This window comes from Anser brachyrhynchus, assembly GCF_964034855.1.
Source record: "Anser brachyrhynchus genome assembly, chromosome: 3".
Lineage (NCBI taxonomy): Eukaryota > Metazoa > Chordata > Aves > Anseriformes > Anatidae > Anser > Anser brachyrhynchus.
Window position 1 is genome coordinate 105557177 of NC_137696.1, and position 72089 is coordinate 105629265.

Here is a 72089-nt window from a genome sequence, read left to right on the forward strand (position 1 = left end):
AAGCTAGAAGTAAAGAAAAATAATTTATAAAACACAAGCATATTTTCCATATCTTCTTTTACAGGAAGTTACTCAGAGAAAGAAAATAAAAAAAAACTTAAGAACAAACTTAAAAAATCCAAGTATTCTCACACAGGTACTAGTTTCATTTTTAGGTCTTCTGTATTGCTGAAGAATTAGAATGCATATAAGACAAATAGATAATAAAGAAAAATATATGCATTTGAAATCCTGATCAAGATCAACATGGACGTATATGAGCAATCACACTCTCATCTGCCAGAAGTCTGCTGAATTTCAAGGAATGGCAACCAACCAGTGTGGCAGGACTGTTCAAGGCTGCCAAAGCTATAAACTGTTGGCACTATCTTTCATAAAAATCCTGTGAAAAATGTTGGAGAAAAAAAGATTATATTTTTATAGCAATATAAGTGCAAGTAAAGGTTTTATAATATACTCATATGACATATTTGTATGTAGCATTGGAATTGAAGACAAGCTTACGTTTAAGAAATAGGGAAGTAGTTACATTTTTCATTTCCCAGATAGATGGAAAGCTGGCGTAGGGGAAAGTGTGCTGTAAAATTAATTCTAGAGGAACAAATAATTCCCTGAAAAGTCTGTATGTAACAATTGTCCATTTTATTATAATCAAATTGCTTCAGCCTAATATGAAAATCAATTTTTTTTCAGTTCTCATCAACATTAACAAAACATGTAGGATAAGGTATGCCTTCTGCAAACCAGTTTGATTGCTTGCATTGCAGCATATACTTGCTTTAGAATCACTAGACCAACCTCAAACACAATGAAAACAGAAAGTGTTTGCATAGACCAGACTCCATTGTCACTTCCATGGGGTCATAAAGAATAGGTAACTGCTCAGCCAGTAGGTTTGAAGTGTGTTGTGGTTTAGCCCTGGCAGGCAGCTCAGCATTACCCAGCCACTCTCTCACTCTCCCCAGGTGGAATGGGGGAGAGAATTGGAAAGGTAAAAGTGTGAGAATTGATGGGTTGAGATAAGGACATTTTACTAGGGAAAGCAAAAGCTGTATGCACAAGCAAAGCAGAACAATAAATCCATTTTCTACTTCCCATCGGCAAGCAGGTGTTCAGCCACTACCAGGAAAGCAGGGCTCATCATGTGGAAGGGTTTCTTGGGAAGACAAACACCATCACAAACGTCCCCCCTCTTCCTCCTTCTTTATCCCAGCGGTTATTGCTGAGCATGTGGCCATATGGTGTGGAACATCCCTTTCATCAACCTCGGCCAGCTCTCCTTGATGTGTCCTCTTCCAGCTCCTGGTGCACCCCCAGCCTCCTCATGCAGGGCAGCACAAGAAGCTGAAAAGTCCTGACTCGGTAATAAGCACTGGTCTGCAACAACTAAAAACTTTGACCTGTTATCACCACTATTTACACTGAAAATCCCAAACACAGCACTGTGTGAGCCTCTACAAAGACAATTAACTCTGTCCCAGCCAAAGCCATGACAAAGCGTGTATCTTGAAGCCATCCGATTAGATTAAATGTCCATGATAAAATGTCCATGCTAAATGTCCACTGATAGCTGATAGCTTTTGGAAGAACATGCTGGCAGTTTTAGAAACATTCCTGATGTAATGAAAGCACACTGAGCATGTTAGTATGGACGGTCTCTAAGCCTTTGTGGAGGGTTGTTCCTGACCATCAGGAACACCCACCCAGCCTCTTGCTCATTCCCCTCTCCTATGGGACAGTTAGAAAATGGAAGGCAAGAAGACTCCTGGATCAAGATATAGACATTTTAAAAGGGAAAGCAGAAGCAGTGCATGCAAACAAAGCAGGAAGAGGAATTCTTTCACTATTTCCCATCGGCTGGCAGCTGTCCAGCCACTTTCTGGAAAGTGGGGCCTCAGCATCCATAACAGTTGCTTGGAAAGGCAAACACCATAACCACCAATGTCCTCCACTCATCCTCCTCAGCTTTTTATTTCTGAGCACAGTGTCATATGTAATGGAATATCCCTTTGGTCAGTTTGGGTCAGTTGTCCTGCCTGTGTCCCCTCACAAACTACCCAATCCCCAACCTAACTTTTTGTGGGCGTAGGGGAGAGAAACCCGTGACACTGCACAAACAACGCTGTTCAGCAACAGCCAAAACACTGGTGAGTTATCAACCCTGCTTTGGCTACAAGTGCAAAGCGCAGCACTGGACACACTGCTATGAAGAAAGTTAACTCCATCCCAGCCTGACCCAGTACAGCTTCCTTCATTAAAATTTGCACACAAGGCTTCCCCCTCAGACTGGGGCATGTGCAGTCCAGTGGGAACAATTAGGTTTGCTTTCCTAATTAAAGTAGAATAAAATTGTTTACTTCAGTTGGAAGGGACCTACAAAGATCATCTAGTCCAACTGCTTGACCAATTCAGGGCTAACCATAAGGTAAAGCATATTCATGAGGGCATTGTCTAAATGCCTCTTGAACACTGACAGGCCTGGGGCATCAACCACCAGCCTGTTCCAGTGTTTGACCACCCTCAGTGTAAGGAAATTATTCCCAACACCCAGTCTGACCCTTCCGTGGCACAGCTCTGTGCTGTTCCCTCGCGTCCTGCCCTTGGTGACCAGGGAGCAGAGACCGGCACCTCCCTCTGTGCGTCCCCTCCTCAGGGAGCTGCAGGGAGCAGCGAGGCCGCCTCTCGGCCTCCTCTTCTCCAGACTGGGCAACCCCAGGGTCCTCAGCCTCTCCTCACAGGACATGTCCTCACAGGACATGTCTTCCAGCCCTGTTACAGTATCACAGTATCACAGATTTCTAGGTTGGAAGAGACCTCAAGATCATCGAGTCCAACCTCCGACCTAACACTAAGTACTCCACTAAACCATATCGCTAAGCTCTACATCTAAACGTCTTTTAAAGACCTCCAGGGATGGTGACTCCACCACCTCTCTGGGCAACCCGTTCCAATGCTTAATAACCCTTTCGGTAAAGAAGTACTTCCTAACATCCAACCTAAAACTCCCCTGTCGCAACTTTCGCCCATTCCCCCTCGTCCTGTCACCAGGCATGTGGGAGAACAGACCAACCCCCACCTCTTTACAGCCTCCTTTAAGGTAACTGTAGAGAGCGATAAGGTCGCCCCTGAGCCTCCTCTTCTCCAGGCTGAACAAGCCCAGCTCCCTTAGCCGCTCCTCGTAAGACTTGTTCTCCAGACCCCTCACCAGCTTGGTCGCCCTTCTCTGGACTCGCTCGAGCACGTCCATGTCCTTCCTGTAGCGAGGGGCCCAAAACTGAACACAGTACTCAAGGTGCGGCCTCACCAGAGCCGAGTACAGGGGCACAATCACTTCCCTAGACCTGCTGGCCACACTGCTTCTTATGCAGGCCAGGATGCTGTTGGCCTTCTTGGCCACCTGAGCACACTGCTGGCTCATATTCAGCCGACTATCAACCAATACTCCCAGGTCCTTCTCGGCCAGGCAGCTTTCCAGCCACTCATCTCCCAGCCTGTAGCTCTGCTTGGGGTTGTTGCGCCCCAGGTGCAGGACCCGGCACTTGGCCTTGTTGAACTTCATACAGTTGACCTCAGCCCATCGCTCCAGCCTATCCAGATCCTCTTGCAGAGCCTTCCTGCCCTCGAGCAGATCGACACACGCACTTAGCTTGGTGTCATCTGCAAACTTACTGATGGTGCACAGGACGCCCTCATCCAGATCATCGATAAAGATATTAAAGAGGACCGGCCCCAGTACCGAGCCCTGGGGGACTCCACTAGTAACCGGCCTCCAACCAGATTTGACTCCATTCACCACAACTCTCTGGGCCCGGCTATCCAGCCAGTTTCTAACCCAGCGAAGCGTACGCCAGTCCAAGCCCCGAGCAGCCAGTTTCTTGAGGAGAATGTTGTGGGGAACTGTGTCAAAAGCCTTACTGATGTCAAGGTAAACCACATCCACAGCCTTTCCCTCATCCACCAAGCGCGTCACTTGGTCATAGAAGGAGATCAGGTTTGTCAAGCAGGACCTGCCTTTCATAAACCCATGCTGACTGGGCCTGATCGCCTGCTTGCCCTGCAAGTGCCGCGTGATGACCCTCAAGATAATCTGCTCCATGAGCTTTCCTGGCACTGAGGTCAAACTGACAGGCCTATAGTTCCCCGGGTCTGCCCTGCGGCCCTTCTTGTAGATGGGCGTCACATTGGCTAGCCGCCAGTCAACTGGGACCTCCCCCGAAAGCCAGGACTGCCGATAAATGATGGAAAGCGGCTCGGCCAGCTCCTCCGCCAGTTCTTTCAGTACCCTCGGTGCATCCCATCCGGCCCATCGACTTGCGCACATCCAAGCTCCGTAGCAGGTCGCCAACCATTTCCTCATGGATAGCGAAGGCCACATCCTGCTCCCCATCCCCTTCCACCAGCTCAAGGCACTGGGTATCCAGAGAACAACCGGTATTGCCGCTAAAGACTGAGGCAAAGGCGGCATTAAGCACCTCAGCCTTTTCCTCATCCTTAGTAACTAGGTTTCCCCTTGCATCCAGTAAAGGATGGAGATTCTCCTTAGTCCTCCGTTTCGCGTTGATATATTTGTAAAAGGATTTTTTGTTGTCTTTAACGGCAGTAGCCAGGTTGAGCTCCAGATGAGCTTTGGCCTTTCTAATTTTTTCCCTGCACAGCCTCGCTACATCCTTGTAGTCCTCCTCAGTGGCCCGCCCTCTTTTCCAAAGATTATAAACCCTCTTTTTTCTGCTAAGCACAAGCCGCAACTCTCTGTTGAGCCAGGCCGGTCTTCTTCCACGCCGGCTTGTCTTTGGGCACGTGGGGACGGACCGCTCCTGTGCCATCACGATTTCCTTCTTGAGGAGCGCCCAGCCTTCCTGGACTCCTCTGCCCTTCAGAACCGCCTCCCAAGGGACTCGGCCAACCAGCGTCCTGAGCAGCTCGAAGTCAGCCCTCCGGAAGTCCAATACAGCAGTTTTACTGGTCCCCTTCCTGGCGTCGCCAAGAATAGAGAACTCTACCATTTCGTGGTCACTCTGCCCAAGACAGTTTCCGACCACCACATCTCCCACCAGTCCTTCTCTGTTTGTGAAGAGAAGGTCTAGCGGGGCACCACCCCCAGTAGGTTCACTGACCAGCTGCGTCAGGAAGCTATCTCCCAGGCTCTCCAGAAACCTCCTAGACTGCTTTCTCTGTGCCGTGTTGTGTTTCCAGGATATGTCCGGGAAGTTGAAGTCCCCCACGAGGACAAGCGCCGACGATTTTGCAACTTCTGTCAGTTGCCTATAAAACTCCTCATCCGTCTCCTCATCCTGGTTCGGCGGTCTATAACAGACCCCGACCAGGATGCTAGCCTTGCCGGCCTTCCCGCGGATCCTAACCCACAGGGATTCAACCTTATCATTCCCAGCCTGGAGTTCCACAACATCGAAAGATTCTCTAATGTAGAGAGCCACGCCACCACCCCCTCTGTGCTGCCTGTCCCTCCTGAAGAGCCGATAGCCAGGCATTGCAGCACTCCAGTCGTGGGAGCAGTCCCACCACGTCTCCGTGATGGCAACCAAGTCGTAGCCTGCCTGCTGCACGATGGCTTCCAGCTCCTCCTGTTTGTTACCCATGCTGCGTGCATTAGTGTAGATGCACTTCAGCTGGGCCATCGCCTTCTTCCCCGGCCTAGCCATTGTTTCCCCTGGCACAGCTCCAACAAGCCTTGTTTGAGCCCCGTCCCCCTTCTTACCTAGTTTAAAGCGCTCTCTATGAGCCCCGCCAGCTCCTGGCCTAGGATCCGTTTTCCCCTTGGAGATAGGGACCCGTCTGGGGCCATCAGGCCAGGTGCCGAGTAAAGCTCCCCATGGTGGAAAAACCCAAAATTTCTGTGCTGGCACCAGCCTCTGAGCCACCTATTAACCACGCGAGCTTTCTGTGTCCTCTCCGTGCCTCTCTCTTCCCCCGCAGGGATAGACGAAAACACCACCTGCACTCCCGCTCCCTCCACCAATCGTCCCAGCCCCCTATAGTCCTGTTTGATAGCCTTGAGGCTTCTCTTTTCAACATCGTCACTGCCAGCCTGGACTATCAAAAGCGGGTAATAGTCAGAGGGGCGAACCAGGTTTGGAAGCTTCCTGGTAACGTCTCTGACCCTGGCCCCAGGGAGGCAGCAGACTTCCCTATGTGTGGGGTCAGGCCGACAAATAGGGCCCTCCGTTCCCCTGAGGAGGGAGTCGCCCACAACAATCACCCTTCTTTCTTTCTTGGTGGAGGCAGTCCTGAGGCGTGGAGTCAACTTCCTCACCTCAGGCATCCTCCTGGGTAGGCTTCCTACCTCATCCTCACCCGCCGGTCTCTCAAGCTCCAGGGCCTCAAACCTATTGTTCAAGGGCACCTGGGAAGGCGGCACCGGAAGGGGAGGGCATCTCCTGCGAGGTCGAGCAGGGACCTGTCTCCATTCTTCCTCAACTCGCAGGTCCCCTCCCTCTGCCCGATGGCGACAGGGCAGGGGGTCCACCCCCCTTTGGGGCGTCTCACCCTGGTCCCTCTCCCTCCGGTCCTGCAGGGAGTCACTCCACCAGTCTATCTCCCGCTCACACTCCCTGATATCCCTCAACCTCTGCACCTCCTCCTTGAGTTCCGCCACCATGCGGACCAGGTCGTCCACCTGCCCGCACCTCACGCAAGCAGTCTCTCTGCCTCCCGCCGATGGCAGCAAGAGGCTCAGACACTCCCCGCATCCGGAGACCTGAACTGCCGCATGTTTGGACGGGCAGTCGGTCTGGGTGTGCACTGACTTCCTAGAGAAAGCACCGTGCCCGGTGGAGACCATTGCCGCCCAGCTGACGGGAGAGTGCCGTTGGAGGAGTTGTCCCTATGGGCGGGTGTGAGCGCTCTGCCCTTCCTGCCCGCCCTAACTGCCTCGCTAACTGCCGCGTCACTCCCTGTTTGCCGGCCCTGGTCGCCGTGCTCCTGGTCGCTCGCGCTCCCTAAGGGCTGCCTTTGAACGGCCGGGGGGAGGAGCTGTCGCTGACGCTGCTGGCTCCGCCTATGCCTCATCAGCCTCCCTCACGAGGGCTGCCGGTGCCTGGCGGCTCCCTCACGTAGGCTCGATGCCCGAAAAATAGCCCTGCCTGTCCCGATCCCGTGCTCCGCTGCAGCACGCGTCTGCCCCGGAGCCGGTCACCTCGGCAAGTGTTACCAGCTTTGTTGTCCTCCCTCGGACACTTTCAAGTATCTTAACATCCTTTTTATATTGTGGAGCCCAGAAATGCACACAATGTTCAAGGTGATGCCATACGTAACTCTTTGGGTTTGCATCAGGCCTGCATCCACACTCCCTCGTTCTTTGGCGATAATCGACACATAGAGGAAGGCTAATAAATAGCCTATATATATATATAATGAAGGTGTTGTTATAAGGGATCTTCTAGGTTTCACAGTTAGTTATTAGCCATGACCTAAATAACTGTAGATTCCATGAGGAGGTGCATACCATGACTATGGTGCATTTACAGAGTCTTCTGTGAGGTGCTGCTGAAGAAAATATTCCACTGGGACCTTGAAAATAGCTCTCTCCCTTTAGAAACACAGGACTAAAAGGTACTACTTTAGGAATGTTAGCCTTAAGAATTTTGAGTGAAGATTTACTCCTCCACATTCTGACATGCAGCTTTCATCTTCATTAGACTGAATGTTTCTTTCGCCCTAAGGAGAAGTCCAGATTCCATATTTTTGGCAACAGGTTGTCAGTTATTTGGATATCTAGTATAATTTTAGAATATCGTGCAGTTTTGTCACACACACATGGAGCACAAAGAAACTGTGGTATATGACAGGATATGGACTGCTATCTAGAGTGCTTCTGGACATTGTGCTTCCAGCATTATCTTTTCATGGTCGGTAGCACAGGGGGCTGAGCACTCAGAATTAAGCAAAAGGTGGGATGTTACACAAGCTTTAGTCTTCACCAATACAGTCTATAATGGCAGCAATAGATCCAGCACTGGGAAAGGTTTGACCTCTCATATATGTTAGTCACTGTTAACAAATCAAAACCTGACATGCAAGTTATCTCTTCATTCCTCATCATTATCTCCTATCTCTTCATTCCTCATCATGAGTTTCTGATTCTAATGGCATGCATTAAAAGGAGTGTGGCCAGCAGGTCAAGGGAGGTGATCCTCCCCCTCTACTCTGCCCTGGTCAGGCCTCACCTGGAGTACTGTGTCCAGTTCTGGGCTCCCCAGTACAAAAAAGACAGGGATCTCCTGGAAAGAGTCCAGCAGAGGGCCACAAAGATGATATGGGGCCTGGAGCATCTTCCCTATGAGGAAAGGCTGAGGGACGTGGGTCTGTTCAGCCTGGAGAAAAGAAGACTGAGAGGGGATCTTATCAATGTGTATAAATATCTGAGGTGTGGGAGACAGAGGGATTTGGCCAACCTCTTTTCAGGGGTTTGTGGGAACAGGACAAGGGGTAATGGCCACAAGATGGAGCACAGGAAGTTCCGCACCAACATGTGAAAGAACTTCCTCACAGTGAGGGTGACGGAGCACTGGAACAGGCTGCCGAGGGAGGCTGTGGAGTCTCCTTCTCTGGAGATATTCAAGGCCCGTCTGGACACCTACCTGGGCAGCCTGCTCTAAGGAGCCTGCTTTGGCAGGGGGGTTGGACTTGATGACCTCTCGAGGTCCCTTCCAACCCCTACGATACTGTGATTCCGTGATTTAAAATATCACCAGTTCCTGTAGCAAAATGAATACACTTACTCTCTGGCTTGACTACCAGAAAAATTAACAAATAAAAATAAAATTTGAAAATTTGAAGATGGCAAACTTATCCTTGTCCTTCATACTCTTGTATGCTCTCCCTAAATTCTACAACTATTCACAGATTTACTTTTTTTTTCTTTCATTTATTAAATCTTTTTTTTTTTCTTTTTAATTTGGTGTAAGAGAGTATTTGAGCCAAATCTGTAAATGATAATATTATAGGGCTTCTAAGTGAGATTACCTTGCAGAGAAGCACAGTAGCACACTATCCTAATGAAATTCTATGAATTTCTGATAATTCTTGACCCATTGAGAGTAGATGCACCCTTGAACACAGCTTTGTGAGAGGAGATCTAAGACAGCTAATGGAAAAAATTGGAACCAGTGCATACAGTCTAGGCAAGGGCTTATATAAACCATTGCTGCTGCTTAGAAAGGACTTTAATGTGAAATTAAATTAAGGAACATACCTCTCATCTTACCCCACCACTGATGTCCTCATCTCACCCCTCCAGTCATTTTCAGTAAATTACAAATGTGTGAGAAATCCTTGAAAGCATTTAACTGATCAATCTTAGCAAATGATGTCACCTGCCATCATATTTATTTATTTATTTATTTATTTAATTACTTGCTGTACAAGAACTGAGAAAAGATGTATCTGTAAAATGAAATTTGCTGTCTTCAAGGCTTGGCTCCAACCTGCATCACAGTGTTTTGCAAGGTTCTCTGAACAAGATGGCTCTGGAAACGAAAAAGGTGTAGCTGTGCTGCTGTCCCCAGTGTGATGCTGTGAAAAGAGGCTGGGACACATTAACCCGCTTTTATTGCTTTCAGGGGCTGAGCCTTTGACTCCTCACAGATCTTTGCCTTAGGTTGCTCAGCATTAATTCAGCTGTTTCTATCACTGTGCTGCACTGTGCTGCATAAACACGCTAAACAGCTGTTCAGAAAGAGATGTCCTACAGTCCAGGCCATTTTTACCCAGAAGGAGGTTCTCAAATATGAATATATTTCATGCTGCTGGTACACTGTCCAGACTATTCCATCATTAAAATCTCCACATGCTAAAAACTAGAGTAAAATATTTCTTTCATTAACTTATTAAACATTTTAATTTCCTAAATGCAAGCTACCACAAAACAGTTTTATAATTAGTAGAAAAGCTGCAGTATAGTGACATCCTTTCTCCCTTGTGCCTTTTTCTTTTTTCCTCCTTATGTATGTTCTGCAGCTGACAGAGGATGGCAACTAGCAGCCTTCAGAATTTCACAAACTGCTTGTGGTCCAGTACTCCATGAGAAGAGCATCTGTTGAAGACACCATGTGAACAACATCTTATGAAAGTGGAACTTGAGTTTCTCAGGCTGAGGAAAAGGTTTCTACATCTGGCTTGTGAAAGACTTTTTCCTGTTTGCCTGAAAACAGGAAAGATTTTCACCTGAGTTTACTCTGGCTCAAAACTGGGATCTGAATATTTCCCTCCCCACTCCCTTGCAATACCTCTGATGGGCATCCATTTCAGTTGGCTTTTTAGTCATTTTGGGATTCTATTAAATGTTTTAGTCATTTATATTAAGAAAACAACATATTTCAGGACTGTATGCTAGCACCCAGCATATTAAAATTTTGAATTATACATATGTTCCTATGCTAACATAAACAAGGACTGATTAATGAAAATTAATAGAAATTAATGCATGTGAAAATCAAAACAAATATATTTTGAATTTATGGAATAATGAGTCCTGAAGTATGTTTCTAGTAGCAACTTTAATTCCTGAGTTCATGACTATTTTTAATTGATATCTATGTGTTCTATTGACATTTTTAATTGCAGTATTACATATTTTATGAGATTGATATTTGCATCTTATGCAGTATCTTATGTCTTGAGAGATTGATACACAGCTCATTTCACCAGGTCATCATGTCTAAAAATGTTATGACATCCGTAATTATAATATGAAGAAACCTCGGCCTATGAACTTTCCTGGTGGTGCACATATACAATACAAAAGGGGCTTGGAGTCCAAATATAGGACTGAGATAGATGGATATAAACAAAGAGGAAAATCTGATCATTATGAAACCTGCCGATTTTGCACATCAGGGACTGAACTGTATTTTTATTGTAAACATGCCTTTGCCCTACAGGCATGAAAAAACAGTGGATATCAAAGACAGAGGTGCTTTAAGCAAGGTAGCATTACGTTTTTTTTTTATTTTATTTTTTTTCATCCTAGCCAGGAAAGCTAGACCAAAGATCACTTTCTTAGCCTGTTTTTCTCCACACCTCCTGTCTACTGAGCCAAGCATAAGAAATTTTCTTTGTGGTCATGACACTTTGCAGTCCTTTCCTCAACTCATCTTTTGCCTCTTACCAACAAGATACTATCTCCTTTCTTTCCCCCACTTCAATCCCACAGTGCCAGCCTCTAGCCTTATCTTGTTACATTGCCAAACAAGTACCACTGTGCTTTCTCTTATACTCCTTCCATGTTCGGGATTAAATCCTTACAAATTAATACAAACTTAATCCATTTGGCGAGACCAGAAAGAAGCTTTCAGGAACTGAGGCATGAGAATATGAGAGGTGGAGACAAAGCATTAAGTGTGTCAATGCTGACAGGCTTTCAATTTTTTTTTCTTTTCATTTTTTTCCAATTAATTTTGTTGTATTTTATTTTAAATTATGGGCTTTACAAAGGGAAAGTCCTTCTAACTAAGAAAGAACAAATGGTTATGGTTATTTTATGTTTTACTGTAAATGGAGCATTGCCATTGTGTTTGAAATTCTAGATGGAATGAGAATCTTCCTTGCATACTCATTCTGTCAATACACACCATTCCCCAGTATTTTGGTAAGCTATTCTTCTGTTCTCTCTGGAGCTTCATAGTAAAAATTGACTTCTTTGGCAGTTGATTCAGAAAAATCATTAATGTAATCTCTGTGTTAAACTCCCTAGTTTGTTTTATGTATATACATATATGTATATTTCTATAATATATGCTACATTTTTTGTATAGATTAATAGTAAAATTTTTGACAGATGATTGAGAATACTACTGGAAATTAAATTCTTTGTCTTGTAGAAGAAAGTCGGTAGGTCATAATACCTTGTAGTCCTAAATTAACAGAAAGAAAAAAAAAATATTTTAAAGTAAGATATGGATGATTTGAGCTTAACTAAAAAATAGTTGCTGAATAATCTTTTCTTTGGTTTATCCAATTCTATCTCCATATACAAACTGTTTGGTTTTTCCCCAGTTTTCTTGTATTTTTAATTAAAATGTCTGGTTGTTTTTTTTTTCTTTTTTCTTTTCCCAGTTTGGTCTGTGGCCTCGTATCTGAGGTGCATATTTGGCCATCTAAATCCATTATATTCTATGAAGATGATGATGTTGACTTATGGTGACTTATTCAGTGGATAAGCCCTCAAATTTGAGAAAAATAAATAAATAAATGAATAAATAAAAAAGCTAAGGCAAATGAAGCCAATGAGTCAATGTCTCTTCCTATGTAATGTATTATATATCAAGGATCATGACACACTGCCTAGTCACTGCTATATTAATATTTTATTATCTATGATTGTTGAAACATAGCTTCTGGAGAAGCACATATCCATAGTTTGAAGGTATAAGGAGAAAGCATACTAATTCCTTTCTTTCATAGTTATTTTCCTATATGTGTTCCTTTTCAACTAACTGGCTTTGTATGACATCTAACTTATCTTAATTCATCCGTAAGTAAATAACTACTTTTTTTTTTTTTTTTTTTTACTTCAGCTATAGGTTCCGATTATGCTTTTTTTCCTACTTCTATTTCAAATGGAGCCCTCTGTTTCCTTAACCTGGTAGTGACACTGAAGACATTTCCTTATGACTGCCAGCATGTAGGATGAAAAACCTTTCACATTACAAGACCACTTGCATGGAAACAAATGCTGCTTTTTGCTTTTGGCAGATGGTGCACAACACATCCAGAACCATGTTGCCTACCACTAGAGGTTTTGGTATGGCCAGAATGATAAGCTTATGGAATCAATACATCAGGTCATTTGATTTCCAAAATTTATTTATTTATTTATTTTTATATATAAGATAAACCACTTGTAAATGACCTCATTTTCTGAAGGTGTGCTAAATATTTTCTAAAATCACACATTTTAGTTTGGGTGTCCATAAATGTTAATCTTTTGGAAACTTTGTAAGTCCTGCTCTGCTAATGACTACACTTCTGATTATCCCATTTTATCTCTTTTTTTTTTTTTCTACAGACTTTTCTGTATGTAAAGTTCCAGCAAGTATGAACAAAACCAGCAGAATTTAGCCAAGTTTGTAATCTAAAGCAAAAATTATACTGATTTCTGCAAAGCTACTTCTAATTTATAGTGCTACAAATTGGAGCCCAGCTTGAACAGATGGTAATAATTATTAATGGTAAATACATTTTATGAAAATCAAATAGAAGAAGCTTGTGTAACAACAAGTCACCTGAAGAAGTAAATTTATTTCATTGTCCAAGCCTCCCTCTATGTTGAAGTACCTGCTTCCAGATGTATAATTCATGTTTATGGGTTTTGTACTCTTTGTTCTTGATAGTAAAAAAAAATGGAATGTTAAAGCTGGACAGAAAATGATTTTCCCATCCCAAAGAATTTTTTTAGATTTCAAACATTTTTCCCAGAGTAAACCAGGATGAAAAATTGGACTGTCAAAAGTGTTTAAGAAATGAAATTAAAAGATAAGGAGCAGATTATGCAAAAGAAACAATAAATAGGATATACAAGGGTTTTTCAGCTTAGGAGACTTATGTATGGCTGGATAACATGAGAGCTGCCAAGAAGGTAGATACAGAATTATTTATTGTTTCAACCCAAAGAAGAGTTTTGAGCATGAAATTAAGCTTGCAGGTGGTATAAAATGCATAGCTACACTTTGAAATGCTTTACTATAAGATGCTGTAGAACCTAAAAGTTTGCATATGTTCAAAACCAGAGGTAACATCCTGGAAGAAAAAGGTCATCCACATTTATTAAATGGTTTGGTAGTCAGTGACTAATCAACCCTTGAATATCAGAAAGTCTACTTCTGATAGAAGAAGAAGAAAGAAAGTAGAAGAAAGTCTACTTCTGGAGAAGTAGACCTCTCTCATTGCACTCTCTTCTAAGGATCTATTCAACACCTTTAATATGACAACACAGACATGTATTGTCATATTTTTACCTTTATCTCATGTGAAATATAAACATGCAGATGATCATTAGAAAGACATCGAATCAAAGTGATTCCTTCTACAATTTGTTTAAAAAAAATAAAAGGAAAGAAAAAGATAAAGATGATAAAGATTTTGGGGGAGTCTTTCAAATATTTGTTTACTTCTATAAATAATGTTCTTTTAAACAAAAAAAAAAGTTCTTTTGTTGAGAAAATATTGTAACATAACATTTCAGAATCTGCAGGATCCATGAAATTATTAATACAGAATATCACTACTGTCCATCTAAAATAAGTCAGAGAAGGCTCCACAAACATGGAAAGGAAATCAGTGTCTTCTGTATCAGACTTGACTAATGAGAGGGTTTCTGTCTTTAGCTGAAATTTGAGAGCAAACTTCTGCTAAGTAATATTAAATTCAGCACATGTACATATATCAGCATACTTGTCTGGCCATATATGTGTGTGCATTATATAATATAATCCCTTTTCATAGTGGCAAGTAGCTATATCTAGCACTGGTTCCCTGAAGTCAATAGACTTTTCCTGAGGAGTATTGATTACACTTTATGCTCATTCCCATTCTTTTTAGAGTCAAAAACCACAAGTGCTTTTAGGATTTTATGAAATCACAGAATTACCCTGATGATATTAGTGGAAAGGGGACAGCACCACTCATTCAATATTTCTGCTTGACTTTTTTTTTTTTCTTTTGCATTTGTTAGATTTGCTGATAATAACAGTACTGTTGCTGTAGTATCTTTACAATTCATCAACCATTTTAATGTATAACTAGTGGATTTACTGTTAACAAACTCAGAGCAACATATATGGGACATATTATAAAGCATTATGTTTTGAGATGTGTCAGACAGATTCCCATTTAACACTATGTCTGGAATCCTTGTTCAGTTTCTAATTGGAATATAGCTGTTGGCCATTTTTATCAGTGACTCGCAACAAAACCTGAAATTATCAGAGGGACTGTACAGATAAGACAAATACCTGGGGAATAATAACAGCGAAGCTAAAGTCATTAGCATGGAATTACTTGACTCAATTAGTCCTCTGACTAGACAAGCAAAAAATATGTTAAATGCATTAAATCATGCAAAGCATACTAAATATACTATAATTTGTATATTTATATTAAACAAAGATGCATGCATTGCAGTGAGAGATATAGAAAATATAGTGTAGACACATGGATGGGGAATTGTACCCTGACTTTGGCTTATGGAAGCTGAGCAGCAGAACATGAAGTCTTCTGGCAATACTCCAGCCAAATAGGCACATGTGACTGCTAAGTATGTAAGCTAAGAAAATTGAGTACAGTAGAAAACATAGCATATGTACTTTTTTTACTACACTAGTGGTTTTGCTACCACTTCTGGAATACTGGAATTCATTGAAATGGTGTGGTTACCTACAAAAAGGCATTTCTAGACTATTATTCATCTCATCTCAACTTAAATGTACAAAGTACCCTGTGAATCATACATGAGAAGAACCTCTTTCTGCCCATTGATTATAAAGAGAGCTTAGTGTGACAACCTTACAGGGAGCTGTCTGGGTCACAATTTAAGTGAGAGAAATCCCACACACTCTGTCCCACTCTGTTTTGGAGTGTGTGGTCCGTAAATGCTCTTTATCACTTTAAAGTGTTTATAGACAAAAGATTAGAAAACAAAAGAGCTGATGTTATTGTGCGTCACACAAAGTGCTCAAATTTTTTCATTTATCATAGAATTACACAAGGTGGTGGCAAATAATTTTGTGAACATAGAAAAAAAATATAATGAAACTGTAATGGCTGAAAGACAGAATTAGATAAAAGTTCATATTTTTAGCTGCAAGGATGATTTATTATGGGAAAGGAAAGCACCAACATTGCCAGCATCTAGTGTTTTTTTATTTTATTTTTTTCTTATTTATTTATTTATTTATTTATTCTGACATTGCATGATTTAGGGTGTTTTAAGGTCTTCCTCACTTCAAACAAGAATTAATTCAAAGATGTTTTAGGAGTACTACTGCTTCTGTTTTATTGTGTTAGGCTCAAGAGCAACTCTTTCTGATATTATAATTCTTTAAATTATGAATCCATCTATGGAACCAATGCAAATGTTACAAAATTAGACAGTAATAGCAGAAAACAAGCAAGGAAAACCTTAACAGAAAGGTCTTTTGTTTTCACAAGTCATTGTATGTCATCATTATCTGTTACTGTGAGTTTCTTCAGTACTGTTACTATTCCCCAAGCACAAAGAGATCAATATAGAGTCAGCTTCAAGGACCACCACCAGGAGCAGGGCAGCTTCTGAGATGTGAGTGTAAAAGGGTTTCCTCTTTTCACGCATCCAATCTCCTAACATATAGGAATACCATCAGAGAATAGACAACTGTTGGAAAACAGAATCTGGTTTAAGAGGTTAGCTTTAAATGACAGATTTTGTAGATTGAAAATACCTCTTCAGTTAAAAAACAACAACAAAAAAAAATGAACTTGTTTCCTTAGCAAGCTTTTAACACTGCAAAGCAACGGTATTAATAATAATAATAATAATAATAATAATAATAATAATAATAATAATAATGAGAAAAATACTAAGTAAATTAAAATCCTGTTTTGGAGCTCATACTGCAATTTACCAGAATTAACTGAGATGCCCCAGATATTCCTCATTTCTATTCAAGACATTGTGGGTTTCCAAGCCCCAGAGTACATTCTCCCTAGTTTGGTAGCTTTCCAAAGGTCACATGCAATTTGTAAAGATTTGGAAAATTAGTCTGAGTTTAAAGCTGGCTGGTAGCTGCAAGGACATAATGGAGTATCTGGAGAAAGCAAAGGAATCCCATCTTCTTTAGGTGCAGGGGATTACGTCTGAGTGGGGATTTACCAGGGGACTGCAGCTAAGAGGGCTGTGACCTCTCCATTAGCAAGAGAGGGATAACACAAATGCAGCATCACATGAGGAAGGAGCAGTCCAACTGCACAACTCGTTCTCTCTCCCTCATCATCGCTGTGGCAGAAATACAAACAAAATCATGTCTTGGGCAGAAAATGAGATGTGGGCTAGGATAACAGTGATTATTTAGTGTATTAACAGAGGGCAGAGTTTACATGCAGTATCAATTAGAAAATGTTTGGCAGTGAAAACAAGGCCAAAGGCCTTTCTGTTTTATGGCCAAATCCTGCTCCCTTTCCTTACTTGAGTAGTTCTAATGAAGTCAGATGGAGCTCAATGATTTCACTCCAGTCCTTAAATCTCTTCTAAGCTGTAGCTGAAATTTGCAAGTATTTTAAAAGGAAACTTTTAACCTCCGTCCCTAGTTACAAATTTGGCTGCTTCCTTTATCATATTCTTCTCAGATCACCTCTATCCAAATGTTCTTTAAAAAATCCTCCAGATATTTTTCGCTTGTTCTTTTTCTTTAAATACCATAATTTATATTTGTTTCCCTTAATTCTGTTATAGGTTTCTTAGAAAGTTGACTTCATAGTGATCAGAGCTGCTCTTTGAACTTTCCCACAATGTAGGAGGATTCAGAATTACCAAAGGCGGTCTCATATTCCATGTTACAAGATACATTCCAGTTCGCTTTCCATGGATTAAACTCTGCCAACAAAGGCAGCAGTTTGTATCAGAGAACTTTTCTATGAAAAAGTGGCCATGACTGGCATGGAAGAGATGAGATGCACAATGTGCTCTCAGAGCATGGTGTTAGTGAGAGGGTAATGTGCTCCTTGAAAAGCAAATAAGCTGCTACAGCATAGGGAAGAACCACCCTTCCCTTCTCACCTTGTCTCAGCATGTCACCCAGGTACACGGACACATTGGTTGCAGCTTCAAGAACCTGGATTTTGGTGTGGTTTTTGTGTTCTGTTTTGTTTTTTCCTTTCTTTCTTTCATTTTTTTTCCTTTTTCTTCCTATCCCTTAATGCAGTGTAGTCATGGTTCATGGCTCCTTTGTTCTTTGCTTGGTAATTAGGCAGCCCTCCAAGCACCCTGTTTGTGAATCCCTGCAGCAGAGAAGTGCCTGCCCCTGCCCCTGCCCCTGCCCCTACCCCTGCATTGGGGTGAGGGCAGCTCTCCTGCAGCTATGCCTGTGCAGATGAAGGAGCATCCCTTAGCTCTTGTCATCTGCCCATCTATCTTTACCCAAGAAAGAAGAGACCAGAGAAGATACCAGTGCTGTTTTTTTCCCCTTATTCAAAAAGTTAGTAAAAGCATGTAATTGGCTGAGATTGCTTGTATTCATCACAGATAGCAATATAAATTTAACCCTTCAGTTTGCAACTGACACAGAATAAATTATTTATGAAGAATTCTTAATCAATATGTTTGGTGATCCGATATGATGTCCTGATTTTTGAATACCAAAGGATTAATATCTAACTAGGAGCCTGCTTTTTGTTTTGTTTTTACACAAAATGCAATCGTGGCAAAGTTTCATGGGCAAAAAATCTGACTGTTTTCATTTAAAGAAACTGTTCAGACCTAACACCTTTCTAATACTTGGCTTGTCACATTACAGTTCCCTCTGATTTCTTACATTGTTGATAGAAGCCTTTGTATTCACGGAAAAGTGAGCAATGGGATAAATTGTTTTCCTTAGGGAATGTAGGAGGAAATAAAACTTGCGATTAAGTATCTTGTACTCTGCTTTTGTTTTTTTTGTGTTTTATGTTACTTGCAGAGATTGTAAAAAACGTTCAGATGAGCTATGGAAACTAAGCTCTGTGTAGTAAAGATAGTAATATTTTACCAAAAGACAAAGGATAGCACAAAAATGTTCAAATGCCCTTTTTACTTACATTGTGAAAAAGCTTTCATTATGTCTGAAATATTTTTGAGAAAAAATAAAGCTAAAATATTGTCTTTGGTTGGTAATGTTTCTTTCTCAAAATAAGTTAGAAAGAAATAAAAGGGTGACCCATACCAGAATTGTAAGCGCTTTTATACTTAGGTTGCTGGCTTGATTTATGGTAGCAAACCTCCAAATTACAGAGAACAAGGACATAAACACAACTAGGCTCACTGAAAACACATTTTTAGAGAAAAAGACCTCTTCAGCTAATTTTGAAAATCCCACTTTCCTTCTGTTTGAGAAAGGAAACACAGCCAATCCTTGCAGTTTTTGTGGAACAGGGCTGTGTTTTTTAGTAAGTTCTTCCAAGATCTTACTCTCCCATGGGAGCTGGTGACCAAGCTCTCATTAATCTCAGAGATACAAGTCTGGCTATACAGACTCTTTGTAAAAGTCTCAGAAGAAAAAAGCAAACAAACAAAAAACAAACAACAACAACAACAAAATTAAAACAAATAGCCTTACCACTCCTCAAAAAAAAACAGTCTTCTCACTGCTGTTTCTGAGGCCCTACCTATCCAAAAAAGAACCCTTGAACAGGGTCCTCTGCCCAGAGGCAGGAGATGGAGGAGTTCGTGCTCCACTTGTCTGCTGCTATAGCATCCCATATACTGGCAGGAGTTGTCTGTTTTATTTTATAGAAAAAAAAAACAGAGAGTTACAGATTGGCCTGTAATTCTGTTTTGTTCTCTCAAGTCGTCACACCTCTAGAGCAAAGGAATAAAAAGGCTCTTCCAATTTGTTTTATCAGCCATCTTTTCTTCCAAAGCATCACCATATGATAAAAATACTCTGTTAGATGCATTACATATAGGCAATGGTTCAGTTATTTCTTTCTTATCACAATGCTGATAGTTGGGCTTGAACACGTATTTCTTAAAGTATAAGTTTTACAAAACTTTGAAATTTAACTGCAATGAAGTCTGTTCATTGTTCTGGCATCCGTAAAACTTTACAAGGTACTGATTGTTACATATTGGCTTAAAACAACACTGGGATGTTTTATAAAGGCAATAAAAGTAGTTCCAATCTGACAACAAAGTAATTCTTTGGACAAAAGTTCATTTTGTTGCATGCATCTGTTATGCCTCCCAAAAATTCAGTCAGTCATTTGTTCTTCCTCATTTACTTAAAATGGTTTCCATTCAATAGGAGAACAAGAGAAAGTTATGTAACAAAATAATTTGTCAGAATGGTCTTTATTTATGTTACCTCCACTCTTGAGCTCAATCTCTAACTGAGCCAAGACTGGACTGCTTCATGCTGCCGAATTTAGTGCATCCTGATTGTTCCAATCTGTGTAATCAGCTGCAGTGATCGTCAGTCCTTAAAGATCCATTTAAACAGTAAAAATCTGGAGTAAATCTCTATCCATTTAAAAAGACTGTATTTGAAGTTATAAGTTTGAGATCAGAGTCAAGTTCAAGATTTCATGCATTTCCAATGTTTACTTTGTTTCCTATCTCACTAGTGTTGAACTGTGTTGGCTTAAAAAAATCCAACTTGTGCTGATAAATATTTCCAAATATTTCTGCCTAACATGAATGAAAATTAATTTTCTCAAATTTCTAGTTTTTTTTAAATTTATTTATTTATTATTATTATTATTATTATTTTATTTTTCAGTAGAAAAGTAATATTTCAGTTGCTTCCTTGTTTTGTTTAGGTTCGGCTTGGAGTTTTTACATTTCATAAGAATTTTATTTTTCTTCTGTTGTACTTGTTTTGGATACCTCCTTTATTTTAAAGTTTCAAAACCTCACAAGAGGAAAACAAACAAACAAACAACCATCATCAGGATATTAGGTGGGAAAAAGGTGGGAAAATTGTGGCCTTGCCACAATTTTCTTTTTGGTTTTGAATGATTTGATTTCAGGGCAATCTGAAAGGAAAGGACTTTCCTGTGGAAAGGACTAAATACTTTGTCTGCTTCTTATATCTCTTTTTTTCTCCCTAATTGTACATAGGTTTTTCCTGCCTAATAGTGAGTTAGCCCCAGGGATGCTGGGAATAACATTCCTGATTTTTATTTTAGAGAGGGAAAACAGAAAGGAAATATCATTTTACAGGTGTTGAAAAAATGAGAGCCTGAGGCTAACTCATTCACTTTCTCAAAGAAAAAGGGAATCCCCCAGTGAAATGTTCCCCAGATTCTCACGGGGCTTCACATAAAGAATATATGACTAGAATGAGTGAATATCAGAGGGAGAATCTCTCATTCTCAACACAAGCTGATGGTATGAACTGGCTGTAGCGGTGGGTTTGCATCGTGGTTTGAATCCACTCATTGTGTTTTGACCTGCATGTGGGCTTTATCGCAGAAATGTCATTCCCCCTTTTTATACTTGTGGATTAAAGCACAAGTTCATTTTTGTTCCTGCAGGTTCATGTCAAGCCATTTCTCTGTGGACACAAGTCACAGTCTGTGTGCACTGGGGTTGGCAGTGAGTCTGTCCCAGTGCTATATGTCCATGTCACGGTGTCATTATGCCAACTACAGTATTGTCAGGTTACCTCCAGAGACTCTAAGTCCTCACCTTTGGTCAAGTTACAAGAGAGAGCTGACAAACACCTGGGCCCACATCAAGAGAATAGGTTGTCATCCCACATGTACTTCCAGAACATGCAGCAACTGTCTGTGACCCCAAGGAGAGGATGTGGGGGCTGCACCAACCTTTCACAGTGGTAGCTGCAGGCAGGAGCCTGGCTGAGGGGAGCTTGTTCCCTCTATCACAAGTGCACATCCCAAAGAGCAGTGAACATGCTCATGCTCTTGTTTTGTTTCAGCTCTCTCATCTCTTACTGCTGGGGGAAGGCAGAAAGAAATCAGATCAGGATTTGGAGGCAAAAGGGATGTCATGGATCTCCTGCAGCTTTCCCTGTTCAGCTGTAGCCAGATAATGAGCCCTGGAGTGACCCAGGTGAGGCTCTAGAACTACATTTTTCTGGGAAACTGCCATGTGACTACCTACTCACATCACACAAATAATGGACACATCCTGAAAGAAAACATCCAGCCATGAGTTTAAAATGCTTTTTGTGAGCTTAGAAGAGCTTTCTGGCTTCACAGCTGAGGTTTGGTTGCACCTTTATGTTTACTTCTTACTGCTTACTAAAAGGTAAAGTTTAGTTACCTAGCTGTCAACTGAACAGTGTTAAAATAAGTGAAGAATGCAGGTGTTTCAAGTCCAGATGGGCATCACAGAGCTCAGCTCATCACCATAACTCCTTTATTCTACCTTATGCATTTTAAGTCTGAAACAAGAAACAAACACTACACCACTGCCACTCTCTGATTTTCAGTAAGATCACCTTTACCTCTCTTGAATCAGATTAACCTGTAAGAACCCTTTTATCGTGAGTCAGGTTTGCTGTATTCCCTCTTAAGAGTCCAACTGAAACTTTTTGCTTTGGATATGCCACAAAATGTATATGTAAAACATAGGAAGAATGTCTCCTTTTAAACCAATATATTGTACTGCAGTTAATTAAAACAACTTTCCAACTGCATGATCTGAGTTAACCTCCATCAAAAGAATTAGAACGGTTCCCATTGTGGTGGACTTTGACATGTTGTCTCTGACTTATTTTCCTGTAGTCTTTCTAAACCTTTAGAGATGTATTTCAGAATAATCAGTGAACCCCTCCTTATGAGGCAGAGTAAGCATAGTGAAGTTAGTGTTTAGATAAGGAACACTATCCAATTTATCTAATAAATCAAAGGAACAAGCTAACCAAATCAGTTCCCTCAAGCATCTACTCTTCAGATGTCATATATCCTCATCTAATTTAATTTTTCACCATTTTCCTATTCAATGAAAATACGAAATTTTATGACTGAAAGCTGAAATTTAAATGTATAGCACAAAATATGATCCTCTCTATGGAAAACCAGATAGGAAATTGGGAATATCAAATGTTTGGGTTGTGGTATTCTTGGCAGGTGGTAGGTTTCACAGAACTAGGGGGGTTGGTCCTACCAAACTGCACTGACTACGTATCACGCTCTGATAATCCTACTCCACTCTGCTGGCACAGTGAGATTTCATTGGAGCTGCAGATGAGAAAAGTAATATTCTTGCCTATCATGGTAGTAATTTCTGACATTTAGGCACCAAATAGGCAAATGCATCTAGCAAACCTTACACTCAAAGATGTGCAGTTCGTGAAATCATGGGGCAGATGTTCTCTGCCTTCAGGATTTATCCAAATTCTGCTTCACCTGGTGTTCTCCCTCTGGAGTTTTCTCATGTCCATAGTCAGTCACAAAAGAAATGGTTTTGGCCTCCGTAATTCCATCACAGAAACTTTTTTATATTCTCAGCTGTTTGTGTAAGAAACCTCTGAGAACATTACTGAGCCTGAGAAACAACTAAAACAAGATGGGTGCCAGAGAACAAGAGGTCTCTGGAAAGCATTGAGGGTTTCAAAATGACATGATCTTAATTACTCTCAAGTTTGTATGTTTTCATTTCTTTAATTGGAAGGAGATCCATGTTACTGAGACCAACTGCACATTTTCAGATTGTTTGGCTATAACCTAAGAGAGATGGTGGTGTGTTATTGTTATGGCTAATTCTGCCCATGTATTGGAATACTAGACAAAAATATGCAGAAACAGCATTGGCAAGTTTCAAATAAATGATCGGGGCACTTTCTTCCTTTAACCTGCTTACTCAGATGACCCATTTGAACTGTTCCTTTCAACTAAGCTGCAGTGTCAAGTAACCATGACCCTTTCTGAAAGTTATGGGAATTAAAGGAAATCACTCAGCTATTTTGGTCTTTGGAAATTCATAGTGTATTCACTGCACTGTAGCGGTGTTATAATGTAATTTAATGTTATATAATACCTTATAGAGAAAACAGAAAGGCTTCACTCCATATTAATTTTTCTGTCCCTCAAGCAAGAGGCAACTGGATTAATACTATCCACCATTACATGGTTCCTGGGAGAAACCTCTCCAATCATAAAGATCTTATTTTTCTGAATAGATTGAGGCTTTTCTCTGGATAGGATAGAAGCATTAAGTTGTATAGTGAATCTTCGGTTGACCATGAACAATATCCAGGAAGTTCAAAGTAGCTTTCTGAGCATTACATACTAAGAATGCCAAAAAATCTTTGGCAATTTCACAGCTAAAATCCACTTTTTTTTTGTTTGTTTGCTTTTTGTTTTTATAAAATCAATAAATAACATCTAAAATTATATTAGCTAGATCAGATTCTAACCTCATAATCATTATGAAGAAAGCTTCTTTTTTTTTATAATAAATTAAATGATATATAAACACCTATTCACAGAATCATAGAATCAAAGAATCACAGAATAGTTTGGGTTGGAAGGGATATTAAAGACCATTTACTTCCAACCCCTCTGCCATGGGCAGGAACAGCTCCCACCAGACCAGGTTGCTCAAAGCCCCATCCAACCTGGCCTTGAACACTTCCAGAGATGGGGCATCCACAGTTTCTCCAGGCAACCTGTTCCAGCTCCTCACCACCCTCTGAGTAAAGAATTTCTTCCTAACATCTAATCTAAATCTCCCCTCTTTTAGTTTAAAAACCATTTACCCCTTGCCCTATCCCTACACTCCCTGACAAAGAGTCTCTCCTGAGCTTTTTTGTAGGCCCCTTTTAGTTACTGGAAGGCCACTATAAGGTCTCTCTGGGGCCTTCTCTTCTCAAGGCTGAACACCGCCAACACTCTCAGCCTGTTTGCAGCAGAAGTGCTCCAGCCCTTTGATCATCTTCATAGTCCTCCCCTGGACCCACTCATGGACAGGTCCATGTCTTTCTTATGCACAGTATGTGGTATTATCAAACCATGGAGATATCTTTATGTCTTCACAGGTCAGTCTGATCAAGATTTAGCCATTTCCTCAGACTTCTTACTGTGGCTGAAAGCACTGTGCTTCTTTGCACCAGTTACAGCAACGTGGATGCTGTTTGGCTTCAAACATTGATGGGGAGAACTTGCAGCATAGAACTGCTCCTAGGAGAAACAGTCAAAGCACAAAGTTGTCTGTGTTCCATAGTAGATCTGTAGCAGACCAATAGAGGGGGCAATATGGGACCGGTAAATTTATTTAAAAATTGCCAGATCTTTGGTTTAACTGTAATCTTCTGGCAGAACAAGGTTAAATTCTGAGTGCTATCTTATACATTAAGGAGACACAGGAAGAACATTACTCTCTGAAATGTTACAGCTGTGTTTATTTAGATTTATTTATACGAACTTTATTTAGAACTGATTTTTTTTTAGATCAATTTATGTGGACTCAGTTAATAAGCTTTTTGCCTTCAGTTAGACAGAAAGACTGCTGATGGGATAGCATATGCTGAATAATTTTTTAATTTTCAAAATACTCAGTTCTTAGCAGGTTAGCTCTAGACAATGACAACAACAACAAAAATTGTGCACTTGTTATCTAAATATGCAGCAACACAGTACAGTAAGACATTATTATTATTATCAAGATCCTCTTTATTGTTCCATTTTAATGTTATTACCCATTGCTGTTGGACAGTTTTGGCTTCTCTTTAGGAAGAAGCTACTGCAAACACTCATTGAATATCTCTGAGTATTTGCTTACCTAAGCAAACCATTTCGCTGTGACAAATCTTAGTAATTTATACATTGAGGTGGTTGAAAGAGTCATTCAACCACTCATTTAGCCACCTCCTATCGTTATATGATTTTGCCAAGTTTCTTTCCAAGCACTTCCATTTTCTTATACTGTACATCCACCACAGCTTAATCCTCTTCAGATGTCTTCTACCTCACACCCTGTCATGAACAATCCCTCTGGAGAGAAATTCCTGTTAAATATCCATATGAGTAAGTAGCTGAGTGTGATGATGTACCACATGAAACAATGGGGAAAATGAGAGATCTGGGACCTGATCTGAGTAGATCTACAGCTATTCAGGTAGTTGAAGGGATTTATTTTCTCTTACTTTGCTGAGTATCTGCAAGAGACCAAAATACAAATCCTACTACTTGCAAGGGTCTCAGGTGCACTATTAGTTTTTCATCAGGAAAAGATGACATATTCATGACTTTCTTGTATAGGTTTTGAGGCATTGTAGTGCTTCTAGCAGTTCCTGGTTCCTAGAGAATTGTGCTGACGGTACTGCTCTAAGGCAAGTATATAACAAAATGCTTAATCCAAGCACTAATTTGGACATAGGTACCATGTAAAAATAATCTGATAATTACTGACAATTTTTAGTAAATATCATTCTATACATGGGGACTGTGTCTTTTTGGTCAGGGCTATCTGCAAAGATTGAAAAATGAGCATTTGCATTTTAATTCCTTTGTTTCTGCTGCCTATAAAGCCAAATCCAAGGAAGAGAATAAGTTAAAATAATTTGAAAGAGTAGTTTGAAACTTATGCAGAAAAGATTCTATCAGAATAGGGAGAGAACTCCAATTTTATGTTAAATCTTTATAACATGGTGCGCAAAGAACTATGATGAGTCACAGGAATGATTCATTCAGTCCCACTTCTGGCTACAAGAAAATGTGAATAGCATGTATTTTCGTGTCAGCAGTGGTTTGGGTAACAGGGAACTTGACTTAAAAAATAGTGATATAGGAACCATGGGAAAAGGCAGCTTCAATGGCAATACATTATGTCTTTATTTTTTTTGAGTTTTGTAGGAAAAGGTATACGTGATCATGTTTCCTGTGTCTCTCAGTCATCTTCCCATCCCTCTCACTCAGGAAATAGCAGTAAATAAAACTTGTTCATCCTCCCTTTTTATTGGAAATATTTTAATGTTTTCCGTCTGGCAATTATATTTAATTAAAAAGACAACAGATAAAATGAGAAAAATAACCACAGAAACACAGAAGCAGAAGAGGATGTGGCAAGATGTGCCCTCTGTGATTACATATAAGCACAGTAGGTTGCACATAAAAAACTACATCTCCCAAGCAGAGAAATCCCTATAGCCCTGTGTCATCACATTGCGATTTTAAAAGGAGACTAGGGCAGAGTAGAACCCTCTGAAACTTTCCAGCTAAGCTTTTCGAAACCAAGTACAATGTACCTCTTAATTATTCCTCATACTTCTACCTTGAGCATAGGATGCAGAAATTAGTCGAATTAAGAAGCTGGATTTGTACAGTTTTCAGGAGGTGGTATAAACTGGACACATACATTTATAAGATTATATATTTTATGTATTATATATTTATGTATATATTTTGCAGAAAGATCATTAATCTCTGTTACAGAACTCAACTGATATTTCTTTAAAAAATAGTGGAAATTTCTCCCTAGAATGTGTTAAAGGGGTCAGCTGACTCCGAGTCCTCTGACAAGATCCTCAGCTGAGGTTAAGCTAACTGAAGAGAATGTGGAGAACTACTGGCCATGAAATGAAACAGCACTGGGCATGACAGATAACAATGTAGGAAGTTTACTGAAGTCACAGACTGCCATGATGGGTGGCTGGATTTAAACAGGTGTTAAGGGGTTTATGTGAAAAATGGCCAAACCTCACAGGAAATTGAAGGACACTGTTGGGAACTTTGACAAAAGCAAACTCTTGTAAGGCCAGCAGTACCTGGGACGTGACATCACTTGCTATATATGAAGCATTTCATGTCAGGAATGTGTCAAAACTGAGACTAGTGAGTGGAAAGTGAGGACAAATTTATTTGCAAGGACTCTGGGACAGAGGAAGGGATGTGCAATATATGATACAAGGACTTTATGATAAAAAGACAGGGTGGCAAAAAGGAAGATGAAGAAACAGGAGAAATGACATACAAATCTTGTAATTGTTGTCATTCAGTGTTACTTACCTGCTAGGCAGACTGGTAATTGTTCACTGCAGTTTAAACAAGGAAAATAAACCAGACCAGTTCCCACCTTACCTCCTGAGGTGAACCTACTGTTGTGGTCAGGTGTACTCAGGTGGCTATTTCTGGCTGAGGGAAATACCTGATCAAATGTTGGACTACATCAGATAAGAGGAAGTTTTGTGACACCTGAGGCAATTTAGTGCATTACTTGCATTTCTCTAGAATTTCTCTCCTGTGGTCTGGAGTGTGAATTATTCAGTACAGCTAGATCAAGTACTGTTTTTATGATTTTATAGCTGTGGGATTGAAAGAGAATATTCCTTCTTATATTTACCACAGTAATGCAACTGGCTTCCGTAACATCATCACAGAAGAGAAATGGGTGGTGAGGTGGATTGCAAGCTCTCTGAACTGGCAGGCTCACAGTGTTGTAATTAGCGTGACAAAATCCAGCAGGAGACCAGTGATGTACCCCAGGGGTGAATACTGAGTCCAGTCCTGTCTAACATCTCCATTAATGACCTGGATGAGGGTGCACAGTGTACCCTCAACAAATTTGCAAAGGATTCAGAACTATGATGACTGACCTTTATGCCAGAGGTTTGTGCCACCATTCAGAGGGACCCAGACAGTCTGGAAAAATAGATCAATTAAGTTCAACAAAGGGAAGTGCAAAATCCTGCACCCATGGAGGAAAAACCCCAGGCACTAATACAGCATGAGGAAGACTGGTGCCAGGAGGTCAAAGGAGATGATCCGTCCCCTCTTCTCAGCACTTGTGAGGCCACACCTGGAGTACTGAATCTGGTACTGAGTCTGAGGGAGACATGGACATACTGAGCAGGTCCAGCAAAACAATACAAAGCGATGAAAGTTCTGGAGCACCTCTAATTGAAAGGACCTGAGGAAACAGCTTGCGGTTGCAACAGGGGCAGTTCAGGCTGGGTGTGAGGAAAATGTTCTTCACCTAGAGGGTGGTCAGGCACTGGGACAGGCTCCCCATGGAAGTGGTCATGGCACTGACCCTGCCAGAATTCAAGAAGCATTTGGACGATGCTTTCAGACATGTGGTCTGATTTTGTGTTGGTCCTATTTGTACTCAGGAGTTGGACACGATGATCCTTTGGTCCCTTCCAAGGCGGGATGTTATATGATTGTATAATTCTATGATTCTACGATAAGGGGAAAGGCTGGAAGAGCTGGGGCTGTTATGCCTGGAGAAGAGGAGGCTCAGGGTAGATCTTAATGTGTATGAATATCTGACTCGGGGTGGGGATAGGGAAGGAAGGAGAAAAAAAACGGAGTCAGACTCCTCAGTGGTACCTAGTGACAGGAAAAGAGGCAAAGCACACAAACGGAAATACAAGAAATACTGTTTAAATATAAGAAAAAATATTTTTCCTGTGATGGTGGTCAAACACTGGAACAGGTTGCCCAGACTGGCTGTACAGTCTCCATTCCTGAAAATGTTTAAAAAACAGATGAACATAGACCTCGACTGCATGCTTTGGCAGGATCTGTTCTTAGGTATTGTACTAGATGATTTCCAGTGCTGCCATCCACCCTTAGAGGTTCTGTGATTTCATGAAGGGATACTGAGTAGTTTTAATGCTTTTGTGTATCTGACCAGTTGACCTGCATGTTTTGTCTTTATAAATGTCTGCTCTCTATGTTTACAGTTATATGATGTATAATATTAATGTAGTCTGAACATACAGAAGGATATGGTTTAATTCATAAAATATTTCACAAATACAGAGTGATACCTATTTTCACATTGAAGAAGCACTCAACCAATGGAAAGTTTATTATGGCCCAAATATTCCTAGGTCAAATATGGTTTTGCCATCTGTCTGGCATTATTTTGTGGGGACATTTGCTCTCTATGTGACATATCAGTTGCAAGTGTATTTATGACATTATTTATCTAAGTCCTTTGGGGAGCCCCCCAAAAGCCCTTTAGTCACTGTAAAAACAGGGCACCAGTTACACCACTAGGATTCAGCTGAAGAACAGTATCTAGTAATTTTCTTCTCTTCCTCTGTGCCATTCTGTATTGTCTATTGGTGTCTGGTAATCAGGTGAGAAAATAATCCGTAAAACTTGCGGAAATTTACTTATTTGGGGAGCATATGTAATTTTCCACTTTTTTACTGAAATTGGTCATAAAATTCAAAAGGCAATCAGCTACATAAAAGATATGTAGCAATTTATTTTTACTCTAAAATATTTTGATATAACTTCGCCAGTGTGTTCACATTTGATACCAATACCAATATTAGATGCCCCCAAAATGAAATTACTTTTTCAGAAATAATGATAGATAGTCTAGTGAAAGGTGTCCCTGCTCATGGCAGGAGGGATGGAACTAGATAACCTTTAAGGCCCCTTCCAACACAATCAATTCCATGGTTCTGTGATTCTATATTATTTCATGCTTTCATAATTTTTGTCTTCAGCAGAGGTATATTCTTCATCTGATGTCTGAGTAAGGTGAGGTCACATCTTCTTTCCCCCTTTTTCTTCTTTCTGCCTCACTTTGGAGCAGTTTTCACTATAGTACTCACTATAGTGAGTACTCACTCTGTGCTTACTATAACCTGTGAGTAATACATGGTGGGCTAGTAAAAGGTTGGACACTATACTGACACACTGCACAATGATGGAGATGAAATTAGAGTCACCTAGAATTATGTAAGTGGTGACATGAAGTTCTTTTTTTGCATGATTGAGTGATGCCTAGGACAAATGCTTTCTCTTAACAGGTTTTCTTTTTGTTGATATTTCATTTTAAGGGTAAGCTGATGGCCACAGGAAATGGAATTTGCTATTATGTGAGGCTCCCAAATGAATCTGGAAATGTGAGAGATACCAGGTCCTCAATCTTGCCCAGTGAACAGGAGTTGAATTCGTATAAGTCCAAAGTGGTCCTTATCACTTAAAAAAAAAAAAAAAGGCAAAAAAAAAAAAAAGGCAAGAAAAAAAGCTGTGGTCATTGTAAAGGAAAGAAGAACCAAAGTTCAGTGATGGACTTTTGTATAAGTCTCAGGGATATAAGAATACTTTGTTTTAGCTGGGGTACTCTGTAGTACTGGACTTGTCTTAACATAGTTACGTTCATTCTTTAATGCTTAAGGATGGCAGTGGCAAATAAATTAGTTGTAGAACAGCCTCTGCCATTGTAAGCAATTAATTTTTCTTGTGTTATTTAAAGGGACAATAAACTGTCTGTATTACTAACTCCCCATCTTCCCACACAAAATGCATAATTTATTAAATTGAGATACTTGAATTATTTTTAATTTTAGTGAGAACTGTGGGACAGCAGGATAAAGATGAAGTCATTTTCTTATTCTACTGTTCTCTTCAGAGTGGGATAGAACCCATATTATGAATTTCTGTGAACTATAGAAAGTGTCCCTGTAGCCAGATAGGTGTTCTGGGTAAGAAACAGATTGAATTAGGATGAGCACATTTTAGAGAAAGAGGATGCATATGGAAGAATAAAGAGATACTACATAGCTACTGTGGGAAGTTATACCAAATTAGTGACCATTTTATGGCAGCATGTGTAATAAGTTCACTATGCTCATCTTGAGCTAAACTACAAAGGATTGAGAACTAGGAGGAACTGCAGACTGGAATTAGCCAGTCACAAATCAGTCATCTCTTACATTTGGGAATCTTTTGATATCACCTCCTTCTCAAGCCTTTCTTCTCCTTTTGATCCACTCTAATTTTATAATTTTGACACATTTTTTTGACATTTTTATTAATGTTGGAAAAATTATATCTATTTTTAAGTCTAAGATGAAAGAAACTAAACTAACAATTCCCACCAATTTCCTTTTGTAGCTTGTAAGAAGCAGTTCAAGGTAACGATTGAATCTGCTGACTCTTATATCTATTACTCTAGGTGCTAATGACAAATTACGGCTGTGGTTTTAATCTGGTAAAAATGCTCTGTCACAGACAGTTACAGTCTACCTTGACAATCAAACCAGTCACCAGAGAACAGTCAGTGCAGCTCTGTAGGAGCTCGGCATACACATCAGTCATTTACAGTTTTTAAACTGAATTCCCTGTTCTCTACAATAACTCCTGCAAATTTATATTGCAGATGCCTCTGCAGCCAGAGTTGAGCTCCAGCCTTCTAAAGCAGGCTGAAGATGAACTTGAGACTGTAGAGAATGGAGGCGAACTAAAGGTTTTAAAGGTCATGGGATTCATTCGCACTCAACTGGACTAAGCAGAAGTTCATTGTAAATTTCTGCAAGAGAGCAGTGCATGACTGCACATGCAAGTGTCTCATTTGTTATTGCATAGAACTCAATGACACCTCAGGTATATGAGAAACCTATGAAATTTTATATTATAGTTTACTTGGACTAAACTATAGTTTACTATAGTTTACTTGGACTAGCCACCACAACACATATGTCCTCAAGATTTCAAATTAAAATCTTGTCCTGTCTATAACAGAGTATTGCTCAGCTGTTTGGTATAAGAGACATAATACCAAAATGTTTTATTGTGAATGTTACATACCAAGCATTATGGGACTTCCACTAAACTATGGTCAAAAAGAAACTGACGCACCATGACAGCATGAAGAATTCACCACTCACCTGTGTAAAATCCAGAGGATACTTTTTTGCCTCAGATATTCTTCATGGCACAAACTGTGGAATGAAACACAAAATGAGAAGCTTCTTTTTGACCCTAGAGAAGTACTGCCAGGCTTCACCTCACCTCAGTGATATTGGATCACACTCAGCTGCATCCAAGCAAATCATAGTCTATGCAGTTGACTTCCATATAACTTAAAAGGCAACAGCCATCTTTACCACAGCTATTTCAAATTTCAATTTATTAGAAGAATGAAAACAAAGGACAATGTGCAGAAGTCACCGGAGGCATTAATGAGGCCTCTCTGGGCTCTGCTGAATTGTTTAGTAACTGCTGTATAGATGTACTGTTTGTTTTGGTTTGGTGTCATAATGAGACCTTAAGGTTGATGTAGCGTCCCTGGTTTCTCAGTATATTGGCTTTGTTGTCAGACCCATAGTATGTTAACAGAGTTTAGAGTAAAGCAGAAAATTTACGTGATACGTGCTGAATATCACTAACATGAAGATGCATATATCTTCGTGAAAGAAAACAGAACAAAAGTGAATTAGGTCAGTCCACATAAACAAATGTGAACATGGGATCACTGATACCCTAGAGCTTTGCAGATTTCTAATATCCTTGTGGAGAACATAGCTGGGGGGAAAAAAAAAAAAGTCACTTCTACTCATTCTAATAATATTATTGATTATTAATATGATTATTGGTACTGGATATAACTAATCCTGAAAATAGCTATTGAAAATACTTCTCTTCTAAACCATTCATACCCCTAGCTTATTTCATGTTTTTGCAGCCCCTACACTCCCCAGACTTGCACATATAAAGAAAAAAGCTATAGAGATAGCTATTCCCACCTACTGCTCAAACCCCCTTTTCTCTCAGGTGTGTCGACAAGGTAAGTAATCTCAACACTAGATACATACTATAAAGGTAAGCAGAGGTATCTGGTGAACTCATTGTTTAAAGACCTCTCACAAGTCTAGGCCAGAAATGATGTAAAACATAAATTTTAATAGTATCTAAGCTTTGAAATATTATTTTAATATTTATAAAATTAAGAAGAAACATGTACCAGCAGTTTTACGAATAGCTGGCAAAACAAGACATTTTCAGCTGTAGTAGATGTCAAAATAAACTTCCATTACAGCAATAAAACTACCAAATGGTTGAGCAAACTAACACTTTGGCATCTGAATTCTCAGTAGAGTTAGATGGTGCAGTGTTAAAGATGGATCTGGTAATGACACTTTAGAATTAAAATTGTTATATTAAAATCAGCCTTTGTTCTTGATTTTAAAGTATATTTAGGGAGCTGATTAAAAGAAAGTGTTACCCTATTTTTTGTCATCTACCACTATACCAGGAATGTGCCTGTGACAGAAACCAAAAAGTCAGTGAAGGGGATGCTTGACTGATACAGCTCTGGCAGAAAACTGCTTCCAAAAAAAGCAGAGTCCACCATCAGTGGCTTAAAGAGAAAGACAGTGGAAAAGGGGAAAAAGCTTCTTTATGAGGTCTGAACACCTAAGAGCCTTTTTAAAGTGTATAATCTTCCTTGCATGGCAGAAACTTGGATGAGTCCTTCAAACAGTAAGATATCTCTTTGTCCAGACTGCTCAGATAAATTTGAAGGCAGTAATCTTACTGTCTTTTTTGGCCAATACTGTAGCTTTTCTTAAGACCAAATAACAGGCTACTTATTGAAAAGTTGGTGATGTTGAGGATTTAACTAACTTTGCAAACAGAAGATTAAGGTGGTGCTTGTGATTTATTGGCTGAAACCAACATAACAAAAAATGCAGTATGTAATTATTATATGAGAGCTATTACATTAATTTGCCATCACCAGACAATGACCTGTGTAGATGACACCACTGCTTCAGTTACTAAGATTTACAAGTTTTAATAGAGTTCACAGATAGTGTGTGCCAGATAAAAAGCCTGGCAAAATGGTAATTGTTTGTGATCCTTGGCTGGAATATTGCCTTGTATGTAAGGCACAGGACTGGGTCTGAGGCACTGGATTAATTTTCTTTCTCACTTATGTTCCTCATAATAGTTAAAGGGAGATTATTTATTCTCTTTGGGCTTGTTTCCTCATTTATGACATAAGAAAAAATATACTATCAGGACTGACAGGAGGTTGAACTAATATTGTTAAAGAAGACTGAGTTGCAGTATGTAAATACAATGTATCACTATCATCCCACAAACAGAAAATATTGTTATTAAATATTTTTGCAAGCTTCTCTTTCTCACATCCTGCTAAATTGCACTTCATGACATTGTCGGATTTCTAATGTCCTCACTCCTCAGTGAGAAGGAATTCAAGGAGCATGGGCTGGAAGCAGATTTATGATCATGTAAGAGCATTTATGAAAAAAAACTTTTCCTAGAACTCCAAAGAAATTTAAAAAATAATAATAATAAAGAAATCCTGCTAGCCTAGTGATAGTACACTGATAATAAAGTAAACTAAAACTCTGTTCTTTTTATTTTCTTTTTTTTTAATGTAGTGATCCAGATCACTCGCACGCCTTTGCTCTAGAAATTTCTAAAGCTAGGAAATATATCAAAGTAGAATCAGTCTATGCTTACCCTGTTTCCTTTCAGTGCTCATTCCATGTCTTTTCCCGTGCTGATCTGTATTGAAAAGTGGGCTTGTTGAAGCTAAAAGACCTCCCAGAGAATGTGGAGGAGAAGCATTAAAATCATGAGCCAAAAAATTTGGGAAAAAAATAATTAAAAATAAGCAAATCATGGGGTTAAAATGAGGAATCTGGAATAATCACCAGAAGTATTCAGGTGAATGGTGTTTTGTCCCAGCACATAAACACAGGAAACTTGACTGCATAATTCATGGTGTTAGCCTGTACCAGAAACTGGGCATTGCACCAGGTAGAGTTTGGTCTGACTAAACGCAGTGATTATTATGTTCTTACAGAGATGGAGGTAGATTTAATTCTGCTTTGTTTTGCTAGAAACAGAGTTCTTGTCTTTATATTTTCTGAAATACTTGTTACACTCTAAGATACCATCTACTAGTTTTCTGAGTCAACTTAGGAAGAAACTGCACAAAGCTGACCTATGGTTAATTGTTGAGCTGCGGAAACTATGTGTGGTGGTGCAAGTAACATAAACTGAAGCACTAGTCACAAAAAAGCATAAAGACAAAGCAGAATGAAGAACAATTTACCCCAAATAGTACCTGGAGACACTCTACTGACCTGTTACTACTTACATTGTCATTTGCCAAATTCAGAGTTCCACTCTCCCACAGTCCGGCTATGTTCCACTCCCCAAAAATCTCTGTTTTGGACAGAGTTTATGCAGATGCCATCTCTCCCCTCTGCAAGTCTGTCCTGGTCCACCATCCTTTACATGGCACAATTGCACTATTTTTCTTTCACCTGAGGCAGACTACTGCTGCAGGAAAGGTGAATTTCACCCATTATGAATCTATTAGACATATGACCACCAGGTGGCATAAAAACTATGTAAAACAAAGGGGTTGCAGCTGTGATACAATTGGCTCTTTCAAGAGTATGGGCATTCAAATACTCAGTGGTTCTAGCTATGAACTTTAAATGCCAGTAGTGTAGTTAAAACCAGTAGTTCATAGCTTTTAAAAGACTTTAGTTTGCAGCGTCATCACATGAGAAAGGACCCATATAAAGCAATGAATTCATTAGCTTGTTAATCACACTGTATCATATTCTTAATCATATTTTGTTCATATCATAAACTTAAATAACTTCACAGATGGGAGGGATTAGATTACATAATGGTGATTTGCATACAAACATGACCAATGACATTAAAAAGAAATGCAAACCAAAATCAACTCTTTTCCATAGTTGAAAACACATTTTGTGAAACTTTTTGTAAGCTGTAGTGTAACTTCCAATACCACTTTAGAAAGTTTTCACTACTATGGAAGCAGTTCCCATATTCTTACTATAGTAAAACACAGTGAAAATGTCTTTTAGCCCCAACAGAAAAGCAAGATAAGTGTTGTCAAGTAGTATTAATAAGAAAACAAAGGTACTGAGATGGACAGACACAAATTCTGAAATAGTTATAAAGAATTGCCTACAATGATATTTTTGACCTAAATTTGTTTTTCCTTTCCTTTCCTTTCCTTTCCTTTCCTTTCCTTTCCTTTCCTTTCCTTTCCTTTCCTTTCCTTTCCTTTCCTTTCCTTTCCTTTCCTTTCCTTTCCTTTCCTTTCCTTTCCTTTCCTTTCCTTTCCTTTCCTTTCCTTTCCTTTCCTTTCCTTTCCCTTCCCTTCCCTTCCCTTCCCTTCCCTTCCCTTCCCTTCCCTTCCCTTCCCTTCCCTTCCCTTCCCTTCCCTTCCCTTCCCTTCCCTTCCCTTCCCTTCCCTTCCCTTTCCCTTTCCCTTTCCCTTTCCCTTTCCCTTTCCCTTTCCCTTTCCCTTTCCCTTTCCCTTTCCCTTTCCCTTTCCCTTTCCCTTTCCCTTTCCCTTTCCCTTTTCCCTTTCCCTTTCCCTTTTCCTTTCCTTTCCTGAGCTGGATGCAACTATCCCATATGAATTCCCACAATGCCACAGTAGCAATATTCCATGCTATTCTTTTTATAAGTTTTGGAACCTTTTGATCTCCTTCCTGTTGGTTCCTTTTTCAGTTCTTTTTCTGCTCCACTGCACTGCTGTGTCCCCTAAGCTCCCATTTAATCATTTTGACTACAGTGTTAAATTATGCTACAGAGAAGTCAGAACTTTTCTTTTAAATTTTATTTCCTTCCTTTGGCTACAGTCCTTCATTTCTTCTTCCCTACTCATATTGTTTTCATGATCTTGTCCTGACACTCTTGTTATTCCTTTAATATTTTATTTGGTCTTTCTTTTTTTTTTCTTTGTTTTCCTTTTTCTTTTTTTCTTCTTCTTTTCCATATCTTTCTTTAACACTGTTTTCACTGAGTTTCTGTTCTGAATTTCTTTCTCTTTTATTTTTCAGTGTTCATTTTACATTTATTTTAGCTGCTGCTGTCATTTCTGATGCAAGCTGCTTAATCTATCCAAATTCTGTCTTAGCCTCATACTTCTGTATATCAAGCAATTGAACTTCTCACCTTCCCCCCAGTCCCCTTCCTAACCTTCTCTTCTCTGTCGCCACTAAGAACTTGTGACAGATTAGTTTAATCCATCCATGATTCATGTCTGATACAGAGTTGGAATAATGTAAAAAAATGTGTTATGAAAATTGCTTGCAGCTTTGAAAGTGGATTGAACAGTTTTGATGTTGACACCTCCAATCTAGACCAAGAAAAGAGAAAAATATGATATGCAGTTAACAGTTTACAATAGAAGGCTCTTCCTGAGCTGAAATTAATCCACATGAAGATATAAAGAAGACCTGAGAAATATATTTTGTCTATATTCACCTTCAGGAAGATATGCTGGCAGACTTTTATGTGTGAAAGAAAACCAGAAAACAAAATAATTGTTCTAAGCCAGGAAGGAATGGAGATCTTGGATAGTGTGCAGTTTCTGTGGAACTCAAAATTGTTTAACAAGGTACCTCAGGAGACAGTTAAATGGCAAAGATGAGTTACAGTAGTGGATGGTAACTCCACTCTATTCACTTTCAGTAGGGCAGAGGACAGAATGGGAAAGACAATAGAGGCATAGTACTTTCTGGTACTCTAATTAAACCCAGGTGGAACCATCTAACTCATTTACAGACAAGCATGAGATTAGGCATATTAAGTTGACCTGTTCTGATCTATTTTTCCCAGTAAAAGTTGTTTTACTTAGCTGTTGGTATTTAATAGAGATTAAGAAAATTTTACATATTTTGTGACAGATAATTGAAAAGAGCTTTAAGAAGAGATGGTAAAAGAAGGGAGTCAGAGCTTGTCTTGGATAGAACTTCTGATCAAAAGGCAGGATTGTATCAACAGGTTCCAGTGCAGCTGTAGGCCTTCAGTGGACTCAGAAGAACTGGTGAGTTTCTATTGTTAACAACAACATTTCAGCAGAGATAAGTGATACAACTCTTCTGTCTTCTGTGTCTCTTTTGAGAACAGCACAGGGTATCATAGAATCACAGAGATGTTTGAGTTGGAAGGGACATTAAAGAACAGTTTCAACCCTATGCCATGGGCAGGGACACCTCCCACTACACCAGGTTGCATAAAAACCCATCCAACCTTGCCTTGAACACTTCCAGGGAAGGGGCTGAAAAGAGGTTGGCCAAATCCCTCTGTCTCCCACACTTAAGGAATTTATAAACATTGATAAGATCCTCTCTCAGTCTTCTTTTCCAAAGGCTGAACAGACCCAGGTCTCTCAGTCTTTCCTCATAAGGGAGATGCTCCATATATATTCTTCCTTATACCTAACTTAAATCTCCCCTCTTTTAATTTAAAACCATTACTTCTTGTCCTATGACTACACACCTTGACAAAGAGTCCCTCCCCAGCTTTTCTGCAGTCCCCCTTTAGCTACCAGAAGGCTGCTATAAGGTCTCCCCAGATGCTTCATTTCTCCAGGCTGAACAACCCATGCTGTCTGTTTGTAGCAGAAGCGCTCCAGCCCTCTGATCATCTTCAAGACCCTTCTCTGATCTCGCTCCAGCAGGTCTGTCTTTATTATGCTGCAGTACTCAGAGTTGAATGCAGTACTCCAGGTGGGGTATCACAAGAATGCAGTAGAGGGGGAAAATCACTGCCTTTGACCTGCTATCTACAATGGCTTTTTGGTGTTTAGGTGTTATGCCAGAAACATAAGTAACAGATCAGTCCTAGAATCAACTGAATGAATGAATGGATCCAATATTTGGATTTAGAGAACCCTAAGAGGTCCAAAACATGCTTTGTAATAGATGCTAGAGGTTAATAAAATGGAATATGACAAAATCCTTATGCATAAAAGGCCCTCACCTTTTCTGCACTAAAATGTCTTCTCATTGGATTATTTCAAAGCTCAGTTTTATACATTTAATCAAATAACACAAATAAATTTACAATCCTGTATGATTACCTATCACAACTAAGTGATAAAGTTGTTTTTTTTTTTTCACTTTAAAATTCTTTTGTTACATTTCTTAGCATCCTATGCTATTTCAAATGCTTGATGCAATTCTTTGACTAAGTTGAAAAATCATTCAAGCAGGAGCTATACATTTTCTGTAAGCTAACCATATGTATATAAATATATAAATTTTTTGTGCTTAAGCTTTCATATAAATATATAAATTTTTTGTGCTTAAGCTTTCTTCTCCTTCTGTGCTTTTTCTGATGCCAATAAAGTACAATGCCAATCTTCTCAATTTCAGGTGGATTCTATGGGCTCATTTGCTGTTAACACTGTACAGCACCGTGCATTCCTAGGACACAGTACAGATAATAATGTTGATTCATCAAGTGTCTGGAAACACTCTCAGAAGTGATTCTTCTTTTTATTTGTTTGGTGATTTCCTGCTGCTTGATCTTTGGGATCGATAAAAGCAAATGATTAGTCAGAACTAAGCACGCCAAAAAAAAAGACAATCATTTGTTTCATATTCCAGTTGATGGAAAACTTCACTGAGAAATTTGAATGCACTAAAGGGACTGACATCAGCTAAAACAGATCATGTAAGCCCTCAATACAATATGCAGTTACATTTATGTTACTCACTAATACATTTTACTCATATCTCTGTATGTCATAACATAAATTAGGATATATAAAACAAATCAGAAAATCCATCCCTCAGATTTAGTGGATGCATGTTGGCAGCATTACAAATATAAATTAAATAGGAATTGCCAGTTGTATGGTGCTATAGGAAGTCTGCCATATCATATTCCTCCACGGTTCAGGACAGCTTTCCTCAGCTGATGGAGACAATACCATTACAAATGAGCTCATGTCAGAAAACTGAAGTCTGGTGGTTTATCAAACGGATACCCTCTTCTTAGAACTGAATAAGCCATCACTGACAGTAGAAGTTGTGGAAGTGTGTCATGGCAATGTTCTATCCAAATTAATTAGCTCAAAGGCCAATCTAAACAGCCTCAGACATACACAAATGCACTTGCTTCACTTAGTAAGTCTGAAGTACTATACACCGACTAGGTAGGAGCATTGTTGGCTCAGGTAGATCCCATTGCTGGAGCATTCAAAGGCTCTAAACAGCAGCCCCTTATATTTGTTTTTGCTGTCCCATATGCTACACCAAAATCTTTTACCTCACTCTAACCCAAGACATTTTATTAAACTGCCTGCACTTTTACTATTCCTGTAAACAGATATTTAATATCTACCATTTACATAGAGCAGCAATGATGTAATTTAAAAGTAGTTTGGTCAGTTATTATTCCTGCTTAGAGAAAGCTCTCCTCTTCAGTTTTCTATGTAGGCTTTTTCGTCTGTCAACTTATATTGTCTGAGTGGTACATCTGGTGAAAGAAAGGCCAGAATTTAATTGAAATATATATATATATCTTGTATATAAACATATATATATATATATTGGATCTTAACAGCGAATTAAAGCGTTTTGAAATGTACCGCTTCCCAGTACTGATTTTTGCTTATGTATAAATTGATATTCAGCACAAAATTTTTTTTGATCATATTTTAAGTTTTCTGTGCATTCTTAACAAATCCTCCTCAACTGAGTGCTGAACCAGATGACATAATACAACTTTAATGTATTGCAGCTTTCTTTAGCTAGTGACCACCTGCCAGCTGAGCACCTGTGTGAAACCTACTGTTTCCAATTCTAGGTTCTTCTGTGGGCAGCACAAACCTCCTGATAGCTTGGGGTGCTGTCTGCACCTCACAGCTCGAGGCAGCTGGGCACAGGAACATAAGAGAGATGGTGTCTCAGTGGACTTGAGTGGGGTCTAATGCCCATGAAGCCATTGCATTTGTAATGGAGGAATGGGGTCCCTGAAAGTGTAGCGAGGCTAGAGTTTGTCTGTCAGGGGATTTATGCTTTTTAACAATGGTTCCTTTGCAGAAGAACAAGGTCTTCAAAAGCAGAAATAGTGACAGCTTTGAGAACAGTGACTTGTTAATGATGGATGAAAGAGAGATCAAAGAAGGGGTAATAAGAGTTAGAGTTCCGTTTACCTCCCTTTTTGCACAGTTGAAAGGCCAACATGAACTTCCCAAAATTGCTATCTCTGCTTACCATGGAATTTTTTCCTAGAAGGAAGACAAATAAGACCTGTATTTTGTCAGCTACCAATGGTCTATTTTACCCTTAGAGCTACTTTTTGCCTTTTCTCAAAATCATACAGAAATTGGTCCTGCACTTCAATGGCATGCTTTTTCTTTCCATATCGTTAATAGTGGCCATCTCACTTCCAAGGTAGGGCTTCTTTCCATGTTTTTTAAAGGCAGATGTTTTTATAACGTGAGCAGATTTGTTTTCACTGACCTTTAGACATGACTTGTTCTAATTATTTTATATACCAAGATTTGGAACAGCTAAGATGCATCAGTTACTTTGCTTCACATAAACACGTTAGTATCTACAACTGAAATATTAAACATTAGTTCTAGAGAAAAAAAAATCTGTTTTTCTACTGTCATCTGGTTTTGAAAACTGCAAACAATCTTTTAATAAATTAAGTGACGTTCTAAGCATTTTTGGTAAGAATATAATAGTGACTGGAATTCAAACTGACATTATTTTTATTTTTATTTTTATTTATTTTTATTTTTATTTATTTTTATTTTTATTTATTTTTATTTTTATTTTTTAAACACCATTACTTAAAAACAACAGTGAAAACAGTGATCCATTCAATGAACAGTAGTTTTACTCTTGGGCATGCTGCATAACTGCTGATGGGTAAGAACTACTATTTTATCACTTTCAGTCATAAAAAAATCACTGCTTTTTTTTTTTCTTCCTTCTGCATTTACATTCTTTCAGGGGCTGATATTTTAACTGAAGACACCTCCTCACATGATTGTCACCTTGTACCATCATTGGACTAGGCCACCTTTGTATCTCAGACTCACAAAAGCCACACAACATCCTGCCCCTGTCCAAGGCAGCTCCATCAGCAATAGTATTCTTGCCTCCTTGTGGTCACCTATGTGATGCCAGAGATGTATCAAGGAAATGCCTTTTTTTTTCCTTGTGGGCAGCCTTACATGGCTGGTTAAAGCAAGCCAGGCTGGTTGTATTGCTGATTACCATCACCTGTCAGATACCCAATGTGGTGCTGGGAAGTAGCTGGCTGGAGATTCAGACTCATGTGCAAGTAGGGAAGTTCATGTGTGAAAGGAAAATTTCAGCATGAGGAAGATGACAATCATCATGGCTCTGAGATCAATTTTATGCAGCAGATAAACAATATGAGAAAATAGCTACTGAGTGGTGGAATGACATCTGTCATAGGATGGAATGAATTGCCCTCTAGAGATGCTTTTTGTGTTTCTATTAAGTGTCAGTGGTTAACTTGAACTACACATCTTATTTTTATGTGTTAAAATTACAGAAAATGAATCCCATCTAAATGTGTGATCCTGCTGGTAGATAAGGTGAACCAAAAGTATTGGAATACATTATAAGAAAATATCTCTTATCTCTGGCAGGCAGGAGGAGGTTATTTTTTAAATTACAAAAGATTTTATTTTTTTTATTTGTTGTAACTTCCTCAGGAAATGTATTCCCCAGGCAGACAGATAATATTTCATTTATCTGAAGTATATCTCAAATTTTGTAATTTTTCACTCAGTGTAATCAGCATTTTACAAGCATTCATCGCCTTTGAATTTTAAATGTATTTTGAAAACAGGAAGCGAAAAAAAAATTGTATACGATAAAATGTTACTAAATAATAGGTGATGAGTCTTTATAAAATGGTATTACCTTCTGGAAAGCAAATATTCAACAGAATTTCCTCTTAGAGACATGTATGCCTCAGGAAATACCTGTCCACCTTGCTAGAAAATATCTGCATAACTTCCAAGTTACAAAATCTTGCAATATCACTTTCAAGTAAAGAACGCTGAAACAAAACCACTTATGGTTATTCTAAAGTTTCTCAGCTGCATTTTGTAACTGCAGCTGAAACTCTCCCAACAATGTATATTCTTTGCTATTAACAGGTCTATAAGAATTGAATTGTTTTGTAAATCTGAATTTAAGTGTAATTGAAGTTGACTTTTAAATGTTACAATGCAAAGGAGCTTACAGAATTTGTGAAGCAGGTTATCACATAAATTTAAAAAAAAAAAAAAAGGTGGAAGATGTCTTTGACTGGTACAATAGGCAGAAATATAAAGCTCCCACACCTGCCCTCAGTAATTGATGAAGTGGGTCAGTGACATTTTACAGGGCTATGATTGAATTGGGCCCTTGAGGATAAATAGAACATAAACCATTTCCGCCAGCTCTTTGGTAAGTTAATATTGGCAATTCCAATTTAACGCTTATGAATGAAAGTATTGCAGGATAAGTGAAATAAAAGTACAGCTACAGCTATTGTCTTTAGTTGGTGTTTCTTCCTGCAAGCATTATTTAATCCAATGAAATGAGATGAGACCTCATCTGTCAAGGAAATATATGTGACTGGGCTGGTTCTGGGCAGAGGGGAGTGTTCTGGAAGAATTTAGAATTTGCTGTGTAACTAAAAATGCAGATTTTTAGCAAGAGTACCTGTTTTCCATTTGGGAAATATTCTTGTTGATTTCTTGTTGAGGTGGTACATTGAATGGTTGTGAGGTTTCAGATGCTTGTTAGTGTTTACAAATTCTATTAATAATTTACAGTAAAAGGATATATTTTATTAATGCCATCTGAAATCAATGCACAAAATTAAAATGAAGCATTCCCAGTTGTTTAACTAAGCTATGGGACATGGTTGGAGAAAACAGGTATTTAATTTTTAGAATACATTGTTCATTTATTTTTAAACATTTCATTTAGCCATAAATGAAATTCTTTCATGCTGTCATTATGAATATTTAATTTCTTTGATGTCACATATAACTTTTATATAAACACACACATAATTAGCTTTTAGCTCCAGCTGAATGCATCTAGAGCTTACTAACAAATCAGCATGGGTGTATACAAGTAAACTGATATGAGCTGTTCCTCCAGACTTGAATTCACAGACAGCATTTTCCAATATTTGGCCTTTCCTGGGCTTCGCCTTTGATTGTGAACGGGACAGGGCATAAGTTCTTTCTCTGGTCCTGTGCATTACTTGATATAATTTTGGCCCATGACAGGGATCATTTTCCCAGACAGTGCTTGGACTCAGCCCAAGAATAGCCTGGGACTGTTCCAGGGGGCTGTATGGGCAGTGCTGCCCTGCTTTGGGGAAGAAGAGGCTTTTAGCTGAATGGATGCAAGCCATACCACTAAGCCATCTTCAGGTGAGTGGCTGGAGTCTGACCCATTTTATTTAGTGGTAGGGACATAGACATACCCCTACAGCCACTTTAAGAGCAGCAGGTTCAGCTTTGGCTCCATTTTGAGGATAGCTATTCCCCTACACTGTGCCATGAACCAGAGGGGGCTCTGCAGGTCTCTGCTGATGGATGCCATGGTGCAGCTAGTGGCTCTAAGCTTAGTTTAAGAAACATTGTAAAGCTCAATGCAAAGCTTTGGGGACACAAGGCCAATTTCTACAAAAATAAATCAGGCAAAACTACTGAATTTTGCGACAGTAAGGTTTGGGGAGTAGTCTGTAGCCAATGGAAATGTAGAGTTAAAAACTGAGGAAGTGGAGTCTTCACAAATGTCTGCACATTTGCTTTTCCTGCAGCAAACGACTGTGCTTGGTGTGAATACCTGAGGGCAGTGTGACCACTCCTCTGGAAATACAAGGGCCTGAAGGTAATGATGGGTTTCCCAGGACAGGGAGGGGATAACAGTCACTCTTAAAGGCAGGGCATATGCTCAGTGTCACACGCAGATCTGCTATCACCACCATGGCTGCATCCAGCCTGGAGAGCTTGTGCCTTTCCTGCACATATGGTCAGAGCTCTGTTCCAGGAGCTCATAATCGTGGGATGCATATTTTCTAAACATGATGCACAGTTTTACAGAGAAGAGGTTTTAATCAGTCTGATGAAAACTTTCTAGGCTGTAAACTATAAAACTAGATAATGAAGCTGAAACTGTAAGAGCACTTGTGAGAAGCTTTTTTCTGTACCTGTTTGTAAATGTAATATTCGGGAAAGAATTTTAGTAGGCTTTAAATTCCCAAACTGAGTGGTAGCAGACCCAGCTACCTAAGCCTGATACCTCTAAGTATCCTGTATGTATGCCCAATATGTGACGAACATATTCAAACTAGTTGGGAATTTAGGGAAATTACTGTGGGATTTTTAAATTGGAAAATGATCATTCCTTGAATTCATACTATTTTGCAAATACAGATCCATTTCAATAAAGCTTTCATCCTAGAGATTTTTCAAATTCAGCATGTGAGAAGGAACAGGATAAAGCCCACAATCCCTGTGCCTGATTTGAAGTATATTTGAAGTATAGCCAACCATATCCTGGGATGCATCAAGCATGGCATTGCTAGTCGGTCGAGGGAGAAGTGATTGTCCCGCTCTACTCTGCGCTGGTGCGACCTCACCTCGAGTACTGCGTGCAGTTCTGGGCACCACAGTACAAAAAGGACATTAAACTGTTGGAGAGTGTCCAGAGGAGGGCAATGAAGATGGTGAAGGGCCTAGAGGGGAAGACGTATGAGGAGCGGCTGAGGGCACTGGGCCTGTTCAGCCTGGAGAAGAGGAGGCTGAGAGGGGACCTCATCGCAGTCTACAACTTCCTCGCGAGGGGGAGTGGAGAGGCAGGTGACCTATTCACTGTAAACACCAGTGACAGGACCCACGGGAACAGTGTTAAGCTGAGGCAGGGGAAGTTTAGGCTGGACATCAGGAAGAGGTTCTTCACCAAGAGGGTGGTCGCACACTGGAACAGGATCCCCAGTGAAGCAGTCACTGCACCAAGCCTGTCTGAATTTAAGAAGCGTTTGGACTGTGCACTTAGTCACATGGTCTGAACTTTTGGGCAGACCTGTGCGGTGCCAGGAGTTGGACTTGATGATCCTTATGGGTCCCTTCCAACTCGGGATATTCTATGATTCTATAGCAGAAAACATTATTATGTGGGCCTGTAGCTCCCTCTCTTATTTCCTTTTTGAAGAACTTAACTTTCACTCTGGCATACAGTGAAAAGTAATGTCAGGACCTTTGTGTTTTGAGTGTTCTGTTATGTGTGACAAAATCCCCGTTTTTCAGCCAACCAAGATGAATCATTCTAATCCTGACTCAGGAATGAGAGTCCTGTGTGTTGCCACAGCTCCAGGCCTACCATCTATCTTGGATCATCATGTGTCGCAGGGGCAGGAAAGAATGGCTGAAGGCAGCTGTTCATTTCAGCAGTTCAGTTACCTAAAAGAGCAGAGTCTGCAAAGAAACCCTTTAGAATTTCACATTTCCCCTTAAACCACTGAATGTTACTGAAATCCTCCACTGCACTCCTTCTACCCAATAGTCCTTGCCAGGGCTATATTGATATTGATAATGATATTTAATTAATTTTAAAGGGCACGTGGATTCCAATGGTGTCAGTATGTATGCCTGCCAAAGTGTATGGCACCATAGACATTTTTTAAAAACATAATACAAAGGAAGCTATGAATCTTATACTTTCCTAAGCATCTGTTTCCCATAGTTAATCACTATTAGGCAGACAAATACCTTTGGGAGCCTTGAGCATCCCTGTTGCATGTGCTGACAGTAGTGCTCTCAATTCCTTTGATAGCCCTCCCATAAAAGCTGATGCCAAAACCATCACCAAGCTCAACGGTGTTTATCCAGTAATTTGGATGGAGTCAAAACTGCAATTGCTGCTAGCTCTCTTACCTAGCATTAGATCATACAATATTTATAGTTACAGCAACCTCAAGAAAAGGCTTTCAAATCTATGAATGATACCATTCTGAATTCCAAGTAAGCATAGGATTATGATCTCACCAACAATATAGACAGTATGGTAAGGTTATGGAAGTCAAATATTCTTTTATATCCAATAATCTTGAAGCAAAAACTGCTGTGCTTGAAAATATTACACTGTATTTTTAAATTTATAAATTTCTTGAACTATTTAAAATAGGAATTCTAATCATGTAATGTACTTATTCGTATTTTAAAATGACAAATACAAACTGCCTGAAAACTATTTGCCCATTTCTGGTGGTATCTGTAAACCTTTACCATTCTGAAAAGGAATTTAGCTGTGTTAAATCAACTTATGTTAAATTATTAGACTGAAATGTCCCCTAGACCCCATTTTGCCAAGGCAAAATTTCCATTTGAAGTCAGCTGGACTTTTGTAACAAATTTTCAAATGTCTGTATTCATTTATTTATTCATTTTTTACATATACATTTATTTATAAATAAGTTTCATATCATATACATTGCACTGGCTCTAAATTTCTGTTTCTTCCTTTTATTCCAATACTTTTGTCTAAAATAGGAAGTTTAGGGTGAAAAGAGTCACAGGGGAGGTATCCTCATTATCAAGAAATCTATATATATATATTCTTAATTAAAAAATAGTATTAATGGAAAGCTTTCATCAGATCAACAGGTATAATTATAGGGAATTTATTGTATTTATTATAATTATTATTAAAATATTATTTATTATCATGTTGTTGTTTAACCCCAGTAAGTAGCTAAGCCCCACATTGTTGCTCAGTCACTCCCAACCAGTGGGATGGTGGAGAGAATCAGAAAGGTAAAAGTGTGAGAACTCATGAGTTGAGATAAAGACAGTTTACTAGGGTAAGCAAAAGCCATGTGTGCAAGCAAAGTAAAACAAGGAATCTATTCACTACTTCCCATCAGCAGGCAGGTGTCAGCTGCTCCCAGGGAAGCAGGGCTCATCACACGGAACAGTTTCTTGGGAAGACAAACACCATCACTCCCAACATTCCCCCCTCCCTCCTTCTTTCCCCCAGCTGTTATTGCTGAGCATGACACCACATGGTGTAGGACATCCCTTGGGCCAGCTGTCCTGGCTGTGTCCCCTCCCAGCTCCTGGTGCACCCCCAACCCCTTGCTGGCAGGGCAGCATGAGGAGCAGAAAAGTCCTTGGCTCTGTGTGAGCACTGCTCTGCAACAACTGAAACATCAGAGTTATCAGCATTGAATTAATCACAAATCCAAAATGTAGCATCATATAGGCTGCTATGAAAAAAATAAAATAACTATATATAGGTTGCAATGAAGAAAATTGAGTCTATTTCAGCCAAAAGCCGTAAAAATTTCTTCTGCTTTCCTTGCAAGAAAAAATAGTTTCATTGTAATAAATAGATGAGTGAAGCATCGTACTTAAGATTACATGTAACACTTCCTAAGCGTTATAAGTCTTGCTACTTGTTAAGTACTTGTTAAGTAGCAAGAGTCGTTTAAGTTTTATTTACTGGTAAATCATTGAAAAAAGTCAAACGTAAGATAGTCTATTTGTGGAATAAACTATGTTTTCCTCATCAGTTTTGTGCTACATCCTATTTTAAACACTTGTGATGGAGATGAATTTATATTTATAAAGCATTATAACTCAACAGGAAGTCTGAGACAAATATTACAGGAAGAGATCTTTCTACAAGCACCTGAAGTACAGATACTAGCGTCCCAGTGAAAAATAGCATGCTGCACAAGGATCAATGGTCAATACATTTAGATCATTGCATCTTATTTAGCTCCATCTAGTTGCTCAAGACAAGAAATCAAAGGTGTCTAAAAAAAGTATGTTATAGAAACAGCTCACAAAAGAGAATGGTTTGGGTGGCTGAATGAAAGACAATATCCACTGTGGTAATATTCTTGATGCAAGGTGAAAACCAACCTGTAAAATGGGGTCAGTCTTTGTAAAACCGGGGGAAGGTATTCAAGAGCTTCCAAGCCTATAGCAAGATTTATCCACCCACATTTGCTAGCTAAATAAAGTGCTAACTCTCAGACACACTGACCACAAGAATAGCTGCATTGAGTAAGACCAAAATGTAGTTTTCTGTCTCTGACAGTGGATGTTCAAGGACACTTAAGGAGGAAGGCTAACAATACAGCAAGTAGAAAGTGGTATTTCCTTCACTGCAACCTCTGAGCACCCCACAGTCTCAGCTTGGGAATTTTTTGAGGTGGTGTGCCACATTTCTCTATTTAAGGACCAAAAAGTGTGCTGTGGCCATGAGAGAGTCCAACAGAAAAGCTGTAAGCTTTTCCAGACACTTTACAGTGATTCATTAATGAGATTGGCCCAGGTGGAAACTGCTGACTTGTACTTCTAATTCATTTTCTTTTTTGCAATGATCTCAGGGCAAGAAAGATAGCTTTGTTGTAGCCAGACCTTGTTTATTTGAGCTGTAATAATGTAGAAACAGATACTCTCAAAATATAGGACCCACTTCTGTTTTCAAGAAGAAGGAATAATAATTTGACAATCATCTATCTCTGAAGATTTACTGCTAACTTTACTGAGGAAACGGAGCCTTTAGAATTATTAGGAAAGAATTGTGGCATCTTTCCTCTTTAGACTATTGGTTGGAATAGAGATCAGGTCAGTGATTAATGAAAATTGTTAGTCTTTCATGGATGTTCAGTGACCTATATGCAATGAAGTTGTAGCCTCTGTTGTATTTCTGCTGGTGTATGTTCAGAGCTGAAAACAAACAGAACAATGAATCTCTGCTCCATATCTGTGCTAGGAGGGCATGGATTTAGTAGTTGTGGAAGCTGAATGCTTCCTTGTTTTTCAATACCTTTTCCTCTGAAATACTGGTGACTTACAGTGACTGCCTTTATTAGTCTGCTGTGAAGCTGAGGACTTTCAGACACATGGGAAATCTTTTAGATGAAAGAGTAATCAAATATTTTAAAAAAATGACAGGCTGGAATTACATTTTTAGAACACTTTGAGCACATGTATATCAGGAATGTTTTAATGTCATATGTTTGCAATAACTGAGATTCTCTGAGGCTGTGAACTGATTGTGAAACTCCTAAAAACAGGAAGTAGGAAAAGCAATCCTACATTTCCTATATAGGGAGCCAGACCTCCATAGGAATTTTTTTGGGGGTACATAAATTGAAAAAGCTAGGATAGAATTAATACTACTTGGCAGCAGGAATGTGGTGCAGATGATTTCTTGGAGTCATTTCTAGGCTGTGTTTTCTAAGAATCTATGATTTCATAAGGTTATTCATTTGACTCTTTCCATCAGTTCCACCACCAGAATTAGATGGAGGTACATTACTGAGATAAGTAAATATAAGAACTGTAAGACTGAATGTCTGTATAAACATCCCCGGGGCATGCAGCAGAAGTGAATAGTTGAGATAATTCTTACTGACAGCAAGATGACAGCAAAACATGCTTTAATAAATACGTAACAGCAAATTAATATCCTATAATTTCAAAATCCTAACAAGAAGTTAGGTTACAAGTTGGGAGCCTGTACGCTTGTGAAATTTAATGGTAACTGTTTCCTAGATTGTCTGAGGCACACACTGCGCTACATTAACCATTGTGTGTCCTTTAAATGATGAATGTGTTTGTCTCTCACAATCTCAAGAGCATAAAGATTTGTTTACTTTTGTTCACTTTCACTGTTAATCTATATTAGAAAGCTTAACCTAGTAAGGAAAATTAAATCCAATCAAACAAAGAGGTAATAAGTGTTTAGCAGCCTGAAGCTAGGATGGCAAACAAGACTGCTTATCAGAACAAAGTCTCAATAGTATAATTATCAGTTGAAATAAAAGGTTTGTATTGAATTCAAAAAATAGGACTTTCCTCCAGTTAGACATTTAACCCATGCATTTATTTTCCTTCCACGTAATGACAATATTATTGCCTTGAACTATTAAGGTGGTTTTATAAAATTAGTATTATAAAAATGTGTTTTTGTTTTAGTTTTTGTTTTCTCTGATTTATCAGAGGCTTAACCAGTGTTGAAAACTGTTCTGAGTTCTACACATCAATTGAAAGGAAATGTTTTTTGTTTTTTTTTTCATGTGTTTGTAGTATATATTCAGAAAGTCTGTTATATTGAACTCCACACAAAGTAAGAAGAGATGTAATGCAGTGGTTCTCAAGCTGACTGAAATGAAAGTTTGGTTTATTAGCACTTGATCTTTTGAATCATGACCCACCCACAGCTTCATAGGTTAAGTGTTTGCAGCTCTAGATTTAAGCTGAGAATTAAATGAAACAGGATTTGACGAATTCTATACTGTTTTTTGCTCCATCATGAAATTATGTTTTTATATGTATTTATGGAAATAAAAGGTTTTCCTTTCCAGTTTTCTTCATGTATATATATTGTAATGTTCAGCTGTTCAGAAGACTGAATCAGAGATCTCAAAAGTTATAATAAAGCTTATTTGTCAAAAAGGAAAGTACATAAGAATATTTTGTCGTTATGTTTTTCTTCAAACATGTTGGGCAGAAACCTGTATATCTATTTTTCTTTCTTTACCATGATAGGACTACTGCTAAACATACTGCAAATAGAAGTTTTAAATAAATGAGCCATAAATATCATAGAATCATAGAATCGTTAAGGTTGAAAGAGACCTTCGAGATCATTTGGTCCAACCATCACCCTACTACCAATGCCACCCACTAAACCATGTCCCTAAGTGCCAGGTCCAACATTTCCTTGAATACCCCAAGGACAGTGACGCCACCACCTCCCTGGGCAACCTGTTCTAATGCCTGACTGTTCTTTCTGAGAAGAAATGTCTCCTAATTTCCAACCTAAACCTCTCCCGGTGCAACTTGAGGCCATTCCTTCTAGTCCTATCACTAGTTACCTGTGAGAAGAGGCCGACCCCCAAGCTCCCCACACCTTCCTTTCAGGTAGTTATATGAATGTATGAATATATTCATGATTTATGATAATGTTGCTATTTTTCTTATTGAAGTATCCACAAACAATATAATTAATATTTCTGCATTATTTTATTAAATATTTCTATATCACCAATATAATAATGCTTTGAAATTGAGGATGCGATTTTCTAAGCACTCATTTCATTGGTGGTGGTCCAGAAAATGCCGTTCTTCTCATTGCTTAAATAAAGAGATCATTATTTAAGTATATATGGGGATCAAGACGTTTGTTGCAATATTAGTTAAGAATGTTTTTCAATAAAGATGCAAGTGTTGCAATTTTCTGTTAAGGAAACAAATAGAAGCTTGACTTTTTTATTTTTTTATTTTTTTAAGAACACTTTAAACATGGGGTAAAAATTTCTCAGAGCTAGAAAAAGTAAATTTAAAGCTACACCAAAGAGCAAATTGGAGAGGTGTGACTGAAAAATATTGAGAGAAAGGACAGGATCATACGGGGTCTAAGGGTAAAATATGTGAATTACTTCATGGTAAATTAATAATTGTTCCATTTGATTTGTTTTCAGGAGGGAACAAAAAGAGTGAGAAATCAGATCAGATATATTAGTCTGCTGACTAAGGATGAAGACTTCAGTAGACTGTGACTGAAGATAATGGATTATATATGTTTTTCATGATCCAGTTTTCTGAAAACGCATTTATTCTGCATGCACTATGATAGAGACACCACTGGTGATGCATACAACCTCAGAAAATAACCTCAACTATAGTTTGGGATGTGCTGGCCAAGAGAAGGAATTTAATTCAATTGTGTATACAGGATAAATGTTCAAAGCTGAGTTAATATTAAAAGCCAGATTTGTTTACCCTTTATGGCATCACTGATATTTTGATGGCTGTTTCTACAAAATGAGCTCAGTACATGTGCTGTAAATCTACATTTCTCTTATTTTAATCTAATGAAAATATGCACATAGTTAATATGGCTGAACCATAGTTAATTGTAGATATGAGCAGAGTATTATTAAATACATATAATATGGACTTAATTATAAGAGTTAAGGGGAAACTTGAGAAAACTAGTATTTTTTGGTATGTTTTTTTTCTCCTTAATCTAATCAGACAACACTAAAAGCCCAAGAGGTATATAAACTTCAGTAACAAGTTATATTAAACCTGTGTTTACTTAGATGATTTGTATGAGATAAATAAGTAATTACCCAAAGGACATTAAAAAACGGAATATATGAGACTGTATGTGAGCAAACTAGCACAAGGCAGAAAGCTTAGCTGGTGCATATTTAATAAGAAGAATTCCCTGTGCTTTTATATCCTACTCCCTTCTATAGAAGTCCTTATATCACCTTTATCACCATAGTAACTGAGCACTTTGCATTCTTCTCCTTCTATTCATCATATTATTTTATCAGTTTAGTAAAGGATAAAATGTTTCCCTGATCCTCCACCATTTGGTATGCTGCCTTGTGGGCATCTTGTCAAGTAGTACTGTGAATAATGCAATAACTTATCAATCACCTACAGAAGCAGAAGAAATGATCCCTGGTTTATATTACTGTACAATAAATTTCTCATTGTATTTTATCATAAAAATTAAAATGAATTAATCACAAGAGCTTAACATCTTTTAAACACTTGATAAACATTTCTGTAGCCTTCTGAGTCTGGAGTACCAATTACTATAGTCATAAACATTGCACTGGCTCTAAACTGCCTCTGTCAAAGAGCTGAGTTCAGAAAAGACGCTCATTCTCTTATTTTGGTTCACTAAAGGCTACTTCTTTTATCTTCCTATATTACAGCATCCCCTAAAGAAAAGAAGGTGCCCAGAAAACAAGTTTTGTAGCTCCACTTTACTATATTACTAAAATGTAAGCAGCCATAACAGACCAGAAAGAATAAAAAAGTATTTTAATTTGCATCCATATCTATAATTTCCCTTTGAGTTACAGTATATGAAATCAGATAAATGTGTATTTATTAATTAAATTTTACATGCTCTCATAGTATATACATCAGTTAAAAGGACAGAAAAATTGCAGTTAGCTAGTTCCCTACAAACAGAAACAGCAAAGATATATCACTAAGTGAAAAAAGATTAATGGATTAGACTCAAAAAGTTAGGATGTTTCTCTTTCATTTAAATATTTTTTCCAATATAGCACCTCCACAGCTTCTAAATAAGCATTTGGCTTACCTTTATTCATTCGTTCTGAAGCAGTGTGCCTTACAGGCTTTGTCAAAAAGCTTGAGTTTATCTGCATGCATACATACGTTACTGTTTGAAACAAAGCTGACGTTTCTGGGGTTTGATCATTTTGCTGCATAATGTACATACGTGTCCTACAATTCCTAGCTTTTATTTAACATAGTGAAAAGTTGTTCTTCTGTGTGACAACAGCTTTATTAAATTGTAAAAATACTTCTGTTTTATTCTTACTGATTAGCCATAAGATATGATAGCTGTGTTGAATGACGCAGAGAAGCGTTTTAACTTGGATTCTGAATGCAATCTTCTGAAACTTACCTTTTTATTCTTAATAGAACTTCTTTATATACAATTTTCCTTAAGGGTACTGGCAAAGCCTCAGAAAGAGAAAAAAAAAAAAAACATTTTATTTTCAATTATGAAGTACTATTGGTACGTCAACAGATATCTGGTCCCAATAAAGTCTGCCATAAGAAATTTAATTTAAATGAGCATATTAGTTTCAATCCATTAAAATTACTGTCATGACTTGTGCAGTTTCACTCCATTAATTTCAATCATGACCTGTTCTTTCTCAAAGGAGGAAGGCAAGGTATAAGTAAAAGAGTACAAAATTCATCCCACAGTGCTTCAGCCCAGACCTGTAACAACTATACAGGTTGAGAGATGTGTTGCATTTATCTGTGCTGATGGGCAGTGAAGGTGGGACCAGATCTTTTGGCTAATGCAGCCTGGTAGAGATTCAGGATCCAGCTAACAGATTGTCAAGCACCAGATGAGAAATGACAGCAGTAAGCTAAATTGTTCAGACTGCACTGAAATACTTCTTCCACTGTTTCTTGTAAATAAAAAGCTACAAACTGCTACTCTACACAGTTTAAGCTAATGTTTACAGAGTCTTATTTATTCAGCACTGTAGAGTCAGTGCTTCTTTCTTTCCCCTTGCCTCAAATGACATTTATATTCTTTCTCCACTGAAGGGAGTTTTCCTAGCAGGGTTTTTTTACACTAAGGTTACTGATTTTTCCTTTTGCACACTCCTCTGCTTGCTCTTTCCTTAGCCAGTAACCAAGCATGATTAAACACAAACAAAGAAAATGAATGGTTCAGCTGCTAGATTCTTATGAAATGTTGTTGTTGTTACCGTTATTATTATCTACATGAAGAGCTTATTTAGCAAAAAAAAAAAAAAAAAGAAAGAAAAAAAAAGAATTTATACACATGTAAACTTCCATTTAGCATACCCAAAGTTCTTTATTTATTAGTTAATCTTGTGTTGGCCCTGTTTTGAATTTAGCTTTTTTTGAGACATACACTTAAAACCCACAATCGTGCTCTTGCTTTGGAAGTTCCAATTCTATTTGAACACAATGGCAATATTCAGCATGGACTCAAGGGCTTCCAATGTTGGTATCACACTTTTTAAAGTTCCTACAAGCCTCACAGGCTCTCAGTCCTTAACAAACTTCTCCAGAGCTTCTACCTCACTGAGAGTGACAAATATAAATTCAGCATAGCTCTTATTTTCCTATCACCAAATGAAAAAAGAGCACTTTCAGATTGTGAGGAGACAATAAAGAAGCTACAAAGTTACAGAATATTGTTTTACAAGAAAAGTTTCCCAAGTAGTCCAGAAGACTTTCCTTTTCAGGATATGTTAATGTGAATTGTAATTATTTGTGATTTCATACAGAATGCCTTTTTAAAAAACACAGATCTTGGCTCCTGTCTTCAGGAAGTGAGTCAGTTTTGCTCTACTTTGATTATTTGGCAAGCACACATCCCCTTGCTATTACATGTATTTTATTCTGCATGTCCATCACTGGAACTTGCATACAATTATATTTGGCCCAGTAGGTTTATATCTTTTAGAACTATAACATTACTTCACTTGAACAGTTATTAGGGCTGCAGAGATGTAACTACAATTGCTAAATGGGATAATACAAAATGAATGAAGTGAAAGAACCCCTGGAGGCTTCTTGATGTTTACTCTTTCAAGTAATGCACTCTTCTGTCAGCTCATCACAACAGAGAATTATTTAGGGAACTGTGTGAACAGTATTGCTTCACAACTCTTACAGACACCCAGAATATAAAGCGTGCATTATACAAGTCATAAATAGACATTTTCCCATTTTCTGCAAAGAACTCACACTACAATGGCTTATCTCGTTATAAATATTCCAAATGGGAAAGCAACAAAATAAAATAGCAGTGTACTGTTGTGGTTTATATACTATCTGCAAACTCTGTTTGCTGTCATAAAATCTGCTAACTAACTAGGCTGATTATCATTTATTTTCTTCCAAGGATAAACTAGGGCTGTGACATTTGAGTCTTACCCAATATGTTTTAATAGGTCAGCTACAATAATGACATTGTTAATGCTGACAGATATTTTAACACTGAATATTAGTTTACACAAAAATAATTAGCTTTAGAGCATTTTACGTATGACTTAGAGGACATGTTAAAACCTAGCATGCAGTCCTCATGACAACATTGGGATCACATGCAAAACTATGCATTATCCCAGGAAATATTTGTGTGGCACCTTTCTTTTATGGAGTGTTTGCACATATACTTAAAAGATACCTGTAAAGTATTATATGAAGTGAAAGTAGCATTTGAAGTGAAATACAATGTATATGATTTAATAGAAATAGAGCTAATCTTCCAGGTATTATAAAGGCTAACACAACCTCCAAAGTAAAAGAAGATCCAAGCACATTTTCCAGAGCTGTTCTAACCTCGCTGAGGCTGTATGGAACAAGAAGCAACTGACATTTGCACCCTTGAAAATGAAACAACTTCCTGATGTGCAGTAATGGGAGGAAGCAGTAAGGACCCATGGATCAGTTTGTGACAGAACAGCTATCCTACAAAATACTACATATATGTGTCATGGCATAGTAAACCAAGACAGTGCACAATAATGTTTACCAGGGTATAGAGAGGCAGCTAATCCCCTAATCTTCGGAACAGCAAGAAGTAGAACTTCTTTTTGATGGTTACAGTCAAACTCTCTTAAGGATCATCTATTTCAAATCACAGCTCTCAGCACTGAGGATTAACAAATAGAATTCATGCAACAGATATGCCCCTACCAAGAACCTTAGCACAATCTCAAATTGTGTTGTGTTAAAACCTGTGCACCATGAACAGGAAGTGGGATGAGAAGGCTTTTAGAATTGTGATTTAATTAGATGAAATTCAAAAATCTTCCTCTCTTTTAAATTATTCTAGGTCTTTACCCAGTGCCTTTGAGGTGTTAATTAAGCATTGGGTGCTTAGAGAAGTGGTGTAGTTTCCATCCTTGGACATTTTTGAGACCCAGCTGGACAAAGCCCTGAGGAATTCCAACTCAATGTTGCTCTAACAAGGATGTCAACCCAGATGATCACATGAGTTCCTTTCCAATCTAAATGGTTCAGTGATCTTTGGGGTCACACACAGCTGCCTATAACTAGTTATAGGGTTACTCTCGGCACTAGTGATGGGTGAAAACATTCCAGTCTTGTTCATGGGTCAGACAAGGGGGAAGGGGAGGCTGAGATAATACTTTTTTTGTTTGTTTGTTTTTTGGTGGAGGATGGATTTACAGGCAGAGCTGTTGGCTCCTGAAGTTCTGCAATGCAAATTTTACCTTTGAATCTAAATTAACTAATTCTAGAATAATTTCAGGTTCACAATGATGAATCTGACGTAGTTTTAGAGCTCTGTTTCATGAATATAATTGCTTCCATTTTCTCCTAAACACTGGCATAGAAGGGACAAAACATACTGTAACTACTTTCTTCCCCTTCCCTGAAGACTCCAACATTCTTATTTTGAAACAATTGTATTCACGGACTTTGATGTCACTGGCGCAGCGGCAAAAATGTACAGATAACTATTCCCTTACTCTTGCTTGACTGCTGTTGCTGTAACTCTTTGATTTCATTTCTAACTTATTCTACTGATGTGTCTTAGAACAAACTGTTAGTGTATTTACATGTTCTGGGTGACAAAGCTCCATTGTGAAACAGTTGGTTTGCTAGTCTATGTTTAGCATTTCTGTGGTTATTTATTATTTATTCCCATCCTATCACCCTATTACAGGCAATGAGTGTATAAAATTGCTGAGATTGATGTGTTCCTTGACTGTCCCCAAAGAAAACCCAGTCAAATAGCTATCTAGTTGAATAATGAAATATTCAAATAAATATGCAACAAGCGTCCATATTAAATGCTACCCCAATCTTCGTTCCTGTATTCAGAGAGAGGACATCCCCTGCTGAAAAAGACTCTTAGTATCTTTTAGTATCTTAGAACTTTGTCACTGCTGGTAAATTCTGGGGGGATAGAGGATATTTCAATTCAAAATTTCAGAAGAAACAATAATCTAAACTTTTCACTTTTTCTACCGCAAAAGGAAAAGCAAAATCCTCAAATTATAAGGCTGCTTTCTCATGGACAGAAAGTGAAGTACACGTTTCTTTCATCTATGAATTATTCCCCACTCAGATCTATCACACATTTTCTAACTTGGTTCTTGTTTATCTATGGCATTTATATCAACTCACGGTAATAAGGTTAGTTTTGTCTTGTTTTAATATTCAATATGTTCATCTCACAATGACTTTATGAATTGAGAATTAGATTGCCCAAAATCACAAATGTGCCTGAAGTGGGAGTCAGATGTTTAAGTCAGTGAGTGGATATCAACATCTCCCCTTCTCCCCTTCCAGAGATGACTGCAGTTATGAAGTCACAGTTTATTCCATAGGGATTCGAGTGGAAATGGAGGAACAATCCATCCATCCTCTGGAAGCTGTGCAGCTGTTTAGAAAATACTATGAGTGGATCATGAAAAGCTCATCTGAGTCCTCTGTGCTTAAGCATGTAATGCTTAAAGCTTGCTGTGTATTGGCCTCGGATCTTAAATTCAGTGTGGCTTCAGCGGAGATGGGATAGCTCCAATAGATTTTTATTTTTTTTTCATGCATGCTACCCTGTTTCTCCTCCCTTTGTTGGATCCTGTGGTTCCTTACTCCCATCTCATTATAGGTTATTCTGCCCCTTTCTGTTGCTCATCAGTAATGTGATGGCACTAATTAAATCTTTGTCCATCTTCTAGCTCAATGTCTGGAGCCCCAAGGAACTCTGTTAGACTACAAATAAGCAATAGTAGCATTTATTGGCTACATCTTGTCTTGTCCTTAAGGTGTTGTCCTCTGGCCTTTCAGCCTCTGATTATGAGAATTTCAAGAAAAGCATAATATTTTCCTCTGACCAGAAAAATTCTATGGAACAAGTGGAATTACTATATTCATAATTAACTCTTTATTTAACTTTGATGAAAAACCAAACAAACAATATCAATAAAACTCAACCAACAAAGAAAAAAGAAAAAATCTCACAAAACAACCCACAACATTTTGACGGCCTACAATATTATTATCTTATTTAAAAGATTTCACTTAAGAATTTAGAAGTTTTTTTCTGTAAAAAAGAGAACAACACTGCCAATCGCAGTGCAGAGGACACCAATAACAGTCCACTGTCATATCCAGATTGGATGACAGTTGTTTTTATCTTCTCAAACAAAGTCATAGAAAATTCAAGGAGAAATTCTTAATAATAACGTGTGAAATCAAACCAAATTTTTTATATATATAAAGCCACAGCTAAGTCTAAGCAAACCAAAACATGAAAACATCTCTGGCACCACCTACAGAAGTAACTCAGTATTAGCTTTTAAAGTTTTCAGTGGAAAAAAAAAAAACATGAAAGAGAAATGAAGAGGAAGAAAAAATAGATACATTTGTGACAACACAAAGAACTTCAGTAACTAGAATTAAATGGATGCTCAGCTCTCTACTGATGAAATGCTGTTTATTAATAGCTGCTGTGCTTCCCATGCAAACTTATTCAAACACCAAAGTGTGCTTACATGCTTGTGAATAGTCTGCAGGAAATGAAAAGTGACAAGATACAATCTGTGATGTGTGGAAATCAGTTTTTACTATGAAGATCTTACTTCCTAGTGCTGGAAGACTATGTATATAGATTAAACATATTTTCACAGCTGGATTTTTGAATAGAGCCTCATTAAACTGGTATAAATATACACCATATTGGTGTGTGTGCGTGTGTGTATGTGTGTGTTTTTCTCATCAGCAACAAGACTGCTTTGGTACAGAAGAATGCTGTTTCATTATATCTAATCCAGCTGTGCTCTTCTTCCAAAGCCCTAGCATTTTCCAAATGTAAAACTTAGCACTTGCTCACAACAAAAGTAAGTTGGTGAAGTTGATTGAATGGAACATAATACGGATGTCTAGGTAGGGTATGTGAAGAATTTGAAAATGGAGAGAGAATTTTGTCTACAAATATTTTTTCTCCACTAATCCACTAATCCACACTTATTTATTTATTTATTTATTTATTTTAGCTAAGGGTGTTGTGGTTATTAACATTAAAAAAAAAAAAGGACCTAATGAGTCCCATATGAATGAAAGCAAAAAAAAAAAAAAAAAGGACATGTAGCAGCAGAAAACTCCACAAAGCATGTTTAAAAAGGTACACAAACAGCATTCTACATCCCTAATATTGTTTCAAGTTGGTGTTCAGACATCTATAAAGAAATTATTCCCCATTAAAAGTGATCTGAAAGCCTCAGTAAGGGTCTGTGCTTAAACATTGGCTTAGATAGTGATTAAGAAAGAAACAAACAAAGACTTAAACACGAGCTCTGTGATCTTAAAGACAAAATATCTGTTGAATTTCATCAGGGCCAAAGTTCATTTGTGGACTCATTAGAGGTAAAGCAGGTACTTGAATGCCTTCCAGATGTAGGACTGTGGCACAGCTGTGAAGTCAGGGGCAGTGTATACCCATTGGGATCTGCAGTCCTAAAGGAGCCAGTTGTCGGGCTAGATGTGTGGAAAACAGCCAGGGCAATGCTGGCAGACCAGCATGGCTGGCTGTTAGGGCTGTTTTACCCTTAAAACAAGTCATGTTTAGCTATACCAAGTATGCAGAACTTTTGTGCTTCTCACTGGGCATTTAAAGAAAAGAAGCAAGGTGTTCATGTATTTATGGAGCAAGCAGCTTTGTGAGAACCTTTGTTTTTCATGATGTTTTGTAATTTGCCAGCAAATACATTTTTCCCAGAAGTTACTATGTAGTCTCCAGGTAGGCATCAGATTCAAGAAAATTGTTGTATATATTCATATTTGTGTTCTTCACAATATATAAGTATATAAAATGTCTATAAACACTCTTTATTGATATTCATTACTGAAAGTAGCTCCCTGATGAAACTACTTCAACTGATTGCACTGATGTCGCTCAGAGGGAAACTAGACTGAAGATTGATTTGACATCATTGCATTTCTTTATAAAAATTCTTTTTTTTTTTAACGTAAAATAAGTTACGTTTCATTACATTTTGAAATGCATGAGTAAATATTTAACTTGAGATTGTTATGATCCCATTAAAATAAGTCTTTTCCTGTATTAAGAGTAATGATTCACTCTTCACAAGTGAGCTTTACTTCACATAGACCATTGACGTTAAATGCTAATCCTTCAGCCAAGTCATAGGTAGAATGACTTTCTCCTTGAGCTGCAATATAAAAATCCAGCAAACAAACCATTTAACCTATGTAGGAGTCTCACAAATACCATTTACCAGTGAGCCCAAGTCCCCTGCTCTCAGAGAAGGCATTGGAGAATATATAATTGCAATGCCAAAAATCCATGCTTGCTCCCAATGGATAAAATAGCTACTTCTATGCATTGTTCCACTCAAACTATGTGATCCTGTTAGACATTTGGTTATGCTGTAGTTAGTGTCTTTATCAGTGTGGATATTGCCTAAGACAATAATGCACATTCTTCTGCACAGGTTTTCTGCCTCAGTGGGCAACTCCTTCACTTTTTTTATCCAGGATGTTACTTTCACATGCAAACAAAGAGAGAGTTTTTAAAGCAGAGTTCTTTTCACCCACGTCACCTATCCTTCTAGTGATTCAATACTCTACCTGGGAGAGTCCTCTATCATCAAAACCAGAGGTGAGTTTCTTCAGAGCCCTTCAGCATATACTATATCAGATATTTAAGAGAGTTTTTAATTATTTTTCTGGTGATTATCAAGCTTTCTAGACCTGCTTACACAAGGAGTATAAACTAAGGCTAAAAGTGTATTAGATGGATTAAGTTGAACCCCACCTTGACTATGGAGAAGAGGAAAGAGCTTTAGGTGGCGGACTGCAGAGTGATATCCAAGTACCAACCACTTTCCATCTTACGGAAACAAGGGGGAAAAGGAAAGGAACAACAACCTTGTTTACAAAGCAGGTTGTTCCACGTTGCAATGTGTGACATGCTTCCCAAAAGAAAAGCACTATGATTTTATTCACCCTATGGGAAAACAGTCGAGTACCAGTGACATGAGGATGTGTCCTGCTGTTACAAAAACAAACAAACAAAACAACAACAACAACAACTAAGACAACACAAAACCTGTGAAATTACTATACCTGAATAATGATCATGGGAAAAAAAAAAAAAACTCTCTTTTATATTTTTGGGTTATTCACTTGTACATATGATAGCACTTTTGATATTGTCATTTTCACTTTCTTCTCTAAATTATCAGCTTTTCTCTTTCTTTGAAGAACAGAAATTTATGCTTATCAAGCTTTGGTTTCTTTTATTTCATTTCTTTTAACTGATCATATTTCATGCTCACGGCATTTCCACTAACACATTACAGTCAAGAACAGGGAGGAAGAGCTGTATGTATTGTCTGTTATATTAGGAGTACAAGATTTGTATCCTATTTTATTTACCTAATCTACTTTTTATTATTTCCATGGCAACTGTCATGGTCCTATGTAAAGACAGAAGTCAGTAAACTTATTCTGGATTTATTCAGTGTATTTAAACTCAAAATCAGAAACTGCCACTATAACAAAATTTTTTCTCTTAATGGGACATTTCTGTAAAGAATAAGTCAGTTTTGTATTCTGGGTGGGTTCCATCCAATTAATTTGAGATTCCAATTCATATGGACCACATAGACAGTTTTGTTATTAGAACAGTTCATTAATGCTTTCCCTCGGGTGAGAAGATGATGCTAAATTGATTGCTAGGCAATAAGAAGTCTGCCAGTCACAAGTCTATCTCCAGCCTTCTATTTACTAGGTGTTTATTTGGGAGGCTATGGAAAACCATTTTCATTTAAACTGTTTTTCTCTGAATTCGTGGATCAGCTATGTCACTACGAGAAAGAAGTGCTCTTATAATGTTGACTGAGTAGATTTTTGGCAGACTTCTTACCAACCCTGCATACTATTAATGACTGTTGATTTTTAATCTTCTTTAGAGATCAGGTAGGGGTTGAGAAGACTGTTTTCCTTTTCCCTGTTCTATTGTTTGGATGCAAGTGGTTCCAACAATGCTGTTGTCATGGTAGTGCTTCTTGCAAAATTATGTTTTTGTTTTAGGAGGCAGCTGCAACTTTTTATTTTTCTTCCTTTGGAGTCCTTATAGTTTATTATGGCCCTCTAACAAAAATAATAATAATAATATAAAAATTTGAAAAAAAAAAATCACAAGTACTGGGCAAATTTCCCTTGAAGAATTAGCAATGAGAAATTTGTAAGATGCCACAATCTGTGAATATGATGACTCACATCTCAACAAAGAAGCTGAATGAATATAGCAATAATATCCAAGAGTTAGTATTCCACTAACCTCATGCCACTGACTCACTGCTTGATTAGATACAGCACACAACAGCTCCAGTGAATAGAGCAGCAACCTTCAAGTATAGATTGCAAGGCTCTTATCAAAGACCATCGGAAATCTCTAGAAGGCAGCTGATCTTTCCTGCAGATCCCACTCTCACCTCCATCCCATTTTCCAGCATCAATATTTGCTAGAGCTTCCAATAAATGTGTGTAATAGGTGGATGTGTTAATATCACTCTTATAAGTTTAAGCCAGAACTACCTGTAGTTAGTATTAGAAAGAATTATGGTTTTCAGTAGTTATTTGTGAATTAGGCACTTCTCTGAACCTTAAACTACACATATGCATGCATGTTATTAAATATAAATGTATTACAAATAATTTCAGAATTAGAAAAGGCTGGAAGTATGATAAATCAGAATCCTGAAGCTGAAAACCAGTAAATTTCAGAAAGGAATATTTTCGTTCCGTATTATCTTGAATTTTGCAAAATTACCTTGTGTAGAATAGACAAAACATGTTTATTAACACAGTCTGATATTTACTTTGAGTCATTATTGCTAATAAAAATTAATCAGAGTGCTCTCAGTCTCCTTAGGAGTGAAATGGCATACCATCCCAAATCAATAGACCCTGGAAACAAACAGCGATTCTATTTCAGACATTAAAATATTGTGATGTTTCTATTATGATGAAAGTATACAACAGGTTCTAATAAGCCATCTGGAAAATCTTGCCAAAATAAGATAACTTTCTAGAAAGGTAAGATTTTAGGCCTGTTTTAACTCCAACGTGGAGAACAGTTTGCTCACTTCCTTTCATCAGCAGCAGTCTTTCATGGATCTGAAGAGTATTTTCATGTCTTGCTTCAGACTTATCCTTCTTCTCAGCAACTCCTCCTCATCCTTCATGAAGATCAGAGCCCCAGGCTTGCACAAACTCCAACTCAGAAAACAGTTCTGAACAGGGAGGAAAGACAATTGTATACGTCATGCAGGCTATCACTCCCTTTACATGCTACTGGCTGTTGTTCATCTGTAGCTCTAGAAAACACTAGGGTCTATTCATTGTCTTGGCCACTGTAATCTCTAAATATTTCCTTTACAAAACTGCTAGCTCACCAGTTGCTCCCTTTCTGTATTACTGAACTAGACTGTCCAAATGAATCTTTCACTTGACTTTGTTAAATATCATAGTGATTTAAGACTATTTTTCTAGTTTGCCAAGATCATTTTGAATTCTAATTCTCTTTCAACATATGTGCAGTCCCTGCCTTATTGAACACCGTCAGCTGTGTTCTCACTATTTATTTGACACTGTTCCAATTCTTTGATTTACTAATTCTTTTTCTTACTACTGCAAAATGAAAGTGACAGAATGATGCTGCTTCTGCTGCCCCCAGAAGCAGTTCAGTAATTCTGAACTACAAATCAGTAGTATTCACAAAATGAACACTCATATAATACTCATACTTTATTAATAGGACTAATGGACTAATAAACCCACAATAAAATCCTGGGCACACAAGGAAATGCAAAATGTTCAGTGAGTAGTATGAATAGTATTAAAATAGTCTAGATGATTGTGTAAATAACTGATTTTTAATATTGGTTGATACAATAAAATTTCATTTTTTTTCTTATGGGAAAAAAAAAAAACTTTTTTTTTTCCCAGTCAAATAAAATGACTGCTAGAACTGAATAAGAACATTTAATTTGTGAGCTTTTTGTATGTTCTTCTTGAGATTTATTTGTTTTTCTGTCATTCAGAAATGAACAGTAGGAAAAGTTAACTAAAATACGGCTTATTTTTTAAATTTATATTTTTGCCTTGTTTTATCTTTTTTTTCTTTTTTTTTTTTTTTCTTTTTTCCTTTACTTTGTGAAATTATTGAAGACCTACTTCAGGACTTCAAAAAAGAAATCTTACAAAGAGAGGGTTAAACACAGGAATAAGTTCCATGAAGATATTGTGAAATTTTCATTCTTAGAAATTCTCAAATCTCAACTAGAAAAGGCCCAGAGGAGACAGATCTAATTTTGATCTAATGCCACTGTGAGCAGGAGGTTGAATTACATAACATCCCGAGATTCCTTCCAATCTATATTTTTCTGCGATTGTGCATAAATTGAATAAAGGAGATATATTAAAACTGGAAAATGATAATAATTTGCCTACTTAGTAAATGTAGGTATCCATTGTTTCTTCCAGAATTAATAACCTAGTAGTGCTCAGGCTGTTTGTTAGCACACAAATAGATATGTTTGTTAGGTCAAGGCAGGACGATCAGGCTGGATTACTCAAACATCTTGAAAGTTGAGAAGATGACTCTAATTCTTTGTGGGAAGTTTCATCACTGCAACTCTGAATGTCAGTGACTCTCTCATTGGTTCTTGATCTCCCTCAATACTTTCCTCCGGAGCATTCAAGTTCCAGTTCAAGGACAGAACAGGATTTGCTAGTTATGAATAGGAGTTGTAGAGTAGGAGTGAGGGCCACCAAGAAAGGAGAACCTGCCAGTGTCCCTCTGTCACTGGGCTGTGCAGGGAAGACCTCTGGTTCCTTCTTTGAAGTGGGGCCCAGGGCTGTGGGGGAGGACCGTGGGGGCTGGGCAGGGGCAATTAAGGCTGGAGGGCCTGGACTCCGACATCTAGGACAGAAGCCCTGTCCATGAGTGGATCAATCTCACCCCAGGCTGACAGGAAAACAGAGCCCATGGCCTAGTCCAGAGGGAAGCGGTGTGAGTGCAGACCATGTGTTTTTCCTTCCTCCAGCTGGGACAACCATCCAGGCCCAGCGGACCTTGCCCTTTCAAATACCTGTGCAGCATGAAAACAACACCTGGCAGTGCAGAACGTGAAGGTTCAGCTTTGTGATGTGAAAACACCACGCTGGTGGGCTGTAACAGAGCCTTGTCATTGATTCAAGTGCAGTCAATGAAACACATACACTGAAGTACAAGCGTGTCTCAGATGTGCTCCGTGGTTGCCAGAAGGGAAGGCAGTGCAACGTGCAGCTGTATTACCTGAGGTAGGACCCTACAAATGCCACTTGCTGGGCTGTCAGAGGCATTCTGCTTGTGACTACGCTCTCATGCCCTCAACGAGGGCTGGCAGTCTTGTCACAGCCTTTCTTCTGCTGGATTGTCCCGGCATGGTTATTTTTTTAACAGCTCCAGGCATCATTACTTCTGGCTTATGGAGTTTGATAGATGCTGCCACTAAGGTTTTGATCTTCACTAAGACCTTATTCTTCAACTGCTGATCCTAATAAACCTCTGCATGCTATGGTATAAGAGCCTACAACAAGTAAAGAGTACAGCTCTGTTGAACCTGTTTTATTAATTTCTTTTAATTCAAAGATCTTTTACTTTTTAATGACTTTGCTGTTAACTCACTTGGCTGTGCCCAATGGGAGACTGAGAGTAGGTTCTTGGAATAGCATATCCAAGAGTATTGTCCTTCTTTCATTGCAAGGCATCGTCTTGCCCAGATCATTATACCTGGGATTTACTAGACTGAAAATATTCTGATAAAACTTTTCTAGTAGAAAGACTTTTAAATCTCCTACCTTATGCCTTCCCTCTGCAACCAGCCATCCTGTTTGAGGGACTCAATTACCCATATGAGCATTAACCTATGAGAAAGATCTCAAATAAATAAATAAATATTTAAATATTTTAAATATTCTGTCCAGAAGTGTCTGTGGAATAAACTGCATTCAAGCTCCAGTGTGCCAAGATTTTAAAGAGTTCAAATACAGTGACTAGAGCAGTTTTCATTTTGCTCAGGGATGGTACTGCAGTTAACGCTTGATCTGCCAGCTTTTATGGAGTTAAGAAATGTTAGAGTTAAAATCTATGAAGAAAAAACACAGAGGGCAACACAAAGAATATAACTTTTTTTTTTTTTTTACACATCTTTCTTCCAAAATAAGTGTGTCAGTATTTTCTGATCGAGTCTATCTCATTATACATAGTAGCCTCTCTGTTTTCCAGCTACTTAACCAGAACTGACTATGGCGTGTTATCCCCGGGATCTCAGGAGAGGTGATACTTCCATAGATTTACTACCTAGAAGAGTTATTTGATTACTCCCCAGTGACTTTAGTTTCTAGAGGAAATGATTTTTTAAGCACAGGTGTAGAAAACATTTAGAGCCTTGCAACAATATTAATGTTTCATTCATTCACTGTGTTGGTCATGTCTAAACACAGTTGTCTTTAAAATGTGCATGCCTCCAAAACGCTCCAAAGCACCACCTTTCTTAGGCTACTCCAAGCTGACAAGCAGAACTCGTTCATAACTTGCATGTGTTCTTACATACTCTAATTCTCTATGTGAAGAGAGAGGTTGCATGTATTAGATCCTATTTGCTATGTGGCATTGCTGAAAATGATGTAAATTAAATTTTATTAATATATTAATTAACATTACTTATATTTAAATTAGCACATTCTGCCTGTACAGTTCATATTCTTCACACTTGGTATGTTTTGCTTTCATGCATACAGTTTGCCTAATTATATACTTTCAGCTGATCCCCATTATATTGTGAGAACTGTTGAAAACTCATGGCACATTTTGGAGCTCAAGTAAATATCATGAGTAGAAGTCTAGATACACTGAAGCAAGCGGAGAATCCAGGTCAATAAGACCAGATTACACTCAAGGAAACTCTTCCTTCTCTTCTTTTATGCATTTTCTCCACAGTAGCCATTCTGAGAAGATGAACAGCTTGCTCAATAGCAAGATCAGAATTCTGAAACAGATCATCAGATGCTTCATGTTTCTGTGCTTTATTCTGGCTTTTGGTCCCTGATCATATGCTCTGCATACATGCAAGACTGGAAGAGACATCCAGAAGTATAGATACTGACAAATGTTGTTCAAATCAGCAGGCTTATGACATGTCAATTCACACACACAGACACACAGATACACAGACACACACAAGATATGCTACAAATAGAGCTGATCACGAAGAGATACTGATGCATATCCTAAAGAAAGGTAAGACGACAAGATTTTTGTTTCCATTTTCAGGGAATTTTTGCTTTCTTACAGGATAACTATCAGTTTCAGCTCCTAGGACCTATGTATTCCTCCCAATCAGACTACTGTATATGAGAAATAATAATGTGTGTGCTCAGTGCAATAGTTGTAGAGTAATGGTACCCTTAAAAGGTCAGGAGTTTTTCAGAACAGTAAAGCTTGACAGGTCAATAGCAACAAAATCATAGCCGTTTAAGGCATATTGTCAGGAGCTGACTGGTCAAATTACACTGACAGGAAACAACGCAAAAGAAATCGTTTTCTGTATCTGAAAACAAAGCAAAACAGAACAACAAAATACACTTTTTAATTACAGAGAGGTATTACCAGTAACTAATGAGACTTCATTAGATGAAAATAGAAGGTGAGGGAAAATCTCAATTTGGTTTGCCAACATTCATATTTTAAATGTGTATTTTATTCTTTACTTGTGCTGGTAGTAACAGAGCTGCTGTCCAGATATCTCTTTAGCATGACCCTTCAGGCTAGCCAGGCCTGATCAGTGATTCAAAGAAGGATTAAAAGAGCTGGGCAGATTCATTAATCTGGAGAAGAATCTGAACACTGAAAAAGAGATATATTAAGTGGTGCTCTTCTTTCTTTTCACTGTGGTTCCTTTAAACTGGTTGGGGGGATGCATTCCAGTACCGAAGTGTACTTCCTATACTTCCTTTTAGAAGTGACGTAAGATTTTGTGTAAATTACCGTCTTTTTAAAACATGAGAATCAGGGAACCTACACATAAAGGTAGGATCTCTAGTGTCTAATGTATTGGAGACACATATTTTAAGCATATGTTTTCAGTATAAAGAAATCCAAACACTGGATCAGTAGTAATAATCTCAAGTTAGAATCTACAATAAACTCATTTATTCCTACAACAAATATTGATTTATGAACAACTCACAAACATAATTTCAGTACTTACCCAGTGCTAACATCCAGAAGGGCTGATTTGCTATTTTTGAGCAATTGCCAAACTTCTTAATTCCTGTTAGCTCTGGGAATTTTAGAAATATGTAATCACAAATCCAGGAAATCCAATACACATATGATCAATCTGAACTTTATCCACTTGCATAAGCTTCTACATTTTAGACAGAATGCATTTCCACTAAAAAAAAAAGAAGTTATACTGGTAGTATAAAAATATTGTCTTGGATAATTAAAACAAAATGTCCTAAAAAAGACAAAGGTTTCCTAAAACTGGCATAGACTTATTTGAATAATGCCCTGTAATAGAGAGGTTAAATGTACATCAGTTATATATAATTAATATCATACAATACTGTTCATGCTGCTTTTCCTGCATCTGTCTCTAAAAAATCATGACATGTTGAAGTGAGCAAAATGGATGTGTTTATCTAAACCTGACAGCGATATGTAGTACAGATGACAGCTCTTTGAAGATTACACAAAAATGCAAAAAGGAGATATACTTCATAGAGATCCAGAAGGAATACAGATTTGTTAAAAAGAGTGGTTTGTAAAAATATGGTTTGTTAGAAAGAGAGAAAATATGAAACCTGGTGGCATATTTTTTAGTTCTGTATAACAGTTTTGCCTAGATTTATTTCTTTTCATTTTTTTTTGCAAGACAACATTGAGCTAGCAATTGAGGTGTGTTGTTAATTGTTAGGTGATTGTTAATTTTAGAATTGACCAGAAAATCTTTAAACCTTATGGCCAAAAGCTTGCATGCCAAGGAAACAATGTTCTGTAAATGCTTTAGAGGTATTAGCTAGAAAACAGTGTTTAGACTGTCTAATAGTGGTAACCCAGGGTTAAGTGTCATGTAGAAGAAGTCTGGTTTTATTTTACATTTAAAGCTGATTTTGGCAGAAAGGCAAAATTGAAAACACCAAATATAAATGAGGTATTTATGACACCACTCTAATCAGGATGTCTCAATGCAATGAAATTAAGTATGGCAAAGTGGTTCTCCAATAACTGCACAAATAAAATTAAATTAAATGAAAAACCATTAAACATTGTTACCCTAGTCAATTCTTAAGGAATAAACAGAAGTCAAGATCTAGATCACATTTTTAATTTCTTATTAAGCATTAACAGATACTAAATATTAAAATGTCAGCTTTGATATATATATACATATAATTAATTGACCATGCATGTTTAAACTTACAGCTGTTAGTAACCTACCACTAATGGTAAAATAGAAAAATAATTCAGATTATTTTTTTTTCTGTCATGGTTAACATCTTTCTAACATAAAGTGACTTAGAACTTATTTAATTATATAGTGTTGTGTGTTTCTTTGCTCCAAGATAGGTTGGATGTTAACTAGAGCTCTCAAGGAAAGGGTAACTGACCCTTTGTTTCCCATCCTAATAGTCAACTGGAGCTGGAGAGCACCAGTTTTCTGGTAACTGAGCAAAGCAGCTTCCTCACCTTTCTATTTCTCTCAACAGAACTTGTACATCCTTAAACTTGGTATGTGTTGTCTTTGCAATAACATTTGTGTGTTCTTTGTAAAAGGAAATAATATTTACTTATTTTCATAAGATGTTTTCAAGGTCAGTAGAAGGAGAGTCATGTACAAAAGCAAAGAATTAGGATTTAATAACGTTTTGGTAAAATAAACCACAATCAGTTATACAGTAATAGTATTCAGGCAGCTCACCAGTCATTTTCACAGCTTGCTTAAGCAAGGATGAATGGTATATTGACACTAGTGAGATATTTTAGCACCCTTTCTCCATGCACACTCTTCCAGCACTTGATGCTCACAAGGCACCCATACACTGTGGGAGAGCAAGTCCTCCTCCTGGCTAGCAGTGAGAGCAAGAGCAGTATCCGATGTGACCTGAAGATGTTTCCTTCTGTGCTGTACCACCTTAAAGAATAGCCAGGAACAAGTGCCTTTTTTACCCTGCTTTCAATGGTGCT

General features: G+C 38.3%; 2 long non-coding RNA genes across 2 annotated transcripts; one reads left to right on the plus strand and one right to left on the minus strand.

Annotated features, from left to right (window-relative positions):
• Positions 1 to 28804: 28804 nt before the first annotated feature.
• Positions 28805 to 35685, minus strand: LOC308192737. Its single transcript, XR_013949063.1, has 3 exons — positions 35531 to 35685; positions 32286 to 32339; positions 28805 to 30594 (listed from the first exon to the last, which is right to left on the minus strand). It is a non-coding gene; the product is annotated as an uncharacterized lncRNA (long non-coding RNA).
• Positions 35686 to 36034: 349 nt separating this feature from the next.
• On the plus strand, positions 36035 to 56301 carry LOC308192172. The gene is made up of 3 exons (XR_013948602.1): positions 36035 to 38254; positions 45037 to 45107; positions 52720 to 56301. It is a non-coding gene; the product is annotated as an uncharacterized lncRNA (long non-coding RNA).
• Positions 56302 to 72089: the final 15788 nt, after the last annotated feature.